The sequence below is a fragment of the Helianthus annuus genome, chromosome 10, assembly GCF_002127325.2.
Source record: "Helianthus annuus cultivar XRQ/B chromosome 10, HanXRQr2.0-SUNRISE, whole genome shotgun sequence".
NCBI lineage: Eukaryota > Viridiplantae > Streptophyta > Magnoliopsida > Asterales > Asteraceae > Helianthus > Helianthus annuus.
In genome coordinates, this window is record NC_035442.2 from 166,391,570 (window position 1) to 166,463,462 (window position 71,893).

Consider the following 71,893-nt stretch of genomic DNA (forward strand, 5'->3'; position numbering starts at 1 on the left):
TGCCATTTTAGTCCAAATCTTAAACTTTTTAAATTTAGGTCCCTGTGATTTCACTTTTATTGCCATTTTAGTCCAAAATCCAAAAACCCCCTATTTTGACTGTTGCAACCTGATTGTTTTGTCTTTTTGTTTAGGGGCATTTTGGTCATTTTAATTTTATTATAACATACTAATATCTAAAACACATGGCAGACCATCATCTTCTTCAAAGTTCAACTCAATATCCCTCTCACCACCACCATCCCCATCCTGCACCGCCACCAATCACCATGCAAACACCACACCCAAGAACCTTGCCGGTTACCCTCTTCAGTTCCCCCGTCTTCTCTTCTTTCCCCCTTTCAGTTCTACAAGGAATCAAGCAGCTAAACTCTGATCTAAATGCCCTCAAAGCCTCACAAATGGTCACCGGAAAATGCACCCAACTCCTCTGCACATGTGAACATTCTTGATTCTGACTTTGACTCTGATTCTGACCACCATTTGGGCCAAGATTCAAACTTTCTTTATCTTTATAACCTTTAACCGAAACCGATCCTTTCAAACCATCTACCAAACCCTCCATCTCACTCCTAAGCATAACTATAACACATCTGCAAAACCTGCAACTCACCGGAATAACGAAGCTCGCCGGAAATGTTCAGAAACCCTCCATCCCCCTCGTTCAGTATACTTTTCTCACCTCTTTCGTTTGTTTTGTCAATCATAACAAAACCCCTATGGATGCAATGTTAAAGCTAACCTGTACAACTTGAATTTGGGGTTTGAGGTAACTAGGGTTTCAGGTTGGGGTTAAGTCTTGAAGATGATGGCTTCTCCAAACAGATTGCTTTTCCAAACGGATCTCCGACTAGCTCATCCTCCCTAAACCAATTTCTTATCAATTTCTGGAGAGTGATGGGTGATGGAGATGTTGGCGGTGGTGGGTGGTCGGGGTTCAGATGGAGGTGGTTGCTGTCACAGTGGTGGTGGGGTTGGGATTTGGTGGTGTTGGTGGCTGTCACAGAGGTAGCAGGGGTGGGGGTTTGGTTGAGGAGAGAACTGAGAGGGAGAGATAGATAGATAGATAGATAGAGAGAGGGGATGTCTATGAGAGAGAGGGGTTTAGTTATATATATTTATTTTTAATTAATAATTAGTTATAATAAAAGTATAATGACCAAAATGCCCCTAAGGAAAATGATAAAAACTAGATTTTTTTTTAGAAATCTGACCTGATTTGAGATTTGGACCAAAATGGCAATAAAAATGAAACCACATGGACCAAAATGGTTGTTTACTCTTTTTAAAAAGTGTTTGGCTTAGCTTATTGATATATAATGACTAAAAGCTAATAAGTCAATAAGTTAGTTCAAAAAGTCACAACATTCTAACTTTTCAAAAATGACTTTTTCTCCTTCTCAAAAAGTCATTTTGAAAAGGACTTTTGCGTTTGCCAAACACTAAAACTCCTTATTGGCTTTTTGATTAAGTCAATAAGTCAAAAAGTTGGTTGGAAAAGCTTAGCCAAACATGCTTTTAAACGGAAACCGGCGGCATCGATAAACCGCAAAAGCACACGAAATGTCCAATTTCAATGAATATGCCATAAATTTGATCGGTTGAAGCTCCCATCATTGGATGGTATATAAGCAGACGTAATTCAACATTTCACTCAACATCAAGCTCCCATCCACTCAGATTCTTGTATACGCATTTCAATTCAGGTATTATGAATGCCTTCTGTTTTCCTTTTCAAGTGATAGATGTACGATTTTAGGGTTTTATTTCGTTTACTTTTGGGTTTATTTCGGTGAGATTAGGGTTTTATTTCTGTCATTTTGATTGTGTTATGTTTCCCTTTTTGATAGTTGTTACTTAGTTTCATAAGTCCTTTACTTTCATCCACAGAACATGCATCTGTGTGTTTATATTCATAGTTGTATGATGGTGTATTTGAAGTTTTTTTAAGGACTTTTAGGGTTTGGATATTGTGTTTTAGTGATCTTCACTATGTTATTTATGGGTTTTGAGTGTGTTTTATGGCTAAAATTGTGGTGTTTTATGACTTTGTACACTTTGTAGGAAAAATGGACTTTGTAGCCGAACCCCACCTATTATATTATATTATATTAACTATATATGGTTAGCCATGGATCATGAATAGAAGAGTTAAATGCCCAGATAGTCCCTGTGGTTTGGTCTTTTTTCACCTTTAGTCCCTAACTTTCTAAAATTACAGCTAGGGGTGTGCATGGGTCGGTTTTGACCAAAAACCATAACCATAACCGCGATGTCGGTTATTGGATAACTATAACCATAACCGATCGGTTATGGTGGTTATGGTTATTCGATTTTGATGGTTATAGCGGGTCGGTTATGGGTGTTTAACCGTGTATTTAGCTTAGTTAAAAATAGCTTAATTTTTTTAACATGGAATAAATTGTTATTGCATATTTGTATATATTAGTATATTACATAGTATTAAAAAATATATACAATCTATAATATTAATACCAATTATTATTATTAATTATTCAAATAAAGTGATATGATACATTCCATAAATTAAAATAAACATTCAACCAAAACCACAAAATGATATGAAAAACCCATAAGTACTAAAAACCCATAAGTACTAAAAATCTTCAGTTAAAAACATCAAATATTAAAAATATGGTGAAAGTCCTAAATCAGACTTTATATAAATCTTAACCATTCAGACGTAAATGTCTAAACCATTCAGACATCTGCTCGTGAAACAAACAGTCTGAACCATTAAGTGCTAAACCAGTAAGGGGTCTAAACCATTAAGAGCCCCATTAAGTGGTAAACAAACAGCCCCTTAATTAGATACTATAATTGTGTTTATGTGCTATGCATATATACTATTTTTTAATAACCCGTCAACTAAAACTTCTTAGTTTATTGTTATCAGTCCCAAGCCCGGGTAAAAGAGAAAAGTTTATATAAAAAGCCTCTAAAAGGGCCCTAACTTTTTCGTTCGCTTAGGGCCTCCAAAAACGTTGGACCGGCCTTGGGTGGTTATTCATTTAAAGTTTATTTTTTAGTAGTAAGGGTATTTAGGTCATTTCACACCCACTTAACTGAAAAGACTAACCTCCATCCGCATCATGGACCATCCGTGAACGAAATTGAAAAAGTTGGGGACTACAGTTGTAATTTTAGAAAGTTAGGAACTAAAGGTAAAAAAAAGACCAAACCACAAGGACCATCCGGGCATTTAACTCCAAAAAATAAAGTTGTGTAACCCAAATAATAAAGTCGTCTTCTACATCGACTAAAAACCATAAAAACGAATACCGATATGGTTTGATAATACTGATATTGGTTCCGATATTGTTCGGACAATATTGACTTCATTCATCACACTTTGGTACGCTACCGACACTCGATATAACTTACACTAGCGGCACTCGATATAGCCTACGCTACGGTACTAGTACTCTACTCGCTACTTTGTCCCTATTATGTTCATCTAGTGGCGAAGTTTGAGATTTTCGACCGACGGGCGGAAGTCACCGGTCCTAAAATTTTTATAAAACCGGGCGGTCGAAAACGTATATACCCAAAAATTTATATACGAAAACTACATACTCTCCATTACTGAACGAAAAGTTTGGGGGGTCGGCCGCCCCCTCCTGCCCCTTAAAAGCTTTGCCCAGTTCATCCACGTTACTGTTCACGCAAAAGTAATTGTTCATGTTCATCCAAGTTGATGTTTTATGTTCTTGGTCCTTCATTATGTTCGAAGTGTGTTACATGCCGTGGTTCAAGACCTAGGAACTTGATCACTTATTTCGTGTTTAGGAGGAACAATGTCATGTGTCTAAATTGTATTTGTAACAAGTGAGGCACTATTAACGTTTATGCTTCAACTTGAGAAGAAATGTTATTTATATTTATACTTGTTATATTTTATTATTAGTGTTTATCAATATATGATCAGCAGACCCAATGTTTTCTATGTAGAGTTCTCTCGCTCAACTCAGGGCATAAGGAGTCATCTTATATTTTCCCATTTTTTCTGTGACATGTCAGTGGTATATCTGCTTTTTATCCATTCTTTCAGTTTTCTCCAAATTACCGCAAAACTTAAATATTTAATTTTAAGGAGTTTTTTTTTCCCAAACTAGTGTTGATGGAAAAAATATTTACCAAAATAGTGTTGTTAGAAAACTATTTACCAAAGTGGTTTTTCTTGAAAACATTTATTTGTTTCTCACTCCTTATCTCATTGGATGACTTCCAATTTATTAAAAAATTATTAAATTATTAATTAGTAATTTATTCATGTTAGTGGTTCTCTAGCTTATATTTTTATGAATTTTAAATTAATAGTTTAGGTAATACCATATGAAATCTATATTTAATAAATTAAAATTTAGTCACATATACATACAGTGAAATTTATATTTCTTTTACTTAAACTTTTTTTTTTTACATAAATAACAAAATTAGTATTTTTTTAATGGATAGACCAAACAACCTATGATCTTTATGTATATGCATACTCAAATCATTTTGTATGAATCATTAATAAAAAAAAACTTACATTTAGCAAAATAAGAAAAAAAAAATAATGATTAGTATTTGAAGTTTGTACTAGTGAATGCTCATCAAGGTGCTGCAATTTATATTTCATATATAGTAATTTTGTTATTACTTGTACTTGCCTACTCTATTTCCGAAGCAATGAACTTCGGATTACCCGATATTCAATTATGTGATACCCGATATCCTGAATCCGTAGTACCCGAATGACATTTCGATCAGCCAGTTTGTTTAGTTTCAGTTAGTTTTAACTAATGCAATTAGTTAAAAAAATACTATATTTTGTTATTAATGTTAAACAAAATAATAGAAATATAAAATTGACCATATGTATATTTGAGTAAAATTTTATTTTTTTAAATACAAATTTCACAGGGTATTACTTAAATTATTGCAAACACAAATTAAAAGCCGACTTTTAGAATAAATATATTTTCCCCGTAGGTTTAAAAAAAATAGGCTTATTTTAATATTAATAAAAATATAGGTTTAGAGAACCACTACCATGATTAAATAATCACTACATTATTATTAATAAATTTTTATCAATTGGGAGTCATCCAATAAGATAAGTGAGAAACAATTAAATATTCAAGAAAACACCACTTTGATAAATAGTTTTCTAGCAACACTAGTTTGGTAAATACTTTATCCACCAACACTATTTTGAGAAAAAACTCTAATTTTAAGTTATATTTTAAAAGGATTTTATTAATTACATTAAACTAAACACAAGAAAAAAACACACATAAATCAGAAAAAGACACTTCACTTTAAAAACAAAACCTAAAACGGTAACTAAAAAAGCACACATGATTTTTTGAAAAAAGAAACATATCATTCGCTTTTCCTTGTTATTGGGTTGACGATGCTTCAGTAGCATCCAAGCGATAGGAAGGAAGGGCGCTACTGGCTGAGATGAAGGAACATTATTGAATGTGAATCCATAGTATGTAGCCTAATATCAAGACGATTGCCTATTTAAATATCAACCTTATGTGATTATTATATATAAACTGGAGCAAAAAAACTCAATAACCGTTACCTTCAAACCGGAAAAAACTGGACAACAGTTAGATAGTTTTGATTATTTTCCTCTCAAGTTAAAATATGAATTTAGTGACTTTAATCTTATATAGTTTGGGCACGTGTAATGATGGACTCAAGATTTCTTTTTCATGAGAGGCAATCAAAGACCTAACAAATTTTCTTCAAAATAACACTAATTGTCCGTGGTAAAAAATATTACATTTTGATGAGTTAAATATCATTTTAGTCCTTGTGGTTTGGGCTATTTTATCAGTTTAGTCCAAAGGTTTGAGTCCATGGTAAAAAATATTACATTTTGAGGAGTTAAATATCATTTTAGTCTCTGTGGTTTGGGCTATTTTGTCAGTTTAGTCCAAAGGTTTGAAACGTTGTCATTTTAGTCCAAATAGTTTCAAACGTTGCTATTTTAGTCCATTATTCTTTATTATGTTAGCTAGAAGGGCAATTCAATCATTTTATATGGTCGAATTGTCCTTTTAGTTAACACAATTACATATAAAATGATTGAAACGCCCTTCTAGTTAATAGAAAAAAGGATGGAGTTAATCCAGTGGATTAAAATGGCAACGTTTGAAATTATTTGGACTAAAATAGTAACATTTCAAACCTTTGGACTAAACTGACAAATAACACAAACCATAGGGACTAAAATGGCATTTAACTCTTTTTTTTAATTTAATTAATAAAATTGGTCCGGAGATAGATGACGTCCCCATCTAGACACACATATACACTATGTTCCCGAGTCATTTAACAGGGGGAGGGGAGGGGAAGGAAAATTTTCTCTCCTAATCTCTCCAATTTGGGAAGATGAATATATGGTTATATTTGGTCATATTTTCTTCACTTTTCCCTCCCCTCCCCTATTAAATGAAACTCAGGAACATCGTTATATTGTTCGCTATTCGAGTGTGAAAGAAAGTTAGGGTTTATGAGTTGAGTACCCATCAACACAAGTTCTCATAAACGCATTTCAATTCAGGTATTATTTCGTTTATTTTAGGGTTTATGATGCCTTCTGTTTTCCTTGTCAACTGATAGATGTTTGATTTTAGGGTTTATTTCTGTCATTTTGATTGTGTTATATTCCCTTTTTGATAGCTGTTACTTACTTTCATAAGTCGTTTACTTTCATCCACAGAACATGCTATGCATCTGTGTGTTAATCGATAGAAATAGTGACCAACTTTAACAGCTCTTTCGCCATTGGTGTGATAATTGGGTGTTTCCAAAGTTATTATGTCACATATATAAAATAAATAAAACCTATAATATGAGGATAGATGGTTGTGGTGTTTTTCTTTTGCTTCAAGTTGTTATAATCTCTTTAATGCTGTTGAGTGTTTCATGCTTATAATTATTTAAAAAATAATTAACTGATGAAAGTAGAGTGTAGCAAGTTTAGCTCATTATTTGATAACCCAGCCTTTTTGTTGTGGGTGCTAGCTAAGTATTAAACTGTAAATTGAAATGAAAATGGTATAATTGTCATTTGTCTCATCCAAACATAAGCAGAAGTAGATAACTGGACTATAAACTGATATAGGCTTCACCAGATAAACTATAATTTGGAATGAATATGGTATAATCGTTGCATCCAAACAGTACTGATGTATGACCTTTTTCTTGTGTTATACATTCTCCTAATGTTGTATTTGGCAGCTTATGTGCAGCATTATTTAGTATCAATCTGACTAAAACAACCTAAGATGAAAGCTAAACATCCGACTACAATCAACACACTCCCTCAAACCACAATAGAAAACATCCTATGTTTTTTACCTATTCGAGAGGCAGCACGGACAAGTATCCTCTCTAGGGAATGGAGGTACAAGTGGACCACTATTCCCAAACTTGACTTTTGTTCGTCTACTTTGTCCAAAGGAAAAAACAACGAGAAGCTACCATATGACATAGCAAGTGCAAGGAAAAACATGGACGAAAGCTGTAAACTTGTCAATGCTATACACCAAGTTCTGTTAATGCGCCAGGGTCCAATACACGAGTTCACCTTTAACCTGATTGGAACCTACAACTATTTTGAACTTGATCAAATAATATTTCATTTGTCAAGAAACCATACTGTCAAGAAATTAACACTTGCGTTTGATTATATATCTCCGTATAAGTTACCCTTAAGTGCCTTCTCTTTGCATCAGTTAACAGACCTAGATCTCTGTTATGTCAATCTTGACCATCAACCAATATTCAGTGGATTTGGTAGCCTTAGAAGCTTATCCTTGATAGAAGTAAAGATCTCTACAAAAGCTTTTCTTCATCTTCTATCAAATTGTCCATCACTTAAGAGGTTCAATCTGGTAAGTTCTCACTTGGATGCATATTCTCATGGGCTTTTGAAACTTATCTGAATATTGTAAGTTGCTGCAGCGAGGAGATATCGGTTCTAAAGATTGCACCATCATTGAGCTATTTGAGTGTTTGCCTGCGATTGAACATCTTACTATCTGGGGGATCTGTGACCATCCGGTAGTATTTATTTAACCACATTATATATAAGCGGAAGAAAAGAAAATTAAACTTTGGTTGTAAATTTTTGTTTTTGCATATGGTTGAAGTGGCTTGTTCTAGACTCTATTCCAGAAGAGCTTCCAACCACGCTAATCCACCTCAAATACTTTCGTTTTAACGAAATTTGTTTCATTGACGACCATGGATTAACTTTTCTTGCTGTTTTGATCAAATGTTCCCCAAACTTGGAGAAAATTGAGCTAGAGGTAAATCTTTTTTTTATCCTATTTATTTTAGTTCTCGCCAAAATTCACTAACAAAAATAAGATCGACCCTTCTCTTCCTGTAGATTTGTATTGTTGATTACTATGAGATATGTTGTGGTATATTGGAAGAATATTCAGATGTTCGGTTGGAGCATCTGAAGGAATTGGAGATCACGTGTTTCCGCAACTTAAAGCATGAGATGGAGTTTGTGAAGTTTATCTTGGCAAGGTCACCTAAGCTAAAGAAGGTGATCTTATATGGCTTTGTTGAAAAGGATGACGAGTCAGATATTTTAACAATTCTCTCACAGGCCCCACGCGCATCACCCGAAGAAATTGTTGTGAGATGTATCCCAAACTGCTCGTATTGCTAATTGTATTTCTGTGTTTTCTTTCTGGTTAGTCTATGGAGTTCTTTTGGATGTTGGTTCTCACTTCCATAGCAGGTGTACTCAAACTCAAAATTAGGGTAGGGTTGAGCCATTTTGGGAACACGAATAACCCTGTTAGTATTTTGACTTAAAACTGAACTGAATCTTCTATAACGCATTGGTTGAACATTGTGGACACTCTAGAAAGTGCATATGCTACATAATTCCCCTTTTAGCCTAAGGCTACACGGTATGGGTCCGTCAACCCACCCGTCCTGTTTCGGCGACGGGAGCTACACCAAACAGCCCCCTGCCGTCCCGTCCTTTTCGTCCTTTTCTCGCCGTTTACGACGGTCCAAAAAGTGGGGCCCAACTCCAAAAGTTACCGTTATTAAAAAAAATTTAACTTCCATTTTACAAATACAAACAAACGGTCAAAATTTTCAAATATATATATTTCAATTCCATTTTCAGTTGCATTTACAAATTTAACCCCAAAATTTCATCTCTCTCACATAATTTTTATAAATCTTCTTCCACTTTTATAAACCTTATACTCTATCATGGATCCCTTCAACAACCCGAACAATCCGATCAATCCGAACAACCCGAACAATCCCAACAACCCGACCCAAGCTAATGTTTTCTCGGTTCCGGGATATTATCCGACACTAGAACCGAACCAATTCTCGCAATATTCATCAAATGCGTTTGCATCATTCCAACACTCGCCAAACCAATTCGCTCAATTATCTCAAAATCAAGCCCTTCAACAAATGATGATGCAAGGTGCTTGGAAAGTTCCCACCGAACCCGACACCACCCGTTCAACCCCAACCGATCCCTACGCAACCCGTTCAACAATCCAAACCCGACGATGATATCGAGGTTGTTCCCGAAACCCAACCGTCTAACGAAAAAGGCAAACGGAAAAAAGGTAAGCAAGTGGTGGGTGAGCAACCGTCCAAACCGAAGTCGACTAAGTGGACGCCAATCGAAGAAGAAGCCTTAGCCAAGGCTTACATAGGCACATCTACACACCCGACAAAAGGTTATCTTTTTTTTTTTTTTTTTTTTTTTTTTAAGTTTATACATTTTTTTTGTTTATTTTTTCTTAACAGTTTGTTTTTTTTTTTGTTTTTTTTTTTCTTAACAGTTGGTTTTTTTCTAAAGTTTAATTTTTTTTTGTTTATTATTTTCTTAACAGTTGGTTTTTGTTTTTTTTCTTAACAGTTGTTTTAAAGTTTGTTGATTTTTTTAAAATATAATTTTTTGTTAACAGTTTGTATTTTTTTAAAGGTTTCTTATTTTTGTTAACACTTTATATATTTTGTTTGTTTTCTATAGGTAATAACCAAACGGGTGACGGGTTTTGGTCCAAGGTTTTGGCGAAGTTCCTCGGTCTTATGGACCAAGGCCCGTATCGAGATATCGACTCGGTCTCATCAAAGTGGCGGAAAATGAACGCGTCCGTCAATAGGTTTTGCGAGGAATATAATAAAATATGGGTGAGGGTATTGGTACATCCCCTAAAAGTAATGACACCCCCCCCCCCCCCCGAGGTGGCATATAGGGCAATAAGGGGCGTATATAGTGTGAAAGCAATTAATGTGCCAAAAAAAGGGTTTTGATAAGCCTCTCATTGCCCTATGAGAGGCATTAGGGATGAGCATATGCCACCGAATACCGATCCCATACCGATCCCGTACCGATCCCGTCCCGATCCCGATCCCGATCGGTATCCCGATCGGTATCCACTTTTTGGCGTTTTCGGTATCGGTACGGTACGGTATCGGTATTATACCGATACCGACCCTCAAAATACGGTATAATACCGATACCGTACCGTACCGATACCTAACCGACATGTTTCGGTATCGGTATCGGTACCTAGTTTGGGTGAAATTCGGGATCGGTATTAGGCGGTATCGGTTTGGTATCGGATACCGATATACTCATCCCTAAGAGGCATATAAGGTTGTGGTAGTTGGAGCATTTATCCCTATACGCCTCTCATTGAGCAATGAGAGGCTTATTAGCACAACTTTTGATGAATTTAAGGTATAATTACTGACATGAAAGGAGTTCAGTCTAAAAAAACGTGAAAGTAACCCATATGACCCTTATTGACCTATACGACCCTTATAGACCAAAAATGTTTATTTACCCAAGCATACATGATTTATTTGATTCAAAATTTTTCAAACTCATCATCATCATAATAATAATAATAATAATAATAATAATAATAATAATAATAATAATAATAATAATAATAATAATAATAATAATAATTAAAATGATAACATTAACAATAATAATAAGAAGAATACTTAATAAAAATAACATATGCACGTTTAAAAAAAACGATGATATAACTAGACCCGGCAAACGGGTCGGGCCGAGGGTCGGGTAGGGTCTTTGGGACCCAAAGACCCTGCCCGACCCCCGGCCTGACCCGTCTGCCGGGACTAGTTATAACATTGTTTTTTAAATATGCATATGTTTTTTTTATTAAGTATTATTATTATTATTATTATTATTATTATTATTATTATTATTATTATTATTATTATTATTATTATTATATAATCATAATACTTAATAAAGGTGTTTTAAACTAGATAAATGTCCAATTATGTTGTGAAAAACTGAAAAGGGTTAATTAGAACATTATGCATTCAATAAAAAAGGAAAACAACATGAAGAACCGAACCTAAACTTTGTATTATCAGCTAATTTTGCACCATAAGTTAGAACAATATTGTACATTCTCTCATGGACAAGATAGCTCTTTCTTAAACTTTGTATTATCAGCTAATTTTCTAGTTTTATTCTATTTATAAAACATCCGAGAGATCGGATACAAAAGCAAATAAAACTAAAAACTATAAAATTTCAATAACATTAATCATACATTATTACATTATAAAGAATCAACTTTTTTGTGCATTAGAACTTGTACCTCAAGCTTGGGGAGTTTTTCAAAAAAAAAAAACTTGAATTTTCACATTTAACCCAAATATTTCATATTTTGTATTTAACCCCTTCTAATTTTTTTTTACATTTAACCCAAAATTTTCCATCTTTTATAATTTAACACAAACACTTTATTATTTACAACTTTCGTCCCCCATACTTTTTATCGTTCGCAAGTTTTTCGTTTTACGTTTCGTTCTAAATTCTGTGAGTTAACATGTCGTAGCGTGTATGTGAGGTTCAACGTTTTTTGCTCTATTTTTTCATATTTGACAAACCCGTCGCAATGCGTCCGTTTTTTCTCTTTTGAAAATTTCGCCGCAACGGGCGGGTCCTAGATCGACTAAGTTATTATTTTCTGCGTTTTACGTTTCTGGTTAATTTCTTCGAATTAACACACGGTAACAGGTGTGCGTGGTTCAACGATTTTAGTCTGCTTTTCGTTCAGTGTAGTTTTTACCATTTTATCTATTTTATTTTTACGATGTTTTAGAGTCGATGTCGTTGTGGCATTGGTGCTACTTGGGACGGTTTTATTTAACCTATTAAATTTTTTACTAATATTTTGTTTCGGTTTACCCATATACTTCCTTTACTTAAAAACTATTTTTTACGTGCATATTTTATGTACGAGGTATGTATAAATATGATTTGTTCTACATTCAGACTTAAACTTTTTTTATAGACGAGTCAGGTCAAATATTATACATTTTCGTTTAAAGAAACCATTTTTACATGCATATTTTTATGTATGTTTTGGTATAAATTCAAGTTGTTCTACGTTTCCACGTAAATTTTTTTGGGAAATAACTCAGGTCAAATATAATATGTTTTCATGTTTAACCCTAGTTTATACAAATTTACAAACAAAAAATGTATAAAATCTACTAACATAAAGAAAATAAAATTACATATTCCTTTAACAAATTCAATAACATTAACCCACGCCCATCTCATTTTTGTGGTGGTGGTGGGTCGGCTGGGGTGGTGGTGGGTCGGCTATGGTGGCGGTGGTGGGCCGGCTATGTTGGTGGTGGTGGGTCGGCTATGGTGGTGGTGGGTCAGATGAGGTGGTTGTGGTGGTAGTGGGTCGGCTGGGGTGGTGGTGGTGGTGGGTCGGCTATGGTGGTCGTGGGCAGGCTATGATGGTGGTGGTGGGCCGGTTGGGGTGGTTGTGGTGGTGGTGGGTCGGCTGGGGTGGTGGGGGTGGGGGTGGATCGGGTGGTTGTGGTGGTGGTGGTGGGTCGGATGGGGTGGTTGTGGTGGTGTTAGGTCGGCTGGGGTGGTGGTGGGCGGCTGGGGTGGTGGTGGTGGGTCGGTTGTGGTGGTGGTGGTGGGTCGGCTGGGGTGGTGGTGGTGGGTCGGCTATGGTGGTGGGGGTACGTGGGTCGGCTATGGTGGTGGGGGTGGGCCGGCTGGGGTGGTGGTGGGCGGCTGGGGTGGTGGTGGGCGGCTGGGGTGGTGGTGGTGGGTCGGTTGTGGTGGTGGTGGTGGGTCGGCTGGGGTGGTGGTGGTGGGTCGGCTATGGTGGTGGGGGTACGTGGGTCGGCTATGGTGGTGGGGGTGGGCCGGCTGGGGTGGTTGTGGTGGTGGTGGGTCGGCTGGGGTGGTGGTGGTGGTGGTGGTGGGTCGGATGGGGTGGTTGTGGTGGTGGTGGGTCGGCTGGGGTGGTGGGGGTGGGGGTGGGTCGGCTGGGGTGGTGGGGGTGGGGGTGGGTCGGGTGGTTGTGGTGGTGGTGGTGGTGGTGGGTCGGATGGGGTGGTTGTGGTGGTGGTGGGTCGGCTGGGGTGGTGGTGGGCGGCTGGGGTGGTGGTGGGCGGCTGGGGTGGTGGTGGTGTGATGCGTGTCAGTGTGTATATATTTTATATATATATTTAAGCCCTTTTTACACTTTTAGCCAAGTTTTAAATTTATAAAACACGATATTCACTAACACTAAACACACATATGGGCAAGTGCACCCATCGTGGACGTAGTATAGTGTTGGTAAGATACCGAGGTCGTCCAAGGACACAAGAGCTTTTAATACCGGTTTATCCTCAACGTCTAACCAAATCAAAAAGTTAGAAAAATGTTTTAAACTAAGAAAAATAAAAACTAACTAAATGCTGAAAAATAAAATAAAAATAAAAACAGATAGACAAGATGAATCACTTGGATCCGACACGTGTATTAGTATAACCTTTGATTATTTTCGCACTTTTGCACTTGTTTAAGAGATTATCTTAGTTATTGTAGTAGGCCCCTCTTTTGAAGGCGACGTTACCCTCAACCCAGTAGTTTGAGTCAGCAAGGATACAATCCTAAAGGGTCGGATTATTGAAAGATAATGAATTAAGTTATTAATGTAAATTATGGTAGGCCCCGCTTTTGGCGGTGACGTTACCCTCGGCTAAGTAGTCTGAGTCAGCAGGGATACAGTCCTAAATAGCCGGGTTATAGTATTAATAGTAGTTAGCTTATGAGGGGGTCAAAGAGTTTGGATCCCCGCCATCCAATACCTATGGGCATTGAAGGAGATCCTACTAAATTTGACCCAGGTCCCAAGCAGGACCTCTAAACGCTGAACAAGGGCAAGACCCTTACCAAACCGTTCCCTTAACCCCCGACCAGGTAGCCAACATACCTCCATATAGACCGTGGAGATATGAATGGTGAAAATCTTTTATTTTATATAGACAGTAAAATAATGCCAAGACACCACGGACAAACGATAAGGAAAGATCACCTTCAACATAAGTAACTAGTTATTAAAGTCATTAATACAAAACCAAATAAAAAGTGCAAAAGATTAAAAATAAAAAGTATTATACTAAACACTTGTCTTCACCAAGTGATGTAAGAGACTTAGGCAAACATGGCCTTGATTGTCAAGAACTCTTACGATCAATCTTGGATCCCGAGACGACTCACACACTCTACGATGGACAATGGATGATGGTGGTGGATGATGGTGATATGGTGGTGGTGGGTGGTGGATGAGGTGTGAGAGAGGTGGTGTGCCAAGGGATGAGGGAGAATGAAACCAAGCTCCTCTATTTATAGGCTGGACAGAACGCTGGACACGGCCCCGTGTCCGCTGGACACGGCCCCGTGCCCGTCTGACACTCTCTCTCTTCATTAATTGTAATTGCGAATTACAATTAATGCGCCTGCTGTACTTTCAACACGCCCCCGTGCCCGCTGGGCACGGCCCCGTGGTGAGCAATGGAAGCTTCTACTGGTTTGTCTTTTCTGCTGCTTCCTGGGCACGCCCCCGTGTTCGCTGGACACGGGGCGTGTTCAGACTCTGTTTTCTTCTCATTTGTTTTGGGAGGTGCCGTTGAGGGTCCGGGCAGTCCACTTTTGTTCCTTTTCTTGTATTTATGGTAGAATTAGTGGTCTTTTTGCTTCTTTTGTGATTTTGAGCTCATTTCATCCTGAAAATACAAAAGGAAGACAAAAACACTCTTTTTCCAACATTAGTACTTAAAAAGGGTTAGTTTTATGCCTTAATTGATGTGTTTTATATGTTGCATTTTACACACATCAAATACCCCCACACTTGAACTTTTGCTTGTCCTCAAGCAAAACTCTTTTAATGTGGCTTACACTCCCAAATGGAATAGGTAGAAGAGAAGTTTTTTAGCTTGTCCTAGAGTGTCGGGAATCCAAGGTTTTTATAGGTTTTATTTTTATTTTATTTACAATCCTATTCGTCATGATTTATTTTGAACTTTTCATAAGATAAACTACTTATTTTGGTATAACATGCCTTATTAAAATTCCATTTATATACAAGTTCACATACCTCACGGGAGATCACTCAACACTCGGCCGAAGGTGTATATTTAAGTGAATCGCTCGAGAGCGGCACGGACTTACGTTTTCCATAGGCTTGCCAAGCGATCAATCCTCCTCCTTTTTAACTTTTTACCTTTGTAAATATCAAGAGGACTTTTGGGGTGAAGGCTTGGGTTTAAAGGTGGGTGGTTGGTTAGTGGTTAGTAAAAAGGGCGAAAATCGTAACAAGTGTCGGTTTTCATACCTTATTTTTAGTGACATTTATTTTTGAAGTATTTCTCCAAACAAGCTTTTGTAGCTTTTGTTTGTTTTTGACTTCATTATTCATATTTTTTTTTTTGTTTTTTTTTTCGTCACGTAAAGGGTATGTTTATGAAAAACCGAGCTTGTTACTAAAATAAGGGTGAAAAAAAAAAAAAAGTTTTTGGTGGGTAAAAAAAAAATTGTTTTGGGGGTAATGAAATGAAAGGTTTAGGCTCAAAGGGGTTTTTCTAGGGGGATTTTGGGTAGGTAAAAAAATGAAAAATAATGGTTTTGAAAGAAAAATAGTTAGTCCTAATGCCTCCATCATTTACTTACTTGGGTTTAAGTTGGTAAGGACCGGGAATGTATCGTCGTGGCAAGTTCTAGATTTGTAAAGACCGAGCGGCTATTCACACAAGAAACGAAAAATGAGCATTTAATCTAAATATGTATATTTTTATGCTCAATAAAGGCTCAAAACTCACTTTTGTGGGAATGGGTTTTTAATGTGACCAAGCATATATAATCGAATTTTAGCTAGACTTGTTATACCGTTTCGTAATTTTCTTATGTTAGTTCTTTTTATCACGACGCTATTGGTTGTAAAATAAAAAAAATATATATAACCCTTTTATAACTTGTTATTCCCAACTTAAAGTAAGACAAGTAAATAAAAAAAATGAAAAAGTTTTTTGAAAAAAATTTGGGGTGTTTAGCGGTTCCAATAGAGTTTTGTGTAAGGCTTGTTTTAGGATTTTGCAAAATTTCAAGGTTTTAGCATCCCCCCCCACACTTAAATTACACATTGTCCTCAATGTGTCCAAAAATGAAGTTTTTGGTTGATTAGAATATGTAAAAGTGTGTTTAAAAACAAAGATTTGTGTTACTGGCGCTCTGGACACGGCCCCGTGTCCATTGGACACGGCCCCGTGGTGAACTGCCAGTAACGAAAAACTTACAGAGGGTGGACACGGGGGCGTGTTGGGTGAACACGGCCATGTGTCCGGCAAAATCTGCAGGTCAGTAGCCAAACAGCAGAACTGGGAGATGGGCACGGGGGCGTGTCGGCTGGACACGTCCCCGTGTGGACAGTCTGTTAGCCACAAAAATAGGTTTTTCCCCCGGTTTCTTCATCCTAGGGCTGCAAGTGCCAATGTTTAGCACTCTAACCCTTGCATTGCACCTGTTCAATCATTCAATACCATCCAACCAAGCACAAACCATCCTAATCTTACCAATGTCAAATATTATCCAAACATAAAGTAAAAACAAAATAAAGATAAAAAATAGTTAAGGAAAGTAAATTGTTTGACAAATGGCACGCAGGCCATGAATTGTTCGATGGATAAGAAGGGTAATCAAACCTGTGGGCTCACCACCAGCTAGCCCCTTGTTCCTCCCAGCCTCCTACTCCATATCTTCATCACTATCTCCACCTCCGCCTCCCTGCCTCGCCATGTACTCCCGGATGCTACCGATATCATCTTGTATATCGTTGACGCTGCGTTCGATAGCTCCAACCCGGAGGTGTGTGTTGTTGGCGAGGTTGTAGGTGTTCCTGGTGCACATGAGGTTTTCCTGCAAAAGATCATGTAAACTTTGGAAATTAGGAAAACCGCCTCCTTGAGAGGAGGATTGACCCGGATCGCCTTGGGGAGGGTATTGATAATGTGGAGGTGGTGCGTGAAGAACTAGAGCCTCTTGCGGGTTCCATGCGTAGCCCTGTGTCCTCTGAAAGCTCACCGTCCCGTCCTCCGCTTCATAGAGCAAGTTCATGGCTCGGCAGATATGATAATCAACCCGTCCCGACCATGGACTCCTTTCGAAGGACTTCGGGATATTCGTGAAGTGCTTGAAAAGACGGTACACCCATCCCCCGAAGAAGATTGGTGTAGGAGCAGAGGCAAGGCGGTTCAAGTGCATGTTCCGCAGTAGGAGGTAAGGAACATCGAGAGGCTTCCGGTTGTGGATACAGTGAAGGACAACCAAATCTTTTAACCCAACAACGCCACTACTGTCATGGCGTTGGCTCAGCGAGTACGTGAGGAGCCTGTGGATGTAGCGGTATAACGGGTCCCTCAGTTTGGTGCTCTTTGTGCTGCTTGGGTTGTAGATCCCTTCACCGATTTGAGCCCATGCGGCTTGGCGTTCAGTTGCGTCCAAGTCTCGCAATCCCCCGGTATTCTCTTCATTCCCCGCTTCTTCATCTTTGTACAGCCCAATGATTGATCCGAACTGCGCCATGGAGGTTCTATAGGTCGTTCCTCCACATCGAAATTCGACCGCCTCGTGATCAAACGGTTCGCATCTCGAGTTGAAGACGAACGTACTATAGAACTCCATTGTGCATTAATGGACCGACCGAAGTCGGGCAGTCAATGCGACGTGCAGTGGACCCGTCACTATGTTGTTGAAGCGGTCCAGTTGGTTTACCATTGTCAGCAGATCAGTACATGCCCGCCTTGGATACTCTTCGGGCCTTGTTTGTAGGACCTCGTAGCGAGCCCTGGCGTCAAGTTCGCTGGCATTGAACCGTGTGAATTTAGACATCTGAAAAGAATACAGCAAAAGTTAGTACGAAACATGGAAATTCAGGTTGAAAACTGCAAACAGTGGGCTGGACACGGCCCCGTGTTCAGCGGACACGGCCCCGTGTCCAGGCGTTTGTAACACCTAATTTTCATTTTTTCGTCCCGGTTTCGAAAACCTGAAAATTTTTAGCCTAGTAGCAGCGGTTTCCCCCGAAAATGAAACCCTAAGTGTCATTTTTCCAAAATCAAACCATTTACCCTTTCAATTTTGTGTTTTTCGGTTCAAGAACAAGGGTTTGTGTTTTTAGTTGGAAATCGGACAAATCTATCAACAATACATGTCTATTTACTTCCTACTACTCTACTCTAAACTACTACTAACAGTTTTCATCAAAAATTTTGAGTTCGATCCGGATGAACATGAAGAACCCTAGATTTCCCCCAATTTTTTTTTTTTTTTTTTGATGTTTTAACTACATGCAAGTAACTAATCTAACTACTAAGAAGGATATAATCATACCTTGACGACGTTAGGTTCGGTGGTAACGTTCGAAATCTGCAGAAAATCGCCTCCAACCAGAGAGTTTTCGGCGAAACGGGGCGTGTGAAATGGTGTAACTGATAGAAAAAGAGGGTTTTATCCCGACAGTCGCCTCGACACGGCCCCGTGTCCAGCGGACACGGCCCCGTGCCGGGTGAAGTTTTTGAAATTTTTTTTTTTTTTTTTTTTTTTACGTGTTCGTGTGCATGCCCCTTATTTCCGAAAAATGGTTAGATGATTTTACCGGTTTCGAACGTACATTTACCTGTAACATGTTGGGTATGAGTTTATTCGTTGACCGTTTGAAGTGCGATTTCCTCTTCCTCATCCTCAATGGATCCTCTGTAGAGTTTCAGCCGTTGGCCATTGACTTTAAATGGTGTCCCATTTCGAGTTTTAATTTCTGCTGCACCGTGTGGAAAAACATGGGTGACTGAAAAAGGTCCCGACCACCTAGACTTTAACTTACCAGGGAACAATCGAAGTCGCGAATTAAACAATAGAACTTGGTCTCCAACCCGAAATTCATTAGATTTAATATATTTATCATGCAAATTTTTCATTCTTTCTTTATAAATTTCGGAGTTAGAATATGCATAATTCCTAAGTTCTTCTAATTCGTTTATTTGACAAAATCGATTTTTACCGGCAACTTCTAAGTCTAAGTTTACGTTTTTTATTGCCCAGTAGGCTTTGTGAGCGATTTCTACTGGCAAGTGACAACTTTTTCCATAGACGAGTTTATATGGGGTTGTGCCTATAGTGGTTTTATAAGCGGTTCGAAAAGCCCATAAAGCGTCGTCTAGTTTGTCGACCCATTCTTTTTTATTTATTCCTACGGTTTTTTCAAGTATTCGTTTTAAACTTCGATTAGTCACTTCGGCTTGCCCATTTGTTTGAGGATGATATGCTGTTGAGACCCGGTGATAGACCCCATACCTTGTTAATATTTTTTCGAGTTGATGATTGCAAAAATGGGTACCTCTATCACTTATTAATGCTTTTGGTGTCCCGAAACGAGAGAACAACTTTTTCAGGAATTTTACCACTACTCTTCCATCACTTGTTGGAAGAGCCTCGGCCTCTGCCCATTTAGACAAGTAATCGACTGCCACAAGTATATATTTGTTTCCCTTTGAAGGTGGGAAGGGTCCCATGAAATCGAGTCCCCACACATCAAAGATTTCACAAACGAGAATGCCATTTTGAGGCATTTCATTTTTGGAAGAAATATTACCTGATCTTTGGCAGGCGTCACATGTCTTTACAAGGTTTTGTGCATCCTTGCAAATGGTCGGCCAGTAAAATCCCGAATCAAATACCTTTCTTGCGGTACTTGCGGCACCATGATGTCCTCCGTATGGACCTTCATGACAATGACGGAGTATTCTTCGTGCTTCATTACCATGGACACACCTTCGGATGAGTTGGTCGGCACATATTTTGAAAAGATAGGGGTCTTCCCAAAAATAATGTTTTACATCAGCAAAGAATTTTTTTCTTTGATGATGTGGCCATCCTTTGGTGACTATACCGCTGGCTAAGAAATTAGCGTAGTCGGCATACCATGGTTCTTGTCTGCTTTCCATCATTTCCAGGGACTCTGTGGGAAATTTTTCGTTGATTTGCTCGTCCCTGGTTGTCTCCAAAGCTGGGTCTTCTAAGCGTGAGAGATGATCCGCAGCAGTGTTTTCTGCTCCTCTTTTGTCCTTGATTTCAATGTCGAATTCTTGGAGGAGTAGAATCCACCTTATCAAACGGGGTTTTGCGTCTTGCTTCTTGAAGAGGTACCTGATGGCTGCATGGTCTGTATAAACTATTGTTTTAGAAAGAACAAGATAAGAACGAAATTTATCAAAAGCAAATACCACCGCTAGTAACTCTTTCTCAGTAGTTGTATAATTTTCTTGTGCATCATTTAGAGTTTTACTAGCATAATAAATTGGGTGGAAATGTTTTTCTTTTCTTTGTCCCAAGACTGCTCCAACAGCAAAGTCGCTTGCATCACACATGATTTCGAAAGGAAATTTCCAATCTGGTGCTATCATGATAGGTGCATTGACTAGCATTTCCTTGAGGGTTAGAAATGCTAGATTGCATTCCTTGTCAAAGATGAAGGGTGCATCTTTTTCAAGCAATTTTGTTAGAGGTCTTGAAATTTTTGAAAAGTCCTTGATAAACCTTCTATAGAATCCGGCATGCCCTAGAAAACTTCTGATAGCTCGCACGGAGGATGGAGGAGGTAATCGAGAAATAGTCTCTATTTTTGCTCGATCAACTTCCATTCCTTCGCTTGAGATTTTATGCCCGAGTACTATTCCCTCTGTTACCATGAAATGGCATTTTTCCCAGTTAAGGGCAAGGTTAGTTTCCTCACATCGGGATAGCATTCGTTCAAGATTATCGAGGCATTGATCATATGAGTCTCCAAAGATGGAAAAGTCATCCATGAAGACTTCCATGGTTTTTTCAATCATATCATGGAAAATGGCGACCATACAACGTTGGAATGTTGCAGGTGCATTACATAGACCGAATGGCATGCGTCGATATGCAAAAGTTCCATAGGGGCATGTGAAAGTTGTTTTCTCTTGGTCTTCTGGTGCTATCGGTATTTGGAAGTAACCTGAAAAACCATCTAAGAAACAATAAAATTTATGACCGGATAATCTTTCTAACATTTGATCAATGAATGGTAAAGGAAAGTGGTCTTTCCTTGTTGCTTCATTTAATCTCCTATAATCTATACAGACTCTCCATCCTGTGACGGTTCTCGTGGGTATTAATTCATTTTTCTCGTTAGTTATTACCGTCATACCTCCTTTCTTTGGGACTACTTGGACGGGACTTACCCACGGGCTATCGGAGATAGGGTAGATTAGTCCGGCGTCGAGTAGTTTGATGACTTCATTTTTAACCACTTCTTGAACATTGGGGTTCACTCTTCGTTGTGGTTGAATCACCGTTTTGTAGTCATCATTCATTAAAATTTTGTGCGTGCACATGGAAGGACTTATTCCTTTAATATCTACAAGCTTCCAAGCGATCGCATTTTTGTGTTTTTTAAGTAGGTTAACTAATTTTTCTTTTTCTTTGCTAGTTAATTTAGACGAAATAATTACAGGTAAACTACCATCTTTGCCTAGAAAAGCATATTCCAAACCTTTAGGGAGTTCTTTGAGCTCAATGGGTGGGTCTTTAGGAGACACCTTATTTTGTAGCTCGTCTAGATCAAGGACTTTAAAAGTTTGTTCTATGGCTACCTCTTCATCGACAAAGTGGTCTTCCTCGTTGGTTGTATCGGGTGGCTCAGCTTCATCTTCAATTAGGGGGTCATTATTGCCAAAAGGATATTTCATTGAGCGCTCAAGATCTATGCTCCTTTTGAATGCCCCTAATTGAAGAGGTAGATTGTTGAATTTCCGGTTTTTCAAAGCTTTGTGAGTTTGCACAAAAGGTTTTCCCAAGACTAGGGGGGCATCATCTAAGATGACGAAGTCGGTTGGGATTACCATTTGATTTGTTTGAACCAAAACATCTTCAACTACACCGATTGATTTCATTATTTTTCGGTCGGATAGAAAAATGGGTATTTGAAGTGGAGTATAATCACTAATACTTAGCTTTTCAAAAATGTAGTTAGGCATTATGTTAACACAAAGATCTTTATCAATAGTGATATTACTAATAAACGAATTTTGAAAGAAACATGGAACCGGTGTAATGTTAATTTCAAAAGGATCTTCTTTTATTAGCGAGGTTTGATCATTAGTTAACTTAACACTTACTAAGTCTTTGATTTTAGCATTAGTGTTTAACTCTTTTAAAAACTTGGCATGAGGGGTTATTAAACAATGATTTTCGAAAGTAGGTGACAAGAGAATAACTTCCTCAAAATTAGACTCTTCTTGTATTTTAACATTATCGGACTCACCATTTTCGTTGTTTAACTCATGTGTCTGTTTTTCACTTTCTTGTTCTTCCATTTTTACACTTTCAACTATCTTTACGTTATTATCGTTTTTTAACTCTTCTCTTGCGCGGGATTCCTCTTCCCTTGCGCGAGATTCTTTTATACAACGTTCGATAGTTTTAATGTGTTCTAATATCCTATTAGTTACTTCGGTGAGATTGAAAGAATTTGGATCCTCAAAGCTTGAATCCGGTTGTTCGATCCTTGGTTCCTCATAGTACTCATATGAAGTAGATGGTTCATACCATTGTTCTTCATTGTAAGTATATGATGGATAAGGGTCGAAACTTTGTTCTTCATAGTACTCATATGAGGTGGGTTGTTCACGCCATGGTTCCTCATAATAAGAGTATGAAGGTGGTGGCTCATATCTTGAGTCCTCAAAGTATGAGTATGAAGGCTCATACCTTGGTTCGTCAAAATATGAGTATGAGGGAGGAGGTTCATACCTTGGGTCTTCATAGGATGTGTATGAAGTTGATGGCTCGTACCTGGGCTCCTCATAGTGGTTGTATGAATTGGATGGTTGATATGAGTTATTATATTGAACCGAGCGTGCGTTACGACAATTAGTGCAATAATTACCCCTATAATCATCCTCATCATAGGTGTAGTTGTAACCTCTTGAGTATTGATCCATAAGAATCACTCAACAGACCACAACTGAGTCTCGGGACCAGAAAACAAAAATAAGACGGAAACAGAAGCTGGACACGGCCCCGTGTTGGGTGAACACGGCCCCGTGTTCAGGGTCTGTATCTGGGCGTTTTAATTAAAGTTACTGGTCACGTTGAGCACGGGGGCGTGTTCAGTGAGCACGGCCCCGTGTTCAGACTCTGTATCTGGATATCTAACTAAAAATATGCAGCACGGGGGCGTGTTCAGCGAGCACGGCCCCGTGTTCAGGCTACTGTAAATGCAAAACTAAACTAAAATGCAGAAAAATGCGCGCGTTTTAAAAAGGTTTTGAAAAACTGATTAGGCCGTTGATTTTAAGCTTTCTTAAAATCCTTGTGTCCCCAGCAACGGCGCCAAAAACTTGATGCGTGTCAGTGTGTATATATTTTATATATATATATTTAAGCCCTTTTTACACTTTTAGCCAAGTTTTAAATTTATAAAACACGATATTCACTAACACTAAACACACATATGGGCAAGTGCACCCATCGTGGACGTAGTATAGTGTTGGTAAGATACCGAGGTCGTCCAAGGACACAAGAGCTTTTAATACCGGTTTATCCTCAACGTCTAACCAAATCAAAAAGTTAGAAAAATGTTTTAAACTAAGAAAAATAAAAACTAACTAAATGCTGAAAAATAAAATAAAAATAAAAACAGATAGACAAGATGAATCACTTGGATCCGACACGTGTATTAGTATAACCTTTGATTATTTTCGCACTTTTGCACTTGTTTAAGAGATTATCTTAGTTATTGTAGTAGGCCCCTCTTTTGAAGGCGACGTTACCCTCAACCCAGTAGTTTGAGTCAGCAAGGATACAATCCTAAAGGGTCGGATTATTGAAAGATAATGAGTTAAGTTATTAATGCAAATTATGGTAGGCCCCGCTTTTGGCGGTGACGTTACCCTCGGCTAAGTAGTCTGAGTCAGCAGGGATACAGTCCTAAATAGCCGGGTTATAGTATTAATAGTAGTTAGCTTATGAGGGGGTCAAAGAGTTTGGATCCCCGCCATCCAATACCTATGGGCATTGAAGGAGATCCTACTAAATTTGACCCAGGTCCCAAGCAGGACCTCTAAACGCTGAACAAGGGCAAGACCCTTACCAAACCGTTCCCTTAACCCCCGACCAGGTAGCCAACATACCTCCATATAGACCGTGGAGATATGAATGGTGAAAATCTTTTATTTTATATAGACAGTAAAATAATGCCAAGACACCACGTACAAACGATAAGGAAAGATCACCTTCAACATAAGTAACTAGTTATTAAAGTCATTAATACAAAACCAAATAAAAAGTGCAAAAGATTAAAAATAAAAAGTATTATACTAAACACTTGTCTTCACCAAGTGATGTAAGAGACTTAGGCAAACATGGTCTTGATTGTCAAGAACTCTTACGATCAATCTTGGATCCCGAGACGACTCACACACTCTACGATGGACAATGGATGATGGTGGTGGATGATGGTGATATGGTGGTGGTGGGTGGTGGATGAGGTGTGAGAGAGGTGGTGTGCCAAGGGATGAGGGAGAATGAAACCAAGCTCCTCTATTTATAGGCTGGACAGAACGCTGGACACGGCCCCGTGTCCGCTGGACACGGCCCCGTGCCCGTCTGACACTCTCTCTCTTCATTAATTGTAATTGCGAATTACAATTAATGCGCCTGCTGTACTTTCAACACGCCCCCGTGCCCGCTGGGCACGGCCCCGTGGTGAGCAATGGAAGCTTCTACTGGTTTGTCTTTTCTGCTGCTTCCTGGGCACGCCCCCGTGTTCGCTGGACACGGGGCGTGTTCAGACTCTGTTTTCTTCTCATTTGTTTTGGGAGGTGCCGTTGAGGGTCCGGGCAGTCCACTTTTGTTCCTTTTCTTGTATTTATGGTAGAATTAGTGGTCTTTTTGCTTCTTTTGTGATTTTGAGCTCATTTCATCCTGAAAATACAAAAGGAAGACAAAAACACTCTTTTTCCAACATTAGTACTTAAAAAAGGGTTAGTTTTATGCCTTAATTGATGTGTTTTATATGTTGCATTTTACACACATCATGGTGGGTCGGGTGTGGTGGTGGTGGTGGGTCGGCTGGGGTGGTGGTGGTGGGTCGGCTGTGGTGGTGGTGGTGGGTCGGCTATGGTGGTGGGGGTACGTGGGTCGGCTATGGTGGTGGGGGTGGGCCGGCTGGGGTGGTTGTGGTGGTGGTGGGTCGGCTGGGGTGGTGGTTGTGGTGTGTCGGATGGGGTGGTTGTGGTGGTGGTGGGTCGGCTGGGGTGGTGGTGGTGGTGGGTCGGTGGTGGTGGTGGTGGTGGGTCGGATGGGGTGGTGGGTCGGCTATGGTGGTTGTGGTGGGTCGGCTATGCTGGTGGTGGTGGGCCGGCTATTGTGGTGGTGGTGGGCTGGCTGGGGTGGTGGTGGTGGGGGGTGGGTCGGCTAGGGTGGTTGTGGTGGTGGTGGTGGTGGTGTTGTGCCGGCTGGGGTGGTGGTGGGTCGGCTGGGCTGGTGGTGGTGGGTCGGCTATGGTGGTGGTGGTGGGTTGGCTGGGGTGGTTGTGGTGGTGGTGGTGGTGGGTCGGTTGTGGTGGTGGTGGTGGGTCGGATGGGGTGGTTGTGGTGGGTCGGCTGGGGTGGTGGTGGTGGTGGGTCGGATGAGGTGGTTGACGTTTTATACTAATAATTAATTAATAAAAATGTTGCCATTTTTCTAAATATATTAAATAAAAAATGACATTTATATACCTTCCTTTTATAACAATAAATATTAATAAATATAAATGTTTATATTTTTTTTATTTTAACAACAATTTAAAAAAAATATATAAAGTTTTTTTTAAATAATATTTCACCCACTTGAAAACCCCCCATACCCTTCAAAGGTATTCCATGTAAAAGAGCCAATGATTGGGCAATCATTGGCTTACACCCAATCATTGACAATTAATATGATGTGTGAAAAAGTAACCAAAAAGTAAACGTATAGGGCAATGAGGGGCTTATCAGGTGGGTTCATTTTTAGGCGTATAGGGCAATGAGGGGTGTATAGGGTTCGGGGATGTGTGGATAAATTTAGGGGATGTGTGGATAACCAGACCCTAAAATATATACAAGTGAGCGTCGTAGCGGCATGAGCGACGACGATGTGTTCAAAAAAGCGTTGGACAAGTATAAGGCGAACAATGGTAATACCAACTTTGCTCACGTTCGCGCGTGGGCAATTCTAAAAGACGAACCAAAATGGGCGCCGATTCCCAACGAGGTGGAGATGGCGAAACGCCAAAAAACATCGAAAACGGGTAGTTTTAGCGCCGGTGGATCGGACGCGAGGTGTCACATAAACTTAAATGATGACGCCGAGTTTGACGAAGAAGAGTATGCCATACATGAAGCGGAGCGTCCACCGGGCCGAGACAAATCAAAGAAGGAGCGGGCCAAGGGGAAAGAAAAGGAAAAGGTGGACCCGAAGATACTCGAGTTTATGGAACACTTAAAAATGTACAATGACGTCTCGGCCCAAAAGACGAAGGTGAAGGAGCGGGCCGTCGAATAAAAAACTCGTGTAGTGGAAGAAAAGTTACGCGAGAAGGTCCAATTGTCGAATGAGAAAATCCGAATTTCCGATGAAAAAAATCGGCTCAAGGAATGGGAAATAATTACGATGGATGTCGATTAGTATCCCGAGCCGAAACGTTCGATGTTGAAAAAACTACAAACCGACATCATGAAGAAGCATGATATTAGTTAAGTCTATGTTTTTTTATTAAGTTTATGTTTTGTTATAAATTTATGTAATATGGTTTTAATATTAATGAAAATATTTTTTTAGTTTATTTATTTGTTAAAAAAAGGAGAAGATTAAAAAAAACATAAAAATGGTGGGGAGGACTATGACTAGGACCATCCTCCCATACCCTCTACTTTTGAGGGATGGAGCATCCTTGACAGGAAGGACTATGACGTGACGCCTACGTGGCAGATCATCCTCCCTTGAAAGACCATCACCATACCTTGTAGCCTAACAAATTTGTCAAACATTTGATTTGAAAGGAGTGCTCAGCCTTTTTTCCATTAGATATTTCAGGCTAAATACCCCTTTGTGCTTCCTTAAGACAACACCCCGCAAGGCCATGCCTAGCGGTAAATCTCCTACCGTAGAGGCATTGGGCTGAGTACTTGGGTGCCATATAATTTAGTTATTTTTTTATCTTTATATAAATGGTAATTATTATTATTATATAAATATATGTTTAATATATTAATAAAAGAATATATAAACAGAAAGCTCGTTTAGGCTCGCGAGCCGGCTCGAGCTCGATAAGCGAAGCTCGGGCTCGGGCTCGTTTACTAAATGAGCTTGTTTTTAGGCTCGGGCTTGAGCTCAGGGGCGGACCTACCCACGATGGTGGGTGGGCGGTCGCACCCCTTGAAAAAAAAAAGTTTTTAGTGCTAATTTTCGTCGAAATCCCAACCGCACCCCTTAGATATTTTCAACCGCTCTCCTTAGAAAAAACATTATGAATTTATAAAAAAAATTAAACACTAATTATTATGAATATCTAAGTCTATAACACAATTTGTATAATTATTCTTTAACCACTTATTCACTTACTTAACCCAATCTACAATCTAATTTTACTAACCCAACTACCCAAGCCCAAGCCCAACCCAACCCAAAGATTTATCTTTTTTTTATTGATTGTTTTTTTTTATGTGGTGATTAGAAGAAAATATAGACGTATAAGGGTTTGATCTTTTTATGTTTTTTGATTTTTTTTAGTTCTAGACTTTATTTAATGATTTTGTTGTTTTATTTTAAGTTTTGTTTGTTTAAATGATTGCTAATCAACATTTAAAACTAGGGCTTGAATTTTTGAAAACTAAAATTGAAAATTATGGACTATGGTATTGGTTGAACATTATTGTTTAGAGTAAATTGCCATTTTGGTCCCTGAGGTTTGGCCAGTTTTGCCACTTTAGTCCAAATCTCAAAACTTTTGTATCTGGGTCCTTGTGGTTTCAGTTTTGTTGCCATTTTGATCCAAAAGTGAAATCAGGCCAGATTCCCCAAATTAAACCCCCCTGTTTTGTCTTTTTTCTCAGGGGTAATTCTGTCATTTTCGTTTCATTATAACCGGTAGAGGGAGGGGGATCTTGCTCTTGCTCACTTCATCTTCCCCATACAAACCCTAGTTTTCACAGAGCAGATCCCCTTATACGCAACCTATACATACAAATCCTCCAATAATACTATGGCTTAGGAACCCTCATCTTCCTCCTCATCCTCATCTCAAACCCTAGAATCACCTATCTTTACTTCAATTTCAACTGATAGCACCAACAATCAATCTCTCACACGTAACGTTTCATTCAGGCGATTGAACGCCAACGCGTCGGAGTTCGTCTCTCGCACCACCACCGCCACCTCCTCCTCCGCCGTTTCCGCCGCCGTGACGTTATCTACCTCCGATCTAACTCAGTCGCGGCTCGTGATATCTATCACCTCCGCCGACGTCGTCGGGGATAATTCATGTATTTCCGTCTCCTAATTCTCCATTTCATGATCCGATCCTGACGCATGTGCCGGTGACGGTTCCGGTGCCGGTGCAGAGTCATCACGGTCATCATCATCATCCACATCATCATGTAGCGATTCACTATCATCATCATCAGCAGCATCACCAGCAGCATAATCATGGTCATCAGCGGCAGTTTAATGGTGGTGGCACGGGGTATCTGGATCAATTTAGTTTTATAGGGTCAAGGTTGATTAATTTAGTTTTATTATTTTTAATTAATAACCAGTTATAATAAAACGAAAATGACAAAATTACCCCTGAGGAAAAGGACAAAACAGGGGGGTTTAATTTGGGGAATCTGGCCTAATTTCACTTTTGGACCAAAATGGCAACAAAACTGAAATCACAGGGACCCAGATACAAAAGGTTTGAGATTTGGACTAAAGTGTCAAAACTGGCCAAACCTCAGGGTCCAAAATGGCAGTTTACTCTTTATTTTGTTTAAGTGTTTTTGTTTTACGAACTTACGGAGCAAATTTATATGTGATAAGAACCATCTAGAGAAGTTATGGCGCGATTTCTCAAGAGGAAAAGGGTTAGACCACTTTTTTGTCGGATTCTTCTAGTTAAAGACCAAGTTATGTCTTAGATAAGTTTTTTGTTGTTTTATTTAATGATTAGGAGAAATAGAAGTAGGCAACATTTGAACTTTTGATGGTTTTTTTGTTATAAATTTACTTACTTACGAAGGTTTTTTATGTTGTTTAGTGTTTTACTCGAAATTTTGTTTGTTAATGTGATAGAAAGTTAGAAAATAGGGTTTGATTGTTTGAAAAATTAAAATTGACCCAACCCGACCCGATCTGATCCGGCTCGCAAAACTTGTTTGTTTATGTTTGCTGGGTTTACATGACCCGACCCGATCCGACCCGCTATGAACTGAATTTTTTATATAGCTAGAGGCCTAAAATTTTTCAATTTTTCCGCACCCCCAGGAAAAAATTTCTGGGTCCGTCATTGCTCGAGCTCGTTTATGCTCGTCTCGTTCGAGTTTTTTTTCGAGCCGAGCTCGAGTAACTCGCAAGTAGCTCGACTCGTTTGCACCCCTACCTACAAAACAAATAACCGTTAGGCTCGTCGCAGAGGTGGGAGGACCGCTCTGTTGTAGAGAGAGAAAATAGTCATATAAACTTTTAAACAAAGTAAAATCGTAAATTTGTCCAACATTATTTGCATAACGAATTTCATAAAGTGGTTAACTGAATTACATATTTAAAAATAAAAATAAAAAATTAATGAGCCGACTCGATTTGACTCGAGTCAGCTCAAACACTTAACGAGCCAAGCTCGAGCTCGACTTTTCAACTCAATTAAATAAACGAGGTGAGTCGAGCTGCCTCATTTAATTTCCAGCTTGAGTTGAACCTTACTCAACTCGGCTAGGTTCAATAGGGTGTGTCAATAAAGAAAAAGGGCATTATCCGCTCCATTCCTTTCTTGTCCCATCCATCCACAAACACTAACACCGAGTGTGAAGAAGGTTAGGGTTTATGATCCACAGACACTCATAAACTCATTCCAATTCAGGTATCTATTATTTCGCTGATTTTAGTGTTTATGAGCCTTCTGTTTTCATTTCAAGTCACAGATGTTTGATTTTTGGGTTTATTACGGTGATATTAGGGTTTATATTTCTGTGATATTTTGATTTTGTTATGAACCTCGGTTCCCTTTTTGATAATTGAACTATCAATTTCAACATTCATATGCTAAGTCGTATACTTTCATCATCGAGACAGTACATGCATCTGTGTTAATCCATAGAAATAGTGACCAAATTTAACATGTCTTTAAATTATAATTATTTAAAGAATTAAATTGATGAAACACGAGGAAAGTAAGTTCAACTCATCTTTAGATAATCCTCTTTGTTGTGCGTGATTAAACTGATTATGTGAGCTTTATAAGTTAATCATAAGAAACAGTGGATCACTGGACTATAAACTGATATAGCGTTTCAGCAGATAAACTATGAATTGGACTGAAAACGGTATAATCGTCGCATCCAAACAGTAATGTATGACCTTGAATTATTATACTTTGTGTTGTACAGTCTCCTAATGATGTATATGGCAGCTTATGTGCAGCATTATTTACTATCAATCTGACAAAAACAACCTAAGATGAAAGTTAAACGTCCGACTAAAGCTCAACGATTGTCGTCGACTACAATCAACACACTTCCTCAAACCATATTAGAAAACATCCTATGTCTTTTACCAATTCAAGAGGCAGCAAGGACAAGTATCTTCTCAAGGGAATGGAGGTACAAGTGGACCACTATTCCCAAACTTGACTTTTGTTCGTCTACTGTGCCTGAAATTAGAACTCAAGAGAATCAAACATCTCACGTAGAACGGGCAAGGAAAATTATGGAACGGAGGCGTAAACTTTTCAATGCTATACCCCGAGTTCTGTTAATGCACCAGGGTCCAATACACGAGTTCAGCATTGACTCGATTGCAAACTGTGACTGTTTTGAACTTGATCCAATAATATTTCATTTGTCTAGGAACCATGCTGTCAAGAAATTAAAACTAGCGTTTGATTATATGTATCCGCATAAGTTGCCCTTATGCGCCTTCTCTTTGCATCATTTAAGAGACCTAGATCTCAGTTATGTTGTTATTGACCATCAACCAATATTCAGTGGATTTGGTAGCCTTAGAAGCTTATCCTTGTATTATGTAAAGATCTCAACAAAAGCTCTTCTTCATCTTTTATCTAATTGTCCATCGCTTAAGAGGTTCAATCTAGTAAGTTCTCGCTTGAATATTTATTCTCATGGGCTTTTTAAACTTATCTGAATATTGTAAGTTACTGCAGCTAGGATCTATCTGTGATAAAGATTGCACAATTATTGAGCTATTTGATTGTCTACATGTGATTGAAGATCTGACTATCTACGGGGACACTCCCGAACTGGTATTATTTTTATTTATCCACATTATATGTAAATATTGAAAGAAAAGAAAATCAAACTTTGGTTGTAAAATTTTGTTTGCTTATTATTGTAGCTTGTTCTAGACTCGGTTCCAAACGAGCTTCCAACCTCACTAATCCACCTCAAGTACTTTTGTTTTAACGAACTGTATTTCGGTGACGACCATGGATTAATCTTTCTTCTTATTTTGATCAAATGTTCCCCAAACTTGGAGAAAATTGAGCTAAACGTAAATCTTTTTTTTATATACTATTTATTTTACTTCCCGCCAAAATCCACTGACAAAAATAGTGACGACCCTTCCTGTAGATTGCCGAGGGTATTGGTGATGACAATGAGACGTGGTTTGGTATATTGGAAAAATACTCAGATGTTCGGTTGGAGCATCTGCAGGAATTGGAGATTCACCGTTTCCGCAACTTGGAGCATGAGATGGAGCTTGTGACGGTTATCTTGGCAAGGTCACCCAAGCTGAAGAAGGTGATCATACATAGTTTGGTTGAAAAGGATGAAGAGTCGGATATGTTAAAAATTTTCTTACAAGCCTCACGCGCATCACCTGTAGAAATCGTTGTGAGATCTATGATAGATTAGTTGTATTGCTACTTTTTTGTGTTTTCTTTCTGGTTAGTCTATGGAGTTCTTTTGGATGTTGGCAATTACTCAACTAGGGTATGTATATTCATAATGATTATTAAATGAATCAAATCCGAGTTAGAGCTCGTGTTTGTAAAACTGTTTTCAAGTTAAACTTGAGCTTTAAAAATATTGTTGTGATGTGTTTCCTTTGCTTGAAGTGGTTATAATCACTTTGATGGTGTTGAGTGTTTCAAATTATAATTATTAAAAGAATTAATTGATGAACACATGAGTAAAGTAAGTTTAACTCATCTTTAGATAATCCTCTTTGTTGTGTGTGGTAAGTATTAAACTGATATAGGGTTCATCAGATAAACTATAAATTGGAATGAAAATGGTATAATTGTTGCATCAAAACAGTGATGTATGACCATTTTCTTTGAGTCATTTAAAATTTAGACTTTGTGTTGTACGTTATGTGCAGCATTATCTGGTATCAATCTGACAAAAACACCTGAAGATGAAAGCTAAACGTCTGACTAAAGCTCTCAACGATTGTCTTCTACTACAATCAACACACTTCCTCAAAGCGTAATAGAAAACATCCTATGTCTTTTATCAATTGAAGAGGCAGCAAGGACAAGTGTCCTCTCAAGGGAATGGAGATACAAGTGGACCACTGTTCCCAAACTTGTGATTGATTGGTATAGTGTGTCCAAAAGAACAACTGAAGAGAAGCAACTATCTGACATAGCAAGTGCAAGGAAAAACATGGACCCAAGTTGTAAACTTTTTAATACTATACATCAAATTCTGTTAATGCGCCAAGGTCCAATACACGAGTTTACCTTTTGCGCCATGGCAAACGGCCACTGTTTTGAACTTGATCAAATAATATTTCATTTGTCAAGGAACCATACTATCAAGAAATTAACACTTACGTGCATTGATAAGCACTATAAGTTACCCTCATGTGCCTTCTCTTTGCATCAGTTAACAGACCTGGATCTCACTTACGCTGATCTTATCCGTCAACCGATATCCATTGGATTTGGTAGCCTTAGGGGGGTGGGGGTGGTCACTAGTGATAGAATTCTATCACTCACAAGCATCCAATCAACTCCTGCCATGTCATCAGCCACTATTCTATCACTCACATCCTTTTTTTAGTGGCAATGGTCATCACTCACAACACCTAACAATAAACCCCCACACCCCCTCACATCCATCATTTTTCACGCGTGAAAAAAATAACGGAAATCCATCACGTGGCTGCTATCACTCGTTGAACAAATGACTGGCGGTGGGAATCTTGTTTTTTCCACGCGTGATAAAGGCTATCACGGAAGTTTAACGTTGCCACCCCCAGTGGCTTTAGAAGCTTATGCTTGTATTATGTAAAGATCTCTACAGAAGCTCTTCTTCAACTTTTATCAAACTGTCAGTCACTTAAGAGCTTCACTCTGGCAAGTTCTCAGTCGAATGTTTATTCTCATGGGCTTTTGAAACCTATCTGAAAATTGTAAGTTGCTGCAGCTTACAGAAGAAGGTATCGGTTCTAAAGATTGCACCATTATTGAGCTATTCGAGTGTTTGCCTGTGATTGAACATCTTACTACCTCGGGGGAGTGTGTCCGCCCGGTAATATTTATTTATTCAAATCATATATAACTGAAAGAAAACCAAAATAAGCTTTGCTTGTTAATTTTTGTTTTGGCCTATGGATGAAGTGGCTTGTTCTAGACTCCATTCCAGAAGAGCTTCCAACGTCACTAATTCACCTCAAACACTTTCGTATTTACGAAATGTGTTTCGCTGAACACCATGGATTAACTTTTCTTGCTGTTTTGATCAAATGTTCCCCAATCTTGGAGAAACTTGAGCTAGAGGTAAATCTTTTTTTATTCTATTTAATTTAATTCTTGACAAAATCCGCTGACAAAAGTAATGACGACCCTTTCTGTAGATCGATATAGGGCATAATTATTGTTATGAAAATGAGACATGCTCTCGTATATTGGAAAAATATTCGGATGTTTGGTTGGTGCATATGAAGGAATTGGAGATTCAATCTTTCAGCAACTTGAAGCGCGAGATGGAGTTTGTAAAGTTTATCTTGGCAACGTCACCTGTCGCATCTTGAAGTGTTACCACAAACCTCATGTATAATCAATACCAACCTTGCATATGTCAAGTCTTTTTTTTTAATCATAACATTGATGATACAAGCAAACTAAGACAGAGAACGAATGTAAAAATCATGGGAATTCGACTAAGGGTTATTTATTTATTGGATTCATAGATATCACATCTAAAACAGGAAATCTTTATTCGACTAAAGGGTTATTTAAGGGCCGTCGGTAAGTGTAAAGTTGAAGTTTGCACAAGACGTCTGCTTACGTAGCAACGATGAACTAAACCCAAAAGTCGAATTCTCTAAATCAAATTCTAGAAAGTTGTCCTCAAACTGAAACGTCCCGATCACGATTGCAGGCTCACTCGTTGCACCACCGTCAACAAACGCCAAACACGCCACCTCGTTTGTAATCTGCTTAATAGAGTTAGCAGTGGATACAGTCCACTTCTTCCCATCCGGGAGGCTGAAATCGATATCAGGAACTTTCAAACCAGCAGTGGAGGTGCTGAAACAAAGGCCGAAGGGGCTGACTGGCTTTGCAGGACGTAATTGTTTTGTAACCTTTGTAAACCTCCTAACCACACCATTATAGATATTGGTTCTAAGCGTGGTGTAAGGGTCAGTTGTACTAAGCTTGGTACTTGTGTTTGCGGGAACATTGATAGATCTCTTTTTAATTACAATGCTATCGACACTGATAAAGTATCCAAAAGAATCTGGTTGTGTTACCAACGGAGTATAAGAAAGATAACTTCTTACATCGACATTCGATTGGGGAAGAAGGTAATAAGGACCGGTTCCAAAGAATAGAACCCCGGGGACAGACGGCTTGCTTGGAAGACATAGAGCTAACGTTTTTTTAAGGGGTTGATAGAAGTAAGCTGGGAAGGCGTAAGGCGAGGAAGAAAACGCCATGACACCAGAAACATTTGAAGGAAATGATGCAAATGTTGAATGAGGAGCACATGCTGCATAAGGGTGTGCATCATATAAACCACTGAAGATTTTTCTACCGTCACTTACGTTCACTGTGAAATCGTCGTAGTTGATAAGGGTTTGGTTACATGAACCAGTCACAGGGTTAAACACGTTGACTGAGCATGTACAGTCACCCCAACCAGGGAACGAAGAAGTGTTGGTTTCTAGAGGGCAAGAAGGATTCTTATAAGAGTAAGACGTTCGAAAAGTTGTGCATTGATAATCTACGCAAGAAACAGCATATGTGCAGAGCGTGTTGGTGGGGCAACTGCCTGGATAAATGTTCCATTGCACGATGCAGTCGTGCCATATGAAGGGAGCATCGATGTCTATAAGGAAGTTTGAATGCAAGTATTGATCGTTTACATAGTCATAGGCTGTCATGATCTCAACACTATAGAGAGGCTTAGCAGCATCGGTATGTTTGTTAACCGGAACTACTATGGATGTGTATGGCGGCGGCACATACGCAGCCATAGCCTCATGTTCATGAGAGATATAACCTAGAACGATAACGAGTAGTTGAAGAAGCAAAAACATTATATCTCGAATGTAGTTTTGGAAAGAGCATTGAACATATTTATATAGGTATCTCATGGGTGTAATTTATGTTTCTTCGAATATATATTTTTTTGGGAACAAAGAGATATACTTGGGGATGAGTTGGTAAGTACTTGTTAGGATTTTTGTCGTTTATGACGAAGAATGGTATATCCGAAGCAAGATGTGGTCAACTTAAGTGGGACACTTTACGTGTCTAAGGCATATAACCAAGAATAAATCAGAATAAGTCAATCTACCCATAATGGAAACATGACACAATCTTGCGGTGTAAAGCTTTCGAACATGGCCATACACGCAAGTTGAGTAAATGTTTCATTGTATCCGTTGCTACTACAAGTGTAAACCAACCAAACCGTACGTTCATAAACTATTCAAGATATGTTTGTTAATAACTCGAACTTGAGCCGAGCTTAATCAATCTCAAACTTGAGCTAGATCAGGTTAAATTGAAACTCATTTAATGTATAAAAGAGAGTAGAGTACTTTTTTATTTATATAACTATAATAAAATAGCATGTATGTAATATAATTATATAATATATCAAACAAAAATTATTATAGATAAAAGTAGTTTATGAATAATTGTTATGATAGCAAAGTTGCCTCCTTCATTCATCTATCAAATATATTTATACATGAGATCATATCTCCTATTCTAAACACAGATTATTAACATATTCACATTCCATAATTATCTATATTCTGTTACACCCCCGCAGTCGAAGCTTGAGGAGGCCGAATGTTGAGACTGGACCGAAAATCATCAAATAAGACACGAGGCAATCCTTTAGTGAAAATGTCGGCAATCTGAAATCTTGACGGAACATGTAGCACACGAACCTGTCCACGTTGAACGAGCTCTCGCACAAAATGAATATCGAATTCAATATTCTAAACACAGATTATTAACATATTCACATTCCATAATTATCTATATTCTGTTAATAATAAACAAGTTATATCATTCAAAAATTAATAACAAATCTAATTCAATTCAAAGTTTGGGACAAAGAATTCACGTGACACCACACTCAGATAAGGATGCACCATCCACAATTGATATCGACTTACAAGGAAACATTTATTTTATTAATATAAATTTTGATCAAACTATTCTTAGCCGTAAGTATAAAATTTCCACCAATACTTTATTCCACTAGCCACACATATCCATGATAAACAGTACGCACAAACTAACCATCATTATCTGTGACACATGCTTAAAAGACGTCAGCTATTACTGGTGGGTTCATGAATATACACAATTTACAAATCGCAACAATTAATCATGACTTGTACCTGTTCATGTCATCATAACCCAACGTTAACACGTAACTTACATAACCATACAATTAATTCCCACTAACCCACGGGTGCAGTACCGACAAATCCAGCCGTAGCAGCACGTATAAGGGACCACAAATATCATGTGTATGTCATGCTCAGGATATATACATACGTACAACAGTCATGACATATTATTACAGTATGTTCACGTTGAAAAACATACATAAAACTCACTTTTGCTATATGGAGGTTATACAAACTTGGTTTCCTAATCAAGACCAGAATAATTTTAAACACTAGTTAAATCAAGAGTGGGGTACTAGATAGTCATTACCCTGATCATAAACCTAAACTCTACTCTTAACATTTTACTATAATTAAATTTATACGTTAATTAATCCTAAAAAAATTCTATATTAAAACTTAAAGGAAACTTATATTTAAATTAAATACACACTACGCCTTATATTCGAGGAAGTTGTTAATGGCTAAACTTAATGAACTTGATCTCTATTTATAGCCAGAAGACTTGCTTTGCTTTGTTCCGAAGAAAACCAATTTGGCGGCTAAGTTTGCCTCTTTGAAGAAAAGAAATCTTCATGATGAAGATTCATGTATACCACACACGTATCCTTACATGCATACATACACGTTGCATATATATAGAGACTTACACGTTGCATATATAGACCAGGGGCGGACTTAGGTTAGCCCGTGTGGGGGCGGCCACACTCTTTGAAAAAAAAAAATTTAGTGTTAATATCCGCGCAAACTCCCGACTGCACCATTTGAAAATTTTTGTCCGCACCTCTTGGAAAATTCCAACCGCACCCCTTGGAATTTTTCGTTCGCACCCCTTAGAAAAAAATGTTGAGAAATTATATAATTTTTTTTTGAACACGGATTGAAACCCGACCGAATTATCCTAACTAACCCTTTAATAAAACTTAAATTAAGTATTCAGTCCATTAACCAAACATTAAAACAAACCCATTAACTAATAAGCCCAATAACTTAGCCCACTTCAAACATTAAAACAAACCCATTAAACAACCACAACCCAATCGCTGCCACCACTCCCGCTCTCCCTCCTCCTGCCAGCGACGACGACAACCTCCGACCACCCCTGCAAAATTCCGATCACCCCTGCAAAATTCCGGCCGCACCCAGCTTCACACCGACAATAAACAGGTATGTCGATGTTCTTTTTGTTATTTTGATGTTTATTTCATTAGGAGATTTTGTTCAAGACTTCGGATAAAAAAGTTTAAACGTGTATATGTTTTGAGCTAATTTGGGGTTGTTCTAGTCTTTATAGAATGGGTTTGTTGTCTCTTAATCTCTTATTAATTATATGATTCTAGTATAGGGTTTGAAAAGATGAAATTCTAGGCTTGAAATTCAAAATTTTAAATTGAAAATTAGAGAATATGGGCTATGGTTGAACACTTGAAGATCCTTGTTTATTTTGTATGTGATGGGATTAGGAGGAACCGTGATTAGGGAAGTTATGACGCGATTTCTCAAGAGAAAAGGGGTTAATCACTTTTTAAGTCGGATTCTTCTAACTGAAGACTAAGGTATGTTTTTTTGAACTTTGATGCTTTTTTGTTCACTTACTTATGATGATTTTTTATGATGTTTACTTGTTTTAGCCATTGGTGTGATAATTGGGTGTTTCCAAAGTTATTATTGTGGGTGCTAGCTAAGTATTAAACTGTAAATTGAAATGAAAATGGTATAATTGTCATTTGTCCCATCCAAACATAAGCAGAAGTAGATAACTGGACTATAAACTGATATAGGTTTCACCGGATAAACTATAAATTGGAATGAATATGGTATAATCGTTGCATCCAAACAGTACTAATGTATGACCTTTTTCTTGTGTTATACGTTCTCCTAATGTTGTATTTGGCAGCTTATGTGCATCGTTATTTAGTATCAATCTGACAAAAACAACCTAAGATGAAAGCTAAACGTCCGACTAAAGCTCAACGATTGTCGTCGACTACAATCAACACACTCCCTCAAACCATAATAGAAAACATCCTATGTTTTTTACCTATTCGAGAGGCAGCACGGACAAGTATCCTCTCTAGGGAATGGAGGTACAAGTGGACCACAATTCCCAAACTTGAGTTTGGTTCGTCTACTTTGTCCAAAGGAAAAAACAAAGAGAAGCTGCCATCTGACATAGCAAGTGCAAGGAAAAACATGGACGAAAGGTGTAAACTTTTCAATGCTATACACCAAGTTCTGTTAATGCGCCAGGGTCCAATACACGAGTTCATCTTTAACCCGATCGGAACCTACAACTGTTTTGAACTTGATCAAATAGTATTTCATTTGTCAAGGAACCATACTGTCAAGAAATTAACACTTGCGTTTGATTATATATCTCCGTATAAGTTACCCTTATGTGCCTTCTCTTTGCATCAGTTAACAGACCTATATCTCAGTTTTGTTAATCTTGACCATCAACCAATAGTCAGTGGATTTGGTAGCCTTAGAAGCTTATGCTTGATGAATGTATGGATCTCTTCAAAAGCTCTTCTTCGTCTATTATCAAATTGTCCATCACTTAAGAGGTTCACTTTGGTAAGTTCTCGCTTGAATATTTATTCTCATGGGCTTTTTAAACTTATCTGAATATTGTAAGTTACTGCAGCAAGGATTTATCAGTCATAAAGATTGCACAATCATTGAGCTTTTTGATTGTCTACATGTGATTGAAGATCTGACTATTTATGGGTACAATGCCCGTCAGGTAATATTTGTTTTTCCACATAATATATAAGTGAAAGAAAAGAAAGTCAGTCAAACTTTGGTTTTAAAATTTTGTTTGCTTATTATTGTAGCTTGTTCTAGACTCGGTTCCAGAAGAGCTTCCAACCTCACTAATCCACCTCAAATACTTTTGTTTCAAAGAAATGTCTCTAGATGTCAACGGTCTTTTAACTTTTCTTGCTGTTTTGCTCAAATGTTCCCCGAACTTGGAGCACATTGTGCTAGAGGTAAATCTGTTATTTTAATTCTCACCAAAATCTACTGACAAAAATAATGACAACCCTTTCTATAGGCTGAACTGGGGTATAATGATGAAAATGAGATATATTCTGGTATATTGGAAAAATACTCAGATGTTTGGATGGAGCATCTGAAGGAATTGGTGATTTATAATTTTAACAACTCGAAGCCTTCAATGGAGTTTGTGAAGTTTATCATCTCCAGGTCTCCTAAGTTGAAGAAGGTGTTGTTGATAGTTGATGACAAGGATGAAGAGTTTGAGATGTTAAAAGTTCTCTTACAGGCCCCACACGCATCACCGGTAGAAATCGTTGTAAAGTAGTTGGGACGGGACGACAACATCAAAGACTTTAGATAACTCAAGAAATTAGTTTAAAGAAGTATGATGATAATCTGTAAGTATTGCTACTTGTTTTTCTGCTTATATTAGTTGGTTATTTTAGATGCTGGTATTCACTAATTATCACAAATGTATCCATATTTGTGTTTCTATATATTCGGTTTACAACTTAGCTACTGTAGCATTGTGTTTCAGTGTTGAAATTATCTCCTAAAATATATAATAGGGAATTCTACATTATTAGAGATAACCATACTCACAAAAGTGAAACGCACACAAAAAAATTAAGTATTTTAAACCAATAAACCTTGGCCTACGATAAAATACAAATCAAAACCAACAATATATATATATATATAGGGGATGGTTCAAATGAAAACCACTTTTATTGTGAAAACTCGAAAACTAATTAAAAAAAGCCTAAAAAACACACAAATTTTTTTTTTCAATTTTTTTATAAAAATCGCTGGTTTTTATATATAAAAAAAACTTTTTTTCAAAAAAAAAAAAATTGTGTAGTGCACATGTGTAATAATACACATGTGTAGTACACATACACATGTGTAGTATTACACATGTACACTACACAAATTTTTTTTTTTGAATTTTTTTATATAAAAAAACCTGCGAATTTGTTTTGCAAAAAAAAAAAAATTTGTATGTTTTTTGGCTTTTTTTAATTAGTTTTCGAGTTTTCACAATAAAAAGTGGTTTTCATTTGAACCTTCCCCTATATATATATATATATATATAGTGGAGGGTTCAAGTGAGAAGAATTTTTTTGTAAGAATAAAAAGAACAAGTTTTAAACCAATAGAAATTCTCCATTTACTTCATTTAATATGTGTATTTAATGTTATTGAAAAGGGCATATGGGTAAATTTATAATTGTAGTTAATTAGCTAACTAATTAAACTTGTAACTCACTTTTAATTATACTCTTTTCAAGATAAAATAATTTATGGTGAAGGACAATTTTCAACATGTGTAGGATAAATTCCAGTATGCGTAGAACAAATTTTGAAATGTGTATGAAACATTTAGATATGCGTAGGGGAAATTCCGGTTAGTGTAAGATATATGTAAGATAATTTTTGAAATGTGTAGGATAAGTTTTTTGTTTTGTTTTATTAATGAGAGATAACATAATTAATGAGAGGAGTTATAAACTATTTAATGTTTTACCATTATGCCCTTTCTTATTTTTCTTCTCATATTAAATTTCTTCTCAAATGAACCTTCCTATATATATATATATATACACATATATAGGGGAGGGCGCTATAGGAAACCTCAACTTTTTTAAAAAACTATGCAAACCCAATGTGAGCCATTGATTATCTTTCATCTAACTTGATCAATGGCTCTCCTATTTTTTGGTAAGAATTAGATTTAAAAGAAATGATATAATACATTAGTACAAGTGGGAGGGGCATTTTCGGTAGTGAAAAGGGGCTTTTTGACTTTCCAGAACCATCAAATCATCATATCACTTTCTCTTTCTCTTACCTCTTCCTCTTTCCTATTTCTTCAACCCAATCTTGAAGACAAAGAATGAACACTCTTCAATATCAGGAGAAATAAACAACAACCACCACCAGCAACCACCTCCTCCGGCGAAACTCACCGGGCTTCTTCTCCGGCTCTCTCTCTCCTTAATCTTTAGAAGCAAATGAAGGGTCTGAATGTTGTTTTAGAGAGAGAACGATGACAACAATCTTCATCATGTTCATCTATAACACCAAGAACACACATACAAGTGTGTGAGAGAGAGAGAGAGAGGAAGTTTGAACACACATACAGACGACTCGGGTCAGATTCATGTTCAGGTTCGGTTCTAATTTAGTTCGGGATTCACTCCAGATTTATTTTGGTCGGTACATGATTGTCTGTGAAATTCCCTACATCCTTGTAATTTTTAGCTGAGTATTTGTTCGAATTGCTGTTTGTTTGATTGATTTTAGGATGTGTATCTTGTTTCCTTACATTTCGTGAATCTTGGATATGGGTATATGTATATATATATAGTTGTGAACTGTTTGGATGGATTATGCTTGAAAAATGTTGATTGTTAACTATATAGGGATTTTACAGAAATAATGATATATGGTTACCAATTTGTTTATTTATATATACATAAGGTCTGAAAAATTATTGAAACTGTTGGAATAATTGTTACAGAAATAATGATATACGGTTGACGATTTTGTTGGTTTGGTTGCTGTTTGGGCTTTTGATCTGAACAGTAAGTGTTTTTTTTGTTGGGTTGTTTGATTTACAGAAACAGACCCATAACATGTGTTAAGCACCTGTTAGAATGATATATAACGTGTGTTGATTTACAGAAACAGATCCATAAAGATATTCAATTGACAAGCTGGATGGATGTAGGCGACGTTAATGCGGGGACATTGAATAAGCCAAATCTTTTGGGAAAGAAGTTTTCGTTCGTTTATAACATGTGTTAGTGGTTCATGCTGTAACAGATCCATAAACAAGTTTTCATGCTGTAACAAGTTTTCTTTCGTCTATAAAATGTGTTAGTGGTTCATGCTGTAGCAGATCCGTAAAGAAGTTTTCATGCTGTAACAAGTTTTCGTTCGTTTATAACAAGTTTTCGTCCATAAAGATATTCAATTGACACCATGATGTGTATATACTGATCTAACAGGTGTTACAATTTGTCTGTTCGGAACATGTAATTGATTAACATGTGACAAGGGTGAAAACAGTCGACGGGGGCGATGAGTTTAATGGTGAGCTTAGTTAATATCGTAATCTTGTTGTAACCCCACTTGTATACATATGATAACATGTAAGCATCCATTTATAACATGTGTTGGTGGTTCAAGCTGTAACAGAACACCATGATGTAACCTGACATGTGTTCATGTATAACATGTGTTAAGCCCCTGTTAGAATGATATATAACGTGGGAAAGAACTCTTCGTTCATTTATAACATGTGTTTGTTTTGCACATTTTGGAATGTATAACATGTGTTAAGCCTCTGTTATAATCTTTTTGTAACCTGACATATATTCGTGTATAAGCTAGGGGTTTACAAAACACCATGATGTGTATATACTGATCTAACATGTGTTAAACAATTGCTTAACATGTGACAAGGGTGAAAACAGTCGACGAGGGCGATGAGTTTAATGGTTAGCTTAGTTAATATCGTAATCTTGCTGTAACCCCACTTGTATACATATGATAACATGTAAGCATCCATTATAACCCGACTTGTATTCATGTATATGAAAGTGGTTTGCAAGTTAATATGTGTACAAGTTAATATGGAACATACAAGTTAATATTGCAACACCGTATATGGAACATACAAGTTAATATTGTATAACGTGTGTTAAGCCTCTATTATAATGTGTGTTAAGACTTCCAGCATGGATGCATAAACTCCAATAGTAACTTAATAACAACATAGTAACCTGATATAACGTGTGTTAAGCCTCTTTTATAACGTGTGTTAAGACTTCTAGAATGTGTTAAGTCCATATCGTTTTAACAACATGTACTAGACAAAACAATAAGAGTCTCACATTACATATTACTAGTAAACGAAAATACATAGCACTAAGAAAATGGCGGAGCTTCCTTTGACAGTCTGCCTTAGCTTTTCAGCGGCTACCTTTGCTGCCTTAGCTTTTCAGCAGCTACCCTTGCTTTATTGTTTGGGTCGGTCTTGAAACGCTTTGTAAACATGTGGGTGTGCGTATGCCAGGGAAGTTATAAAAATGTGTTTTCATGTCACACGTAACACGTGTGACGTTGTACATGGGTTTCATGTCACATGTAACACATGCATGTCCGAGAAGTTCAAACTATAACATGTGTTAGTTGTGTTGTGCTGCAACATAAACATGGTCATGATCCTTGAGTATCTGATCCACGTTTGACGAAACCAACGGTCCCGAGAATTGGATCTTATATCCTTTGTATCCATCACCGTCCTAATAAACAAAAAGATAAGATAACCGTCAAGTCGTTAACCAGACATAAATATTAACACATTCATAGCCAGAAAATCTTTTTTTCTCAAATAACATCACAAAAACAGTTACTATTCAGATCAAAAGCCCCAAACAAAGCAACCAAACCAACAAAAAACAGTTACTCTTCAGATCAAAAGCCCAAAGAAGCAACCAAACAAGCATAACTTTTTAACACAAAAATAAAAACCTGCAAATTAATCTTACACAACTGAAACAACAACTAACAAAGTACACAGAACTAAAAACCTGCAATTAATTCGTCATACATGTCTCTAATACATCGTCATACCCTAATACATGTCTCTATAACATGTTACTATGGTTTAGCTGTGAAACAGGAGTTCAGACTATAACACGTGTTACGTTGGTTGTGCTGTAAGACAAACTTGGCTTAGCTGTGAAACAGAAGTTCAGACTATAAGGGTATACGGTGTGGTCGGTAAAGGGGCGCGGCAAAGTCGGTTTGCCGAGCGGCAACACCGCCGCCAACCCCTTTACCGATCGGTGTGGTAAATGGAGCGGCAACCGCTTGCCGACGCGGGGAAGAAGAGAGAGAGTGAGGGAGCAGGAGAGAGAGAGGGAGTGTATGAGAGAGAGGGTGTTGTGGGGTGGGGTCCATGCCATCTCTCAACCAATCACACCTTTTTCCTTTTTTTTAAAAAAAAAGTTTATCACTTCACCAAGTGTCTAAACCATTGCCAACACTTTTCACCAAAGTTTAAACACTTTTCACTGATTGACGCGGCACACTCTCATTGGTTGATTTTTTAGTTTGCCACTCCAAAGTGTTTAACCACTCCTTACACCCTAACACGTGTTACGTTGGTTGTCCTGTAAGACAAACTTGGCTTTTCGTTTCTAAAAGCAGATGTGCCGATTATTAGACGTCTAAAAATAAAAAAAGCGGGCATGTGTTAAACACGTCATAACTATAATAATTTAAACTGTATGGCTATGTCTAATAGGATAAAGTGTAACATGTATTAGGGTATGACGAGGTAAAATTAATCAGTAAAACTAATCACATGTTTAATAAAATTAATCAATAACACCTGTTTAATAAAATTAATCTTACACAACTGAAACAACAACTAACAAAGTATACAGAACTAAAAACTCTTTAACATATAATCAATAACACCTTACAATTTCAGCAATTAATTCAGCAACACCTAATCAACAATTAGTAAAATTAATCACATGTTTAGTAAAATTAATCTTACACAACATTAACAAAAAAAAAAAAAAAAAAAAACCCTCACAGATTTAACAACTCTTAACACCTTACAATTTCAACAAATTATTTCAAACAAATCACATACAAAACAATAATCAAAATCTGAAACAACATATACAAATCATATTTTATATAAACTAAAAAAGTGTAAAAAACTCACAAATATTCAGATCTGAAACAACATATACAAATCATATTTTATATGATCTCAAGAGCTCGTCGACATCGGTGATCTTTGAGCAGTAGTTGATGATGGCAACATCCGATCTGGTGCCATTTTGAGGATGCTACGGACCCACATGGTTCTTCAAGGAATAAAGTATAGCCATTTGGGTTGAATATATTCAGTTCCACATCTGAATATATGGGTTGGGGTTGGGGGATGGCGGCGGTGGAGGGGCAGTGGTGGCAGTGGTGGGGGTTGTGCAGCGGGGGTCGACCGACGGTGGTAAAGGTTCAACGGTGGTGGGGGTTGTGCAACAGGGTCGGAGGTGTTTACGGTGGTGCCGGAGGTAAAATACTGATGGTGGTGCGGTGGTGATAATGGTGGTGGTGCGGTGGTGATGGTGGTGTGGTGGGAAAAAAAGATAACGATGAGGGAGAGAGGTGTATAGATCTGGATATGAATGTGAATAAGTGTGTGTGAGAGAGGAGATGATATAAAGAAGAAAGAGGAGATGGTATAACATGTCAGGAAGAGAGAGAAAGAGCAATGTAAAAAGACCAAAATACCCTCTGTTTTGTCATCTATATATAAAGGTGGCTGGGACATGTGGGCAATTCTAGACCATGTGATGGGTTTTCAAAGTTTTTTAAAAATCTAAGGTTTCTTGTGTAGCATTGCCCTACATATATATATATATTTCAAGGATCTGACCTTGTCCCCATCAAATTATCACCGGCAAATTCGTTTCAAATCAAAAGATATTCTGGTTAAGCTATATAGAGAAAGGATTGTAGAAAAACCCTAATCAATAAAGAAGGATGAATGCCCATGACATTATAGCTTAGTCGCATCTTGGGGTAGGATGAGGCTTTGGGACTACTAGCTCCTGAGTTCGATTCCCACAAGGAGGTTTTCCCATATTTTTTGGGTTTTCTCCTGAATTGATGTATAGGCATTATTGCTTAGTGGAGATGGATATGATCGGGTGGTTCCGCTGGTGACACGATGATACTCTAGTGGTCCGTCAATGATCCAAATTTGTTGTTTAAAAAAAGGATGAACAATCTATAAAGTTAGCATTTCTAATGCATAAAATACAAATAAAAATTCAAACAATTAACAAATGTATCATTGTAAAATCAACATGACATGAAATTAAGTAAAATCCTATACAAATTATCGATTCAGAACACATACTACGGTCAAGATGGTATAGATATAGATGAAATCATCACAGTAGAATCGCCAATGTAGAAGACGGCATAGATTTAGGGTTCTTGATTGTAAGAAGATTGGATGAAAAGGGGAATGAAAAAGGAAACTCCAAAGAAGATAGAAAGGAAATGGTTTACAGATTATGGAAACTCCAATTTGATAGAATGTTCTGTGAGATAAAGAAGCGTGTGTAAGGAGACAGAGGTTGTGAAGTTTGCCGCTCAAAACCTATATGTGAGAAAGATCATATTGCCATGTGACAATAATAGTCTTAAGTTAATGTTATGTGGTACACAATTGTTTTGTTTTAGTATAGTTAATAGACTAGATGGTAGAAGGTAAAAGATACAAGTCATTGCCCTATAAAAAAAACTTTAACTTTTATAAAAAGTCATAATAAAACATTAAAATATATAAAACCTTTTGATCTATTTTTGTTTTGATTGCTATATCGGCTGCCAACACGGTAGCAAACAAATCGAATTTATTTTTAATTTTTTCTTTTTGTAATTGTATTCTTTTTTTTTAAGAACAAAGTAGATTAGTATTTTGCTTTTGTAAGTTGAGATTTAGCATTAGATCAAAAGAATTTTTAGTTAGATTTTTTTTCTCAGCACTTCACAATGTATTTCCAGATCTTATATAATTGTTAGCTTGGAATGAGAGAATCACACAAGAGAGAGAAGAAAACCCAAATCAAACTTAGCTCAATAGCTTGGGGTTGTTATGTTTATAATTGTCACAACTAACATTCTTACACATATTACAATTCAGTCCCTCAGCTAACTAATGTTACAATTATTACCCTCAACTATTACTATTGACTTATTCCGTAACAATACCCTCCCTTTTTAAAACATTTTTGTCCTCAAAAATTGAAATTGGGGAACCGGAGTTGAAAATCTTCTAAGAACTCCCAAGAGGCTTCCGAAACAGGAAGACCATCCCAATGAACCAACACCTTCATGGCAGCTTTGGAACCCCGCTTTACCAATTGTCTGTCTAATATGGCTCTCGGCTGGAGTACAAATCGCGAACCTTGAGGAACTGGTCCGGTCACTACAGTGGAACCATGTGCTTTCTTCAACAAGGAGACATGGAAAGTGTGATGGATTTGAGCATATTCAGGTAAGTCCAACTTGTAGGCAACCTTGCCAATTCGTTGTAGCACTAGGAATGGACCAAAATATCTAGATGATAATTTCCTGTTGTGATGATTTTTTAAGGATTGTTGTGCAAAGAGATGTAATTTGACATACACCCAATCCCCAGGCTCAAATACTCTATCAATCCTATGTGCATCACTTAATTGCTTCATTCTGTTTCTAGCCCTTTCAAGATTCGCCTTCAACTTAACAATCATTCCCTCTCTATCCCTGTGATAATCTTCAACTGCTGCAACAGTGGTTTCACCAGGAATATAAGGAATATGAATATTAGGTTTTACCCCAAATAAGGCTTCATAAGGAGTCATCTTTATAGTTGAATGCCAAGTAGTGTTATACCACCATTGGGTTAGAGGAATCCATTTCACCCAAGTTAGGGGAGCATCCATGCTCATAGCCCTCAAGTAAGATTCCAAACATCTGTTTAGAACCTCTGTCTGTCCATTAGACTGTGGGTGATAAGATGATGACATGGCTAATTCAATCCCCTGTAACTTCATAAACTCTTTCCAAAATGCACTTAGGAACACGGTATCTCTGTCTGATACTATAGTAGCAGGACAACCATGGATTTTGAAGACATTATCCATTACAACAGTGGCTACAGTAGCAGCTGAATAAGGATGACTTAGCAACAAGAAATGGCCATATTTAGTTAGCCTATCCACCAGCACTAGAATTGTATCCTTGCCCTGAACCTTAGGTAATCCAGAAACAAAATCCATTGAAATGTCACTGAAAATGGATTTTGGAACTGGCAGTGGTTGTAATAACCAGGTGTAGCAGTTGTTTCATACTTAGCTCTTTGACAAACTGTGCACCCTTTGACAAATTTATGCACATCTTTGGCACATCCTTTCCAATAGAAAAAATCTTTAATTTTGCTGAGTGTAGGGGTCAAACCTGAGTGTCCACCAAGGGGTGATGCATGGAAAAGGGTCAAAATGTCATTTTTAAGAGAAGATTCATTAGGAATTAACAGCTTATCCTTCCTTCTTAAACACTGACCATCCCAACTTCTGTTTGTAACAGCCTATCCTTGTTCCAACTTGTCAATAAGGGCCTTGGTATCATCATTGTTTTTCCAAGCATATTGAATCTTCTGCCATAGGGAAGGATCAACAGAGCTTAAACTGATCTGAAATAGAGCCATTCCTTGCACCCTTGATAAGGCATCTGCTGCCACATTCTCAACCCCTTGTTTGTAACAGATCTCATAGTCATAACCCAATAACTTTAACAACCATTTTTGTTGTAAAGGAGTGACCATCTTTTGTTCTAAAAGATACTTCAAACTTTGGTGATCAGTCTTGATTACAAAAGGTTTTGTTATCAAATAATGATGCCACTGTTTGACTGCCATGATAATAGCCAATAACTCTTTTTCATACACTGATAAACACTGTTGTTTAGGAGCTAGTGCCTTACTGACATATGCAAGGGGGTGTCCTTCTTGCATTAACACTGCCCCATCCCTTTTGCAGATGCATCAGTTTCCAAGATGATTTTTTTTGAAAAATCAGGAAGTTTCAGCACAGGCGGAGTACTGAGGGCCTCTTTGAGTTGATCAAAGGCCAATTGAGCCTCATTGTTCCACATAAAGCCATCTTTTTTTAGTAATTCAGTAAGAGGCTTGGCTAAGGATCCAAAACTCTTAATGAATCTTCTATAGTAGCCTGCTAACCCTAGAAAGCCCCTTAACTGTTTGACAGTGGTTGGAATAGGCCATTCTTGGACTGCTTTCAACTTGTTAGGATCAGTGGATACACCATCTTTAGTAATGATATGGCCTAAATATTCAACTTTACCCCCACCAAAAGAACATTTTGACTTTTTGGCCTTGAGAGAGTTGATTCTCATCAGCTGCAACACAGACTTCAAGTCCAACAAATGTTGTTGCCATGTACCACTGTATACTAAAATATCATCAAAAAAGACTAATGCACACTTCCTGAGCACATCTTTGAATGTGGCATTCATTAATGATTGAAATGTAGCTGGTGCATTAGTAAGGCTAAAGTGTAATACCAGAAATTCTAAATGGCCTTGATGAATTTTGAATGCAGTTTTATAGATGTCAGGCTCATACATCCTCACCTGATGATACCCTGATCTCAGACCCAGTTTAGAAAATATGCTAGCACCCTGTAACTCATCCAACAGTTCTTCAATTAGAGGAATGGGGAATACATCTTTAACAGTTGCTTCATTTAACCTTCTATAGTCTACACACATCCTCCATGACCCATCCTTCTTTTTGACCAACACTACTGGTGCAGCAAAAGAACTACTGTTGTGTCTTATGACTTCTGAGTCCAACAATTCCTGTGTCATCTGTTCAATAATATCCTTCTAGGCAGCAAGATATCTATAGGGTTTTAGGTTCAAGTTCCCTACATTATCTTTCAATACAATTTTGTGATCAAAGGGCCTTGAAGGACGTAAACCCTGTGGTACCTCAAAAATGTCTTCATATTCTTGTAACAAGGTGTCTAGTTTAGCCTTTTCCTCAGTATCCCCAATGACTGGCTGATACATACATTGCTTAGTTTCTGAGTTTTGCATGGTAAGCAACTGAGCTTGAGACAATTGATCTTGAGTTTGAATCATACTAGTTATTTTTTCCATGGAACACAAACTTACACCTTTTTTCTTAGTGCCCTTTAACTCAAAATCTTGACCAGCAATATTAAATTTCATAGTCAAATTCTTAAAATTCCAAATGATGTCATTCAACGTCTCCAACTGTCACGGCCCCCGACCCGGTTTGACCCGTTTCAGGAGCCGCGGGACAGAAATCCTGCGGTATTTTAATTTAGGCGACAGCGGAAGTCTTTTAAAACAGGATCTTTAGTATTTAAAACTGCTCATTACATAATTTAGGGATAAAACCCAGTAATTTACAATAATGTGATTTCCATGGAAATCTTTATTTTTAAAACATGTTCCTTTATTTATTTACACTGAGCCACTTTTCTAAGCTGGTAGTGCTTCCTGGCACTTTTCTTTGCTCACAACAGATTACCTGAAACATGTTTGAAAAAGGTTTTGTCAGCGGGGAAATACTGAGTGAGTTCATTCAGTTTATAGGAAATGACCCATAGTTATAAATTACAGCATAAGAGCGATTACAATGGTTCACATCTTATCTTTATCTGGCTTTCTGCCACAATGGTGACAAGTCACAATGGTGACGATGGTCATACCACTATTAGGTCAATGAACTCTAATAGTGACGTTTCTCCCTAGTAGGTCAATGAACTCTAACTGGGAGAAATAGTAATGTGCACAATACCCCACCAACCAATAAATCAAGATATCCACGACTTAGTCCCTGTAATTATAACACTTTGAAAATAATTTGGAGTATTGTAAAACAGTTGATAAAAAGAGAATGACTCACATTGCAGATTTAACGAGCAGTGTATAAGCCTACTGATTAGCCTTGATTATTTCTGATTTTAACAATAATGCACACAAAACAGGATTAGTGATCAATACAGCAGTTACGATAACTTCCGAGATCAATTTCTCATAATGAATGACCAAGTGCAATACTTCAACTCATTTATCAAAATGACAAACGACAAAGTATAGTACTTCAACTCATTTATCGAATTATCGACAAACGACAAAGTACAATGCTTCAACTCATTTATCGGATTACCGACAAACGACAAAGCATAGCCTAATGTGGGCGGCACTTAGACATTCTTTGAATGTATTGATTCCGGAAACTGAATCGTAATAGCGATCGAGTAATTACCCTGTTCCGCGGCAGCACCTCGTGATTAGTGTGTGTGTGTTGGACTGTTTCTGTGATAATTCGCTCTACGTAACTCAATTTTACGTCGTTCCAAAGACAGAATTCAAGTCCCAAACTCCTCTATTTATACACGAAATTTGACCCTGTCGCGTAGCGCGAGGGGTACCCCCTATAGGTGTCGCGCTACGCGAGTGGTAACCTATGTTCATAGGGTAGCTACGTGTGTAACTAGGCTTGCTGTGTTGACAGTTTCGTTAATTTCGAATTTTACACAGAGTTATGAGGATAATCGTTGGCTAGGGTTTATCCCCCCCTGAGTTTTAGGGGCCCTGATCCTGATTCTGATTGTTCTGGAAATTTTAGGGTTTGCGTAGAATCACTTGGGTGTCTCAATTAGGGTTTTCTTAATAGATAATTAACATTCTAATTATTAATTTTAATGAGAGTTGTTACATCCTCCCCACCTTAAGAAAAATCTCGTCCTCGAGATTCACTGAAATAGATGAGGGTATTTTCACTTTATCTCTGATTCCAGTTCCCAAGTGTACTCTGGTCCTCTCCTGGATTCCTATTTGACTTTCACTAGCACTAGTCGTTTATGTTTTGAAAAACTTAATCTTCCGGTCTTCTATTTGTAAGGGTTTCTCTACGAATTTCAGTTTTTCATTTATCTCTATATCTTGAAGAGGTACTACCAGGGATTCGTCTGTGAGACATTTCTTGTGATTAGATATATGAAACACATCATGTACTCCTGCTAACTCTTCTGGTAGTTGTAAATGATAAGCTACTGGTCCTATGCGTTGGATTACTGGAAATGGTCCTACGTATAAGAGACTTAGCTTCTTCTCTTACTGAATTTATAAATTCCTTTCCAAGGAAATACTTTCAATAGCATTTTGTCTCCAACTCGAACTTCGACGGCTTTTGTTTATTATTTGTATAGTTCTTCTAACCGTCTTCAGCCTTTCCTTCGTGATACTAAATATCACAGTCGTAATCACCAAGGATTTCCTTTTCCTCATGTTTAATTCTTGTTGCTCAAATATGTATCTTAAATTCTTATGACCCGTATGGATAGTAAGCTTGCTTAGATAATGTTTCCTAATCTTAAGGGTAACTTGTGGTTTCTAATTTTTAAGCTTACAAGTGGTAAGGCTTTCTTCGTGCTTTTGCAATTGCCTTGATGCATACACAATTACCTTTTTGTGTCGCATTACCATACATCCAAATTTTAACTTTGAAGCATTACCGTATACTTTAAAATCTTCTGTTCCTTCTGGTAAGACTAGGATTGGAATATTTATTAATTTATGCTAGAGGGTTCTTTTTGTTTGGGTTCTCATTTAGAATTAACTGTGTTAACTTAGTTAAGGATGTATCTATCTAAAAGAATCCTTAATAAACTGCCTATAGTATCCGGCTAAATTTATAAAATTCCTACTTTCCATTTAAAGATTGCGAACTCTTTCATTGTTATCTTAGCAGGATCTAAGTGAATATCTTCATGATTTATCATGTGACCTTACGTGGTTTATTTCCTATAATCATAAATACTTCTCCGGCGGGTACCTGGATTTTCTATAAAGTTCTTATCACAGAGAATTCGAGTAGGGTTGGCTCTTAACCAATCTATTTCTAATACAACATCAAACTCGGCTAATTTCATAGGAATTAGGTTAGCGAAGAATTATATGCCCTGAGAGTTCTTATATTTTCCTTTTTGCCTGTTTTGACTGTAAAGATTTGTCTAAGTTAATACTTTTTGTGTAAACGTTGTAACCTAGGACGTACCGGCTATTACATCTGGAATGAGCTCTGTTTCCTGAGCAGTCAATTGAAAGGCTCTTGCATTCCTTTTTACTTCTTCTGCAGGTTTGGCTTTAGTGTCAGATGGTTTGTTTAGTTTTGGACAATTTGGCCTAAGATGTCCAGTTTCTCCACAGTTGTAACAAACTGAAAATTTCTTCCTCCTGCAGTCTTCTTCCTGATGCCCCGGAATTTTGCAAAAATTGCAGTATCCTTTGCATCTTCCAAAATGCTTTCTTTTGCAAAAATTGCAAAATGGACTAGTGGAAGATTGCCCATTCCCTCCTTTCTTAAAATCGTTATGGTTATCCGAACGGATTACCTGGGTAATCTTTTGGGCTACTTCCTTCCTTCTATTTTCTTCTCTTGTCCGTACTAGTTCGTCAGTCAGAGTATTGGCTAAATCCACCGCGTCATCAATCGTGCGAGGTTTCGCAGCCTTGACGATGTTACGGATTTCAGAAATCAATCCCCAAATATATCGAGAAATAAGTACTGGCTCTGGCGAAGCCAGGGTTGGTACTATTCGAGCATATTCGAAGAATGTCGTAGTATACTTTCGACAATCTACATCAACCATTCGGTGGGTTAAAAATTTGTTTGTCATTTGTTCCTTTTCATATTCGGGACAGAATTTTCTTTCTACCAAGCTTTTAAATTCTTCCCAGTTCATAGCATACGCCATTCTTCTTCCTTTTGATTGTAACACCGTATTCCACCATTCTAGCGCTCCTTCTTTAAAAAGATTTGACGCGTACATGACCTGATCATCCTGAGCACATTTACTTATGGCAATTACTGCCTCAGTTTTCTCTAACCAACATAGTGCCGCAGTTGCTCCTTCATTGCCTGCAAACTCAGATGGTTTACAAGCAAGAAATTCCTTGTAAGTGCAACCAGGCGTTGCAACTTTCATTTTCTTAGGGAGCGGCGCTGGTTGTGGTTCATTGTCATGATTAACATGATCATTGCCTCTGTTTACGCTATTACTGAAGTTATCTTCAGAAATACGTTTGCTAGGAACGAGTTGTTGTGGTTCTATTGGATTTTTAACAGCAGCAACGATGGCTGGAATAGCGTTGGCTATCCCTTGAGCTATCATTGTTGGAATAGTGTTGGCTATCCCTTGAGCAACGATATTTTCTATATCCTGCCTAGTCATATATTGATCCCCCGGTTGTTGCTCAGATTCATTAACTGGTTCATTATTAGCGTTTTCCATTTGATAACTAATTTATAGATAAATAATTAGTATACAAGAAATAATCTCAATATCATACTTAATTGTACATAATCACGTATACGAACAAAATTTATAAATTTTCTAAAATTTCATGCTTCTATATACAACCGTTTTATTATTTATCTTACACATACTGATTTTACTATTACTATTACACAATAATGGTTTCATAAATCCCCTATCCTTTTGTCAACGATTTTCTAGTAACTGTGTTCCCTCTTATCATATTTCCAGGAGATCTGTTTCCCAATCTCTTGGATCCTATTCCCAACATTCATTAGTTTTTTTTGGTCAAAATGGCGGAGTTCAGTTATATTCTTATTACTTATTGGGAAATTTTGGTGAAGGTTCTAGATGGAACTTGAGGAAAAAGCTTATAGGGATGGTTTTGTAACTGTATTTCATTAATTAACCATTCGTCTATTTGCGAGTGGATTGAAGGGTTTGGAATAGCTGGTTCTAAGTTCATTGGTAGTTGTGTTTCAAGAGAGCGATTAAAAATAGTTTCATTAACATGCTTAATAGTATTATGGCTTGCCATTATAGAGTCTAATTTTTCCTGAGATGGTAACTTTTCAATTTGCCTGGAACTTTCCCCAATTTCTATTTCCTTGAGCTTGGGTTTCTCGAGAGGTAAAGCATTGAATTCTATAGGTTCTTCTATATCTGGTATATACCTATTGAAATCTCTGGAAACTTCTACTCTTACTGGATAGAGATTTAAATTCTGAAGGGCCTCAGACAAGTTACTCATGCTGTTTAGCAAAAATAGACATAGTCAGAATTCATAAAATTTATAAAAAACTTTTTAAATATTAGTTCATACTGGGTACTATTGAAATTTATATCATACGAGGTTTTATTTGAAAATTTTATGATTTTCTTAATAAGACTTCTAGACTGTAGATAATAAAGGTACTAATACTTGAGTCAAATTATTTAAGAATTTGCATTACTTACTACATTGACTAGCATATAAAGATCTGCTCATACTGTACAAAATTATTCAGATAATAGAACACATAATCACAAAATAGCAATTAAAAAAATTAAGTATTTTCTAAATACTTAATTGGCTTAAATCAGTGGCTTGAGAAGTGGCTCTGATACCACCTTATTTCTGTCACGGCCCCCGACCCGGTTTGACCCGTTTCAGGAGCCGCGGGACAGAAATCCTGCGGTATTTTAATTTAGGCGACAGCGAAAGTCTTTTAAAACAGGATCTTTAGTATTTAAAACTGCTCATTACATAATTTAGGGATAAAACCCAGTAATTTACAATAATGTGATTTCCATGGAAATCTTTATTTTTAAAACATGTTCCTTTATTTATTTACACTGAGCCACTTTTCTAAGCTGGTAGTGCTTCCTGGCACTTTTCTTTGCTCACAACAGATTACCTGAAACATGTTTGAAAAAGGTTTTGTCAGCGGGGAAATACTGAGTGAGTTCATTCAGTTTTTAGGAAATGACCCATAGTTATAAATTACAGCATAAGAGCGATTACAATGGTTCACATCTTATCTTTATCTGGCTTTCTGCTACAATGGTGACAAGTCACAATGGTGACGATGGTCATACCACTATTAGGTCAATGAACTCTAATAGTGACGTTTCTCCCTAGTAGGTCAATGAACTCTAACTGGGAGAAATAGTAATGTGCACAATACCCCACTAACCAATAAATCAAGATATCCACGACTTAGTCCCTGTAATTATAACACTTTGAAAATAATTTGGAGTATTGTAAAACAGTTGATAAAAAGAGAATGACTCACATTGCAGATTTAACGAGCAGTGTATAAGCCTACTGATTAGCCTTGATTATTTCTGATTTTAACAATAATGCACACAAAACAGGATTAGTGATCAATACAGCAGTTACGATAACTTCCGAGATCAATTTCTCATAATGAATGACCAAGTGCAATACTTCAACTCATTTATCAAAATGACAAACGACAAAGTATAGTACTTCAACTCATTTATCGAATTATCGACAAACGACAAAGTACAATGCTTCAACTCATTTATCGGATTACCGACAAACGACAAAGCATAGCCCAATGTGGGCGGCACTTAGACATTCTTTGAATGTATTGATTCCGGAAACTGAATCGTAATAGCGATCGAGTAATTACCCTGTTCCGCGGCAGCACCTCGTGATTAGTGTGTGTGTGTTGGACTGTTTCTGTGATAATTCGCTCTACGTAACTCAATTTTACGTCGTTCCAAAGACAGAATTCAAGTCCCAGACTCCTCTATTTATACACGAAATTTGACCCTGTCGCGTAGCGCGAGGGGTACCCCCTATAGGTGTCGCGCTACGCGAGTGGTAACCTATGTTCATAGGGTAGCTACGTGTGTAACTAGGCTTGCTGTGTTGACAGTTTCGTTAATTTCGAATTTTACACAGAGTTATGAGGATAATCGTTGGCTAGGGTTTATCCCCCCCTGAGTTTTAGGGGCCCTGATCCTGATTCTGATTGTTCTGGAAATTTTAGGGTTTGCGTAGAATCACTTGGGTGTCTCAATTAGGGTTCTCTTAATAGATAATTAACATTCTAATTATTAATTTTAATGAGAGTTGTTACACCAACCATTGAATACCCAATACTAAATCATAGTTATTCAAATCAATGACAAGCATGTCTGCAGTGAACCAGTTACCCTGCATAACCCACTGGAAGTCCTTACAAACATTCATACACTCCACCTTCTTCCCATCAGCTACTGTTACTTGTACACTCTGCACTTGTTTTACAAGGCATTTTAACTTTTGAGCCAATGCCTTGCTCATGAAATTATGGGTTGATCCACTATCTAATAAAATATACAAGTATTTAGTACCAATAGTACCAATTACTTGCATTGTTGAAAAGGATGGAATGCCCATTATGGCATTCAGAGAGATTTGGGGATCTCCCTGAATATCAACCACATCAATCACCAACCCTTCTATTTCTTGATCTTCAACATATTCCTCAACCTCAACCAGAAATAACTGTTTCTTTCCTTTACAAACCCTATTGTGCCCAGGGACATACTTTTCATTACAGAAGAAACATTCCCCTTTTGCCCTTTTATCATCCATGTATTTGTTAGTGACTTTTTTAGGAACCAAAGCATTGGAAGGGATAGAACTAACAGGTGTTGCTAATACAGGTTGTTTAGCAATACTGGTTAGATTGTTGGTCTTGGTAATGTGTTGTTTGTAACCATTTGAACTGTTACTAGCCACACTATTCCAACCCAATGTTTTGTTTGTTTGTTCCTGTAATCTTGCCAAAGAATAAGTTTCTCTTAAACTCTTTGGTTTGAACATCTTAACATGGCATTTGATTTCTGGTTTCAAACCCTCAATGAATAAACTAATTGTATATTCATCAGGTAAGGTCACTTTATTCAATAGCAAATCAAATTCATCACAATAATCTTCCAACTCACCGGTTTGAGTCAGTGCCTTTAGAGACCCCATAGCATCTTCTATTAAAGTTGCAGCAAATCTAGTAGTTGCATGCCTTGTGTATTCATCCCAAGTGACATCACAAATCTGTTTCCCATAAGACTTCATGAATCCTTGATGCCATTGCAAGGCTCTTCCCTCTAAGTGAACAGCAACATATCTAACCTTGTATCTTTCAGGGGTTTCATCAATTGAGAAGAAGTGTTCACACTTATATAACCATCCTTCTACATCATCACTATTAAATTTTGGGAACACAACCTTTGTTAAACGATTGTTACTGATTCTATCACCCTCATTTCTTGGAATCAAAGTGCCTTGTTGTTCCAATTTTGAGAATGTTGCCTGCATCTGATCAAAAGCTGCTTTCAGACCCATTAGTGTTTCTTGATTTTGTGTTGTAAAAACATCTATTCAGTTGATGTCTTTTGCAAGACGTTCAACATCCTGGTTTCGAGTAGCCATCTGAATGAATCAACAAGAATGAATGAAAATTGCATAAATGAAGGAAGAAAATGAGAAAACAGGAATCAAGAATCAGGCAACTGATTAATGATATGGAATAGAATGACCAACAATTGATCACTCCAAGAATCAATGGAAATGAGTAGGAATTTGAACGAATTGACAACTGATGACGGAATTGGAAGGAAACCCGTTGAAGAAGATGATTGGAAAACTGGTGGTAGCCGGAATCAATGAGCTCGGATGAGAATCGGTTGGCTCTGATACCAATTGTTAGCTTGGAATGAGAGAATCAGACAAGATAGAGAGAAGAAAACCCAAATCAAGCTTAGCTCAATAGCTTGGGGTTGTTATGTTTATAACTGTCACAACTAACATTCTTACACATATTACAATTCAGTCCCTCAGCTAACTAATGTTACAATTATTACCCTCAACTATTACTATTGACTTATTCCGTAACAATAAGGAACATGATTTTGCTTTTGTAAAAATACTTTTGATGATTTTTTATAGAAAAAATATATTAAACGTAGATTCTTAATGAATGGTTGTTTTTTGGGGGCCATATTCATGTGTGAAGTTGTTAAGGTATACGTATCTAGATAAAAATATTCAATAACAAATAAGATTATAATTTATTGGGGAAAGTTATTGTAAAAATAAACTTAACGTATAAAACATACGAATTGCATGAAAAGAAAAAAGTAGACAATGGCATTTTTGTAATTATCAGTAACTATCAAAGTTACTCTACAAATGTAACTGTAGAGTAATTTTGATCTTTTGTAAAGTAATTTTGTAAAATATTCATGTTGAGTAATTTTGGTCTTGTAGGGTAATTATCAAAATTACACTAACACCCCCCCCCCAAAAAAAAAAAAAAAAAAAAAAAAAAAAAAAAAAACTAAACCCCTTCCCCCCCCCCCCCCCAACCCCACCCTCAAAAACCTAAAAAAACCTACCCCCCTCCCCCACCCAAACTAAAAGCTAAAAACTAAACCATACAGCTAAACCCCATAACTAAATGCTAACAAAATTACTCTACAAGATCAAAATTACTCTACAGGATCATTTTACAAAATTACTCTACAGTTTTTTGGGGGTTAGTGTAATTTTGATAATTACCATACAAGACTGTAATTACCAAAATTACTCTACAGTTTTTTGATAAACATGCAGGGTAATTTTGATCACTTGTAAAAGTAATTTTGATGCAGAGTAATTTTACAAAATTACTCTACAAAAGATCAAAATTACTCTACAAGAGTAATTTTGATAGTTACTCATAATTACAAAAATGACATCGTGTTTTTTTATATTTTCCGTCAGTTCGTATGTTTAGTACGTTTAGTTTATTTTTATTTGATTTTTATCCATAATTTATAACATATAGTTTAGACAATACTTTTTAAAATGTAGATATTGTTTTGGTTATGTTATGACTTTATTTTTTAAGTTTTCTTTTCCGTTTGTTGTAGTATGTACGAGTACTGAAATAAACCGAACCAATACCGATCGAATTCCCCTTGCCACCCCGCAGCAATGCGCGAGTTGAATCATCTAGCAATAATAATCATTTAATGTGCATTGGAAGTTTAAGTTTGAGTTAAATGTCTGGTTGGTCCCTGTGGTTTGCAGAAATTGCAGACTTGGTCCCGGGACTTCAATAATTACACACTTGATCTCGTTGGTCGTAATTTTTACACTCGGGTGATCCTTATCACTAACTTATGTTAGATATCTCAGTTAAGTGTGTGTTAAATGACCAAAGTACCCTTACTTATTAAAAAACAAATAAAAATAGCTTAATAAAAGTTCATGGGTCCTACCGCAAACCTGCATAACTCTCTCTCTCTCCTCAGAACTTACGCTTTCTCTCTCTCCCTCTCTCTTCCCTCAAACCACGAAGACCCATCACCACCGAATCACCTCCTCCACCTTCTCTTTTAACTTCTGTGTCATTAAGACGTCGTTGCCGGAAAAACGCGGAGGTGGATGTGGTGGGTTTATGGTGGAGGTGGAGGCGGTAGGTTGAAGGTGAAGGTGGTGGTGGTGGTGGTGGGTTTACGTTGGAGGTGGATGTGGATGTGGATGTGGTGGGTTGAAGGTGACGGTGGTAGTGGGTTAAAGGTGATGGTGGTGGTTGTGGGTTTACGATGGAGGCGGTGGGCTAAAGGTGACGATGGAGGTGGTGGGTTTATGGTGGAGATGGAGGTGGTGGGTTGAAGGTTCTGGTGGGTTTAGGTGGAGATAGAGGCGGTGGGTTGAAGGTGACGGTGAAGGATGTGGTGGTGGTGGTGGGTTGAAGGTGATGGTGGTGGTGGGTTGAAGGTGATGGTGGTGGGTTTACGGTGGAGGTGGAGGCGGTGTGCTGAAGGTGACAATGGAGGCGGTGGGTTGAAGGTGGAAGTGGTGGTGGTGGTGGTGAAAGGCAAGAAGAAGATGAGGGGTTAACCCCATTGTTTTTTTTTTAATATTTTCTAAGTGTTTTTGTTTATTTAGTTCAAGAGTAAAATGCACGGATAGTCCCTGTGGTTTGTCAAAATAACACCTTTAGTCCTCAACTTTTGAAAATTACACTCATGCTCCCTATGGTTTGCTCGTTTGTTACTCGGATAGTCCCTAGAGTGGATGGAGGTTAGTTTTCTCTGTTAAGTGAAAGTAAAATGACAAAATTACCCCTCCTTCTACACCACCACCACCACCACCGGATTGTATGCATTTGAGGACATAATTAGCGCTACTATCATCAAAATCGATATCAGAAGTTTAAGCTGATCGAAAATCTGCGATAAAATAGGATGATAGTATGAAATCAAGAAGCTTGTGGGGGCGTGATGGTAACGAAGTAGCAGATAAGCATCCATCTGAGTAATTTGAGATTCTCCTCTCACATGTTCAAATGATGCAAGCAGAAAGGAAGATATTGGTGACATGCGAAAATATCATACTGCATAAAGCAAACTTCTCCCCCTAATTTCTCCGGTGAAGAAACAGATCAAATAACAGTGATCCGATCATAACAGTAATCCGATCATAACTGACCCCCGTCCTTTGATCTTCTCCGGTGAAGAAACAGCACCCATCGTCGTCGTCCAATTTCACATACAATCAGACGACCACTACCTCGGAGTCCGATTTCACAGAGTTTCCCCTTATTGTGCTTCAATTTGGTCACGAATTAATGGATAAAAATAACGATTGCGTTTATTTGGGTTGAGTTTAATTGGGGGCTTCATCGTCATCACTAAAAATTGCCATGAGTTTATTTGGGTCGAGTTTGCTTTGGTGCTTCATCGAGTTTGCTTGCTTATCAGGTTCGTGTTTACAAATTAGGTTTCAATTTACTTTGGTATGAATTATCGGTTTGTTTGATCGGGGTTTTTGAATTGAGATGATGATGATGATTGACTTAGAAGGGCAGGGAGAACAAATATATAATTTAATATTTAGTTAGTTTGTTCTGTTTTATTATTAAGGGTAAATAAGTCATTTCACATCCACTTAACTAGGAAAACTAACCTACATCCACTTTAGGGACTATTCGAGTAACAAACGAGCAAACCACAGGGAGCATACCTGTAATTTCCAAAAGTTGGGGACTATAGGTGTTATTTTACCAAACCACAGGGAGCATCCGTGCATTTTACTCATTAGTTCAATGACAATCTAGTCATTTAACACATGCTTAATTACCAATGGGGTGATGATCCATTGGTAAAGGCAAAGCCTTTAAATACCTTGGGAGATGATGGAGGTTTTGGGTTCAAGTCCCACAGACGATAGGAATAAAAGAAATTTGTCGTTAAAAAAACACATACTTAACTGAGATATTTAACATAAGTTAATGATAAGGATCACTCAAGTGCAAAAGTTACAACCACCGGGATCAAGTGTGTAATTATTGAAGCCTTGAGACCAAGTCTGCAATATTTGCAAACCACTAGGACAAAACGTATGAACGAACGGTCCATGTGGTTTGCAAAAATTGCAGACTTGGTCCCAGTGGTTTGCAAAAATTGCAGACTTGGTACCAGTGGTTTTTACTAATTACACGCGTGGTACTAAAACTTGTCAAAAATGAACTCGCTTGATCCCTTGCCCTAACGTTAGTTAGATTTCTCAATGAACACACCCCATGTGATGTCACACGAGGATAATCTTGTGTGAATTTACTACCATTTCACTCCACATCAATTCCATGTTGCGCAAGTTAGAGTCGTCGAAAAGGAGGCGATCAATTCAAGGTTAGGGGTTATGAGTTGAGTATCCATCCTACTCAGATTCTCGTAAACCCATTTCAGTTCAGGTATTATTATGAATGAATGAATGCCTTCTGTTTTCCTTTTCAATTGATAGATTTTGATTTTAGGGTTTTCTTTCTGTTATTTTTTGGGTTTATTTCGGCGACTTTAATTAGGGTTTATTTTGCTTGAAGCTGATATAATCTATTTGATTGTTTCCTATTTATAAGAATTAATTAATTAAACAAGAGTATAGTAAGTTTAACTCATCCTTGTATAATCCATCCTCTTTCTTGTATGTGGTAAGTATTAAACTTATTATGTAACTTTTTATTAGTTTAATCATAAGCAAAAGTAGATCACTCAACTATAAACTCATATAGGGTTCAGCAGATAACTTATAAATTGGAATGAAAATGGTAATAATTGTTGCATCCAAACAGTCATGTATGACCTTTTTCTTTGACTTATTACACTTTTTGTACTACATTCTCCTAATGTTGTATTTGGCGGCTTATGTGCAGCGTTATTTCGTATCAGTCTTGACTAAAACAACCTAAGATGAAAGCTAAACGTCCGACTAAAGCTCAACGATTGTCGTCGACTACAATCAGCACACTTCCTCAAACCATAATAGAAAACATCCTATGTTTTTTACCTATTCAAGAGGCAGCACGGACAAGTATCCTCTCTAGGGAATGGAGGTACAAGTGGACCACTATTCCCAAACTTGAGTTTGGTTCGTCTACTTTGTCCAAAGGAAAAAACAAAGAGAAGCTACCATCTGACATAGCAAGTGCAAGGAAAAACATGGACGAAAGGTGTAAACTTTTCAATGCTATACACCAAGTGCTGTTAATGCGCCAGGGTCCAATACACGAGTTCACCTTTAACCCGTTTGGAACCTACCACTGTTTTGAACTTGATCAAATAATTTTACATTTGTCAAGGAACCATACTGTCAAGAAATTAACACTTGCGTTTGGTCATACGTTTTCGTATAAGTTACCCTTATGCGCCTTCTCTTTGCATCATTTAAGAGACCTACATCTCCGTAGTGTTGTTATTGACCATCAACCAATATTCAGTGGATTTGGTAGCCTTAGAAGCTTATGCTTGTATAATGTAAAGATCTCTAAAAAAGCTCTTCTTCATCTTTTATCTAATTGTCCATCACTTAAGAGGTTCAGTCTGGTAAGTTCTCGCTTGAATATGTATTCTCATGGGCTTTTGGAACTTATCTGAATATTGTAAGTTGCTGCCGCAGGGATATCTCAATTCTAAAGATTGCACCATCAATGAGCTATTCGAGTGTTTGCCTGTGATTGAACATCTGACTTTCTCGAGGAACTATTTCTATCTGGTAATATTTATTTATCCACATTATATTAACTGGAAGAAAGTAAAATTAAACTTTGGTTGTAAATTTTTGTTTCGGCATATGGTTGAAGCGGCTTGTTCTAGACTCGATTCGAGGAGAGCTTCCAATGTCACTAATCCACCTCAAATACTTTTGTTATAACAAAATGGATTTCGCTGATCACCGTCTTTTCACTTTTCTTGTTGTTTTGATCAAATGCTCTCCAAACTTGGAGAAAATTGTGCTAGAGGTAAATCTTTTTTTTTTTATCCTGTTTATTTTAGTTCTTGCCAAAATCCACTTACAAAAAAAATGTTGACCTTTCTTGTAGATTGATGATTGTATTGGTGATGACGAAGAGATATGTTGTGGTATATTGGAAAAATACTCAGATGTTCGGTTGGAGCATATGCAGGAATTGGAGATTCACTATTTCAGCAACTTGAAGCATGAGATGGAGTTTGTGAAGTTAATCATGGCAAGTTCACCCAAGCTGAAGAAGGTGATCATACATAGTTTGGTTGAAAAGGATGAAGAGTCGGATTTGTTAAAAATTCTCTTACAGGCCCCACGTGCATCACCGGTAGAAATTGTTTTGAGATCTATGATAAACTGGTAGTGTTGCTACTTGTTTTTTTTTTTTTTTGGGGTCAAGTCTATGGATTTTATTTGGATGTTGGCTTTCACACTAGAGCTGGTGTGTATATGAGTTAGTTGCTCCAAATCGACTCGTTAAAAGCTCGAATCAAGTTGATTTTAAATGAGCTCGAGATGTATCTTCATACATTGAACTTGATTGAGCATGCCTGTTAGTCTAAAGGAGCTTGTTATCATGTAATAAATATAATATTTATAAATACTTTTTATATATAACTAAATCTATATATAATATATATAATAAAAAGAAATATAATATATATAATAAAAAGAAAACTGAATGAACAGTAATTTTTTTAATTCTTATGTGACTTTTTTTTATATATATAATAAAAAGAAAACTGAATCAACAGTAATTTTTTTAATTCTTTATTATGTGATTTTTTTTATATCGAGCAATACCTTATATTCATTTATTAGACTATGGGGGTATGGAGCGAGGGTTGGGGCGTGGGTTGGGTACAAACGCCCAAGTCACCACCTCGGGTGGGCTTGGTTTTCGGCGTGGCCCCTTGGGCGGGAGTTTCAGCCCGGGCGTTCACCCAAGTCACTATAAAACCCCTCAACCCCACCACCTGTCCACATCGCTGCCCCAACCCTTCACTCCACCTACCCGAACCCGCTACCCACACTTGATACCGGCACAACGCGATGAAGGGCCGCCAACCCGGTGAGACCCGTTACTGGCCAGAAGCTTTCGCTAGCTACCGGCACAAAGTGGGGAACGACCGGCACAATTTAAACGCGTGCCAACACAAGTGGCGCGAGCTACGACCGAAGCTCGACCGTTTTAAAGCCTACTACGACAGCGTCCCGGACGGTGATATAAGTCGCGAAGACCGGGTGGCGGTGGCCAACATCGAGTTCCGGGGCAAGGAGCGGAAGCCGTTTGACAAGCTCGCCCTGTTCGAAGTCCAAGTGTCAACCCATGCACCAAATCCCCGCCCCACCATACCCCACCACGGTCTTATGCTTTATGGGAGTTTATGTAAGCTAAAAGTTGAAGTATATTAAATAGTTGGTGCAACTGACATATCTAATAATTAATAAGGGGATATGAATATTTGTCATGATAAGAGCATTCCCATCCAGTCCATCATATCCAGTGTGTAGAGTTTTTATAAAATAAAGAGTATAAAAAGTGGTTGTGAGTGGAGGAGAGAGAGAAAATATTACTGTTCATCTGTATATTTGGAGGGACACTGTTCACCCACTATAATTTTTTAATATATATTGAAAGTGCTTGTGAGTGAAGGAGAGAGAAAAATGTAATATATATTGAAAATGAGAGAGAAAAAGTATTTATTTTTAGTGGAAATATATTGATATAGGAGTTGTTTTTAGTGGAATGTATGTATATTTTTAGTGGATTGGATGTGAATGCTCTAATACTAAAAAGGATTAGTAATTAGTTAGCTGTATGTGATAGACAACCTATGCTAATTACTTTCTGTTTCAAACTAAACTTATTTCATAACTTTTAATGATCATCATAAAATATATTAATAAAAATAAACTGAATGTAGAAAATAATCTTACACTAAAGTGAGATGATGCAGATACCAGAGATGTCTAGAAAGAGCTACGGTTTGTACCAAGTACAGAGGATGTCAATATTGCATTGCGAGGCCTTATGTTGCTGGAGATGCGCTGGTTACAGGGTCGCCGGCGATGACATCGTGGAACCACTGTTGTGAGAACATGAAAAAATCCAAATCAGCGATCATGGTTTTGAAAAGATGAATCAATTTTGTTGTCTACAAAACCCATGTGGGATTTGTGGAGTTTGTCTGCTCAAAGTATGGGGGTTTCAGTTGAATCTGATTTAGTTTTGATTAACCTAACAAAGGTATATCTGTAATTATACTTCTCTGTTTGAATAATGTTACTTGAATTTGTACTAATTATATAACGAATCCTGTAATTTTTACAGTGATTAAGTGGTGAAACAAGAGTTAGGGTCTACGTTCAATCTTTGCAAGAAGTGAAACAGTTAAAAGAAGAGTTGTAGGATGATGTCGGTCGAAAACACCAATGCCTTTCGCGCGACGCGCGTCATTGAAAAACACTAGTTTATATATTAACAAACGAATTGAAATGAATAGTAATTTAATATTATAATAATATATAATCCTTTTTAATACTTTTATTATTTTAATATTAAAATCACTATTCATTTCAATTCGTTTAGTAATATATAGTAATAATAATTAAACTAAAAATGTTGTATGCTATTTTGTATATATGTATAGATAGTTCATAGTTATATTTAAATAATTTAATAAAGAGTAAACTGCCATTTTGGTCCCTGTGGTTTGGTCATATTTGCCATTTTAGTCCAAATCTTAAACTTTTTAAATCTGGATCCCTGTGGTTTCATCTTTATTGCCATTTTAGTCCAAAATTCAAAATCCCTCTTTTTTTGACGAGTAAACTGCCATTTTGGTCCTTGTGGTTTGGCCAGTTTTGCCACTTTAGTCCAAATCTCAAACTTATTACATCTGGGTCCCTGTGGTTTGCATTTTGTTGCCATTTTTAGTCCAAAATCCAAAAAAAAAACTATTTTTTTTACTGTTGCAACCTCCTATTTTGTCCTGTAGTGCAGGGGCATTTTGGTCCATGTTAATTTATTATAACATTTCAGTAATTAATAACATCTATCTTCAAGAACATCATCAAACTTCATCATCAAAACCCAGAAAATCAAGAACATCATCAAACTTTATCATCAAAATCCAGAAAATCAAGAACATCATCTTCAAGAAAATCAAGAACCCAGAACAAAACCAGAAACCATCACAAAAATCAAAATACAGACAACAAATCAAAACAAAAACCGATTTGTAAAAAGAAACGAGGCTCAGATCTGTATCTTCAAGAACATAATCAAACATCATCATCAAAACCCAGAAAATCCAGAAAATCAAGAACATCATCTTCAAGAAAATCAAAAACCGATTTGTAAAACCGCCATGGCTGCAAACAGAGGTTGCAAGCGCACTTGCCCTCCTCCGATCCTGCCACGCCAAGCTGCGGAAAATCTCAAATGTTGACCCGATTTTGACTCGGATTAGGTGAAATCATCACAGCCTCATGGTGAACAAGCATAACAGAACAAGTAACAACACACACCACCCTCAGAAACCCTTGCTTCTCTCTGCCTCATAGAGTAAACTACCATTTCGATCCAGATCTGCAGTGCCACCACCGTCACTCCACCCGCCACTGCCCCACCACCTGCCCTCGCGCTAAAACCATCCAAAAAAGACGCACAGCCGCCGGAGCTTCTGCTTCATTCTTTCACCGCCACCACCATAACCACCGCCACCACCAATCTCTCTGATCTCTAACCCCTACAAACAATCAGATCAAAATATTTCTTTTCGATTCAGATCTGAAACTCAAAGCTTTTCTCTCCAATACACACGAATGAGAGAGAAACATGAGAGAGAGAGAGAGAGGAACGCAGAGATGACGATGACGATGGTGGATCTGAGTTTCGGTAGGGACGACGCCGGAGTGGTGCTCAGGTGGGACGATGATGATGGTTTATTTGGGGATTATGTTGATCGATCTAGGTCTCAACTTAATTGATCGATTTAGAGAGAGAAGAGAGAGAGTCTGTTAGGGTTTTATGATGATGATGATGATTTATTTGGGGATGAAGTTAATTAAGAAAATGTAAAATGAAAAGCAAAATGACCAAAATGCTCCTGCACTACAGGACAAAATAGGAGGTTGCAACAGTCAAAAAATAGGGTTTTTGGATTTTGGACTAAAATGACAACAAAATGCAAACCACAGGGACCCAGATGTAATAAGTTTGAGATTTGGACTAAAGTGGCAAAACTGGCCAAACCATAGGGACCAAAATGGCAGTTTACTCTTTTTTGACTGTTCCAAAAAGTTTGAGATTTGAACTAAAATGGCAATAAAAGTGAAACTACAGGGACCAAAATGGCAGTTTACTCTTAATTTTGGACTAAAATGGCAATAAAAGTGAAACCACAGGGACCCAGATTTAAAAAGTTTGAGATTTGGACTAAAATGGCAAAAGTGTCTAAACCACAGGGACCAAAATGGCAGTTTACTCTTTAATAAATATAAATATAAATAAAGTATATATTCATAATGATTATTAAATGAATCAAATCTGAGTTAGAGCTCGTTTTTGTGTAAAACTATTTTCAAGCTAAACTTGAGCTTTAAAGGCTTGTAATAACAACAATAATAATTAACAGAAATAAGATTTTATATTGTAAATATTAAAATTCATTCTCGATAAATTATATTATACTAGGTTATAACCCCGTGTATTACACGGGTCGAATAAATGAATTTTATATACTAAATGATAAAACAATATATCTTTAGAAACCTCTTTTATTGCATGGATTGAATAAATATAATTTATATATTAAATAATAAAAAATTATATCTATAAGAACCATATTGTACGGGTTGAATAAATATAATTTTATATACCAAATAAAAAAATTATATCTTTAAAACTGTTTGTTTTACACGAGTTGAATAAATGTAATATTGTTTACCAAATAGTAAAATAATACATCTTTAAGAAACCCCACTTATTACATGGGTTGAATAAATTTAATTTTATATACCAAATAATAAAAAAGTTACATCTTTAAAAATATGTGTATTACACGGGTTGAATAAATGTAATTTCCTTTACTAAATAATAAAAAAAATATATCCTTAAAAAAACCCTGTGTATTGTACTAATTGAATAAATCTAATTCTATATATCAAATAATAAAAAGTTATATTTTAAAAAACCTCATCTATTACATGGGTCGAATAAATGTTTGATTTTTTGTTTTGGGATTTACCACTTTGATGCAAACTATTTGTTGATCTTGTGAAAATTAAAGAAAAAACACAAAATGTTCTTGTAAGAATGTCTAAAGAAACACCGTATTTGGGCAAGTATGTTGTGTTTATGTTTACACATATCAAGGATTTTGATTTGTTTCATTGTTTGTAACGAAAATCCATGTATGATTGTTTGGAGAATCATGCACTGATGCACTTATAACTTTTATATAGTTGTAAGGAGCATTGAAAAGCATAGTTATGTTTATTTTCGAATGCTATGCTTATTTTAAGAAGAGGTAGTAAGTATATTAGGATTTTGATTATTTAAAATCTCATTCACAATAACGGTGATTCGTTCTAGATATATGAATTCAATCAAAATAAAATTCTAATATAATATTTAAATCTTTTTAATTTAAAATTTAAAATTTATCTAAAAATTATTGATGCCTTCATTGAATGACATGTGTCCCAAATCAGGTTTCTTTTATTATATAGTATAGATGTAATCGCTAAAGAGGTGTTCTCTTGCAACTTGGAAATCACACGATTGGTTGCAACTTATTTAACTAGGTGCATATATAAAAAACATATAGATGACAAATTTAACTTGTTTGTCCGATAAAAGAAATACATAAATCAGAAGGTTTACTTGAGAAGAAAATTTAATTGAGAAAAAAAAAGGTAATTTTGTAAAACATTAAATAGTTTTTTCACTTATCTCATTTATTATTATTTTTGACTAATTAATTAGTCATAAAGACTATTATCTTCCACATAACTTTTTTTGCCTACACACATCAAAAGTTATCCTACATATTTCGAAACTCATCCTAACGTTGAAATTTATCCTACACAACTCGTAATTTATCCTATACTTTAAAATATTTTATTTTATTTTAAATATATATATATATATATATATATATATATATATATATATATATAGGGTGAGGTTCGCCTAGAAAGTCCAAGTTTCCTAAAAAGTGTAAAAAGTCATAAAACACAATCATTTCAGGCATAAAACACACCTAAAACTCACAAATAATAGAATGAATATTACTAAAACACCATATTCAAACTCTAATAGTCCATAAAAACTTCAAACGCACCATCGTATAACTATGAATGTAAAACACATAATGCTAAACAACATAAAACACAATAATATTTGTCATTCCATAATCAGAGCCTTAACATCTAAAACACAACACAAAACCCACATACATGATGTTTTAGTAATCTTCATCATATTATTTGTGGGTTTTTGGTGTGTTTTATGGTTGACATTATGGTGTTTTATGACTTTTTACACTTTTTAGGAAATTTGGACTTTCTGGCCAACTCTTAGCCTATATATATATATATATA

At 37.2% G+C, this 71,893-nt stretch overlaps 4 protein-coding genes across 10 annotated transcripts; all 4 read left to right on the top strand.

Annotated features, from left to right (window-relative positions):
- The first annotated feature begins 1,526 nt into the window (after nt 1-1,526).
- On the top strand, nt 1,527-8,869 carry LOC118483212 (F-box/FBD/LRR-repeat protein At1g13570-like). 3 transcript variants are annotated; one of them, XM_035978768.1, is made up of 5 exons: nt 1,527-1,706; nt 7,267-7,922; nt 7,993-8,091; nt 8,181-8,339; nt 8,423-8,869. In XM_035978768.1, the coding sequence occupies exons 2-5, from the start codon at nt 7,314-7,316 to the stop codon at nt 8,711-8,713; spliced, it is 1,158 nt and encodes a 385-aa protein (XP_035834661.1). In that variant the 5' UTR covers nt 1,527-1,706; nt 7,267-7,313; the 3' UTR covers nt 8,714-8,869. The 3 variants fall into 3 exon arrangements, 2 of the variants coding, with proteins under 2 accessions (XP_035834661.1, XP_035834660.1); XM_035978767.1 differs by lacking the exon at nt 1,527-1,706 and adding an exon at nt 6,361-6,586; XR_004869892.1 differs by lacking the exon at nt 1,527-1,706 and adding an exon at nt 6,494-6,586 and having other exon boundaries at nt 7,764-7,922.
- Nucleotides 8,870-9,273: 404 nt separating this feature from the next.
- On the top strand, nt 9,274-26,989 carry LOC118482751. The gene is made up of 4 exons (XM_035978401.1): nt 9,274-9,360; nt 9,500-9,761; nt 10,058-10,212; nt 26,540-26,989. Exons 1-4 carry the CDS (start codon nt 9,274-9,276, stop codon nt 26,987-26,989), a joined length of 954 nt encoding a protein of 317 aa, XP_035834294.1.
- A 3,426-nt stretch (nt 26,990-30,415) lies between these two features.
- Nucleotides 30,416-40,986, top strand: LOC110886385 (F-box/FBD/LRR-repeat protein At1g13570). Of its 4 annotated transcripts, none has more exons than XM_035978765.1 (6): nt 30,459-30,542; nt 31,092-31,761; nt 40,096-40,105; nt 40,176-40,274; nt 40,366-40,521; nt 40,587-40,986. In XM_035978765.1, exons 2-6 carry the CDS (start codon nt 31,139-31,141, stop codon nt 40,854-40,856), a joined length of 1,158 nt encoding a protein of 385 aa, XP_035834658.1. In that variant the 5' UTR covers nt 30,459-30,542; nt 31,092-31,138; the 3' UTR covers nt 40,857-40,986. The 4 variants fall into 4 exon arrangements, with proteins under 4 accessions (XP_021989864.1, XP_021989861.1, XP_035834658.1 ...); XM_022131019.2 differs by lacking the exons at nt 30,459-30,542; nt 31,092-31,761 and adding exons at nt 38,494-38,695; nt 38,992-39,084 and having other exon boundaries at nt 39,426-40,105; XM_022134169.2 differs by lacking the exons at nt 40,096-40,105; nt 40,176-40,274; nt 40,366-40,521; nt 40,587-40,986 and adding exons at nt 31,842-31,940; nt 32,033-32,188; nt 32,269-32,694 and having other exon boundaries at nt 30,420-30,542; nt 31,092-31,771.
- Nucleotides 40,987-62,210: 21,224 nt separating this feature from the next.
- LOC118483216 (F-box/FBD/LRR-repeat protein At1g13570-like) lies at nt 62,211-65,808 on the top strand. Of its 2 annotated transcripts, none has more exons than XM_035978773.1 (5): nt 62,211-62,739; nt 64,191-64,860; nt 64,934-65,029; nt 65,118-65,276; nt 65,358-65,808. In XM_035978773.1, exons 2-5 carry the CDS (start codon nt 64,228-64,230, stop codon nt 65,643-65,645), a joined length of 1,176 nt encoding a protein of 391 aa, XP_035834666.1. In that variant the 5' UTR covers nt 62,211-62,739; nt 64,191-64,227; the 3' UTR covers nt 65,646-65,808. The 2 variants fall into 2 exon arrangements, with proteins under 2 accessions (XP_035834666.1, XP_035834665.1); XM_035978772.1 differs by lacking the exon at nt 62,211-62,739 and adding an exon at nt 63,613-63,731.
- Nucleotides 65,809-71,893: the final 6,085 nt, after the last annotated feature.

Bases quoted from the DNA above. Each gene is read 5' to 3' on its own strand.
- LOC118483216 (XM_035978773.1), top strand. From the start codon at position 64,228: ATGAAAGCTAAACGTCCGACTAAAGCTCAACGATTGTCGTCGACTACA. The intron at 65,030-65,117 runs GTAATATTTATT...ATATGGTTGAAG, and splicing joins CGAGGAACTATTTCTATCTG to CGGCTTGTTCTAGACTCGAT. The intron at 65,277-65,357 runs GTAAATCTTTTT...CCTTTCTTGTAG, and splicing joins TGGAGAAAATTGTGCTAGAG to ATTGATGATTGTATTGGTGA.
- LOC118482751 (XM_035978401.1), top strand. From the start codon at position 9,274: ATGGATCCCTTCAACAACCCGAACAATCCGATCAATCCGAACAACCCG. The intron at 9,762-10,057 runs GTTATCTTTTTT...TGTTTTCTATAG, and splicing joins ATCTACACACCCGACAAAAG to GTAATAACCAAACGGGTGAC. The intron at 10,213-26,539 runs ATATGGGTGAGG...CCAGACCCTAAA, and splicing joins TTTGCGAGGAATATAATAAA to ATATATACAAGTGAGCGTCG.
- LOC110886385 (XM_022134169.2), top strand. From the start codon at position 31,139: ATGAAAGTTAAACGTCCGACTAAAGCTCAACGATTGTCGTCGACTACA. The intron at 31,772-31,841 runs GTAAGTTCTCGC...AAGTTACTGCAG, and splicing joins CGCTTAAGAGGTTCAATCTA to CTAGGATCTATCTGTGATAA. The intron at 31,941-32,032 runs GTATTATTTTTA...TTATTATTGTAG, and splicing joins ACGGGGACACTCCCGAACTG to CTTGTTCTAGACTCGGTTCC.
- LOC118483212 (XM_035978768.1), top strand. From the start codon at position 7,314: ATGAAAGCTAAACATCCGACTACAATCAACACACTCCCTCAAACCACA. The intron at 8,092-8,180 runs GTAGTATTTATT...ATATGGTTGAAG, and splicing joins GGGGGATCTGTGACCATCCG to TGGCTTGTTCTAGACTCTAT. The intron at 8,340-8,422 runs GTAAATCTTTTT...CTCTTCCTGTAG, and splicing joins TGGAGAAAATTGAGCTAGAG to ATTTGTATTGTTGATTACTA.